Source organism: Euphorbia lathyris, chromosome 2 (assembly GCF_963576675.1).
Source record: "Euphorbia lathyris chromosome 2, ddEupLath1.1, whole genome shotgun sequence".
In the NCBI taxonomy this organism is placed as follows: Eukaryota; Viridiplantae; Streptophyta; class Magnoliopsida; order Malpighiales; family Euphorbiaceae; genus Euphorbia; species Euphorbia lathyris.
Genome location: NC_088911.1, coordinates 120725597 through 120796830, shown reverse-complemented (window position 1 = coordinate 120796830; position 71234 = coordinate 120725597). Strand labels below are relative to the sequence as shown.

The window sequence follows — 71234 nt, the reverse complement described above, 5'->3', positions numbered from 1 at the left end:
GAGGTAGGATATAGTCCTCAAACACACTCATTATGTTACACAGTCCCCATTACATTCTCGTAAGACTCCACCCGTACCACTTCTGCCTTCCTCCATGAAAACCGATGCATCAATATTGCACTTCAATGTCCCTGCGCATGGTTTCCTCCATCTGCACATCCTCTGCTCGACAACCTCCCTCGCCTCCTTCCCTCGTTTTTTTGCTTTTTATTTCTGCGCCTGCTTCCAGTCCCGCATAAATTCCAGGTTTCGCTTCAAATTTATTCTCGGTGCTGCTGACCCATTTTTCCATAATCTGTTATTTCGGCTTTCCCAAATCGACCATAGAACCATGACGCTCCTACAGATCAACTCCTCCATATTTAATTCTGCGAACCGAAAAAACTATTCCTCTACATGCTCTCAATTTCTAGACGGCACGTTCAGTTCTACATCTGTCCAACACATAATCGCCATCGGCATTCCACAAACATATGCCATCCGTGTTTGACTTTCGCATTGCACGATAAACATCCAATCGGTAATTCAATATGTTTCTCCAATAGTCGGTAGTGTGTTGGTAGATAGTTATTTCCCATCCGCCAAAGAAATTGCATCACTTTAGGTGGTAACTGTAATTGCCAAATTGTTCTCCAGGCCCCCGAATCTCTCTCCTCCTGGCCCTCTTCTTCCAAAATTTTGCAGCCTGATTTCGTAGTATACAAGCCATCTCTCGTCATATGCCATATACATTGATGATCCTCCTTGTCATTTCCTACGAACATATTACACGTGACTTTGGCTTCCCCTTCGTTAAAAAATCTATCCACCTTTCCCCTATCCCATATATGTGATCCATTCATAAAAAAATCACTAACCTTTGCATTCTCCATTCCTTCCTCGCAAATTGATGTGATCATCCTCGATCCTTCTCTAAAATTCATGGGTCCTTCCATACCGATACCGACTCTCCTGAACCAATTCTCCATCTTATCCCTTTTTGAAGCATTTCAATTGAGCCTCATACGCTCCTCCACACATAGCTCGGACTGTTACCCAATTTGGAGGACATGAAAGTATCCTGGGGAAAATATTTAGCCTTGAAAATTCTACTACCCAAAGCATGAGTGTTAGGCATGAAATTGACTAAGTTTAACATAGTATTTATAAGGGAATTTGGGTATTTTTATGTCATTTGGTGAAGAATGAGGGCTAATTATTGTCCTTATGCAGATAAGCAAAGATAAATGCTAAACTCGCTGGAAACAGCTTGTTTTGCTAATGCCAAAGAGGAGTGGAGCCTTTCTTGTATCCAGCGGTCAAACGCCGGATTATCCAATGACGGACAGCGACAGATCAGTGGTGGCAGAGGCAGAGGCAGAGCGGCAGGTGAAAGTGTGTTGCGATGGGATTTCTAAAAGTAGCAAGATGACATGAAGTATCAACCCCTTGAGTGTTCAAGGGTCAATGGATTTTTAATCATTTCATTTTATTTCGGTTGTAGTGTTTAGTTGACTTATTTTGCTGGAAGGGTACGAAAGTTGTACCGATTTTACCCCTGTCTTTCTCTTTAAGTAGGTTAAGCAAAGGAAATATGGGGAGTGGGAAATTTTTAGTCGTTTTAGAAAAGTAGAATAGTTGTAGAAAGAAAGAAAGGAAGAGCTCCCATGGAGTCTCGAGCTGTATCAAGAACTACCGACTGCTCACTGCTCGATATGAGTGAGTAGTCCATTTTGAATGGGCACGGCCAGGCCGACCCGGTTATGTAAGTTTTTACAATCGTTTTTAATGAATAGTTAGTATTTCGCCAATGTTGTGATTAATGAGGATTTAACTTTCATGCCTAGGCATTTATTTATGTGTTAAATGGATGATAGGACACTGCTTTCATCTTCACTGATATCTCTATTAATCTCCCAACCTCGAAGCTGATAAGTTAGATGGTTGTGTCAAGGGTTTTCTTAACCAGAAATGCAGTTTTGTTCTTAATGCTAGAAAGAACGTATCTTTAGGACGCTAAAGGTGCTAGTAAGTCTTAGGAGTTTGAGAACACACGAAAGTTGACTCAAACTCACTTCAAAACTGATACTTTGGCTTCATTGGCATTATCTTCTATTTCATGTGAATGTTGTAAGACGAAGCACAACCTGTTCCGCCGGGTTGAGCCTGTTCTATTCTCTAAATCATTTCAAAGCTATCTAATTTCTTACTGCATCCGACCTCTTACATCTTACTAAACCAACATCACACAATCAACTTAAAAAAAAGAAGAAAGCTTATTTGACACACACACACACGCTGTTTACCAACAACTTCTGATATACATTTGAATCTCAATCCCTGTGGAGACGATACTTAACTTATCACTTTATTACTTGTATCTAGTGCACTTGCTAGAGTCTCATCTGAGGACAACAAGTTTTTGGCGCCATTGCCGGGGATTGAAAGCAACAAATCTATCTAAAATTTCTGTGAAACATGGTGTTTTTAATCCGTTTGCTTAGGCGTGCAGGAAACAAAGAAGCTATTAACCTGTTTATGCGCAGAGCTGGACCTCCTGTTTTTCCTATCGATCTCGAATTAGAGAGGACGTGTAGACGAAACAGAGCGGGAGCTCGCCGTGCTAGACAAAGAGAAAGGCAAAGAGAGAGAAGAATGGCTGGAAGGGAAGGACCAGAACAGCCAGTTCCACCAAACCAAGAAGAAGAAGGAGAAAATAATAACCCTCATATTATGAGAATCAGAGACTACTCGAGGCCAACCACAGAGGGACATTCATCATGTATCGTGTTACCCAACGAGGGGAACAACATGTTCGAAGTGAAGGGGTCCATGATACAGATGATCCAGGCCTCCGTACAATTTAATGGGTTTCAATCTGAAGATCCAAATGGGCATATTCAATAATTCATCACGTTGTGCAACACATTCAGATCGAACAAAGGTGTTTCTGACGACGTAATCAGATTGAAGCTGTTTCCTTTTTCCCTGAGGGATAAAGCGAAAACCTGGCTGCGAAATTTACAGCCAGGAACAATCACGAGTTGGGAAGAGATGGCACGAGATTTTCTTATGAAATATTTCCCACCTCAACAAGCCATCAAACTGAGAAATGAAGTGTCACGCTTCATACAAGATGAAGACGAGTCGCTGGCAGAAGCATGGGAAAGGTACAAAGAGCTGCTCAGAAGGGTGCCAAATCATGGTATCCCTATGTGGATGCAGATGCAGAACTTTTACAATGGCGCGACCAACATTTACAAAATCCAGATTGAATCTATCGCGAATGGTAACCCAGAAGATCTAGAGCCACAAGCTTTATATGACCTCATAGAGAAAGTGGTAAGCACAAGCTACAACTGGCACTCCGCCAGAAGTGAAGGGAAAAGGACATGAAACGAAGATGTTGTGGAAAAATTGACAAGCCAAGTAGAACAACTTACTCGACAGCTGGGAAAGATAAATGTTTCGTCCATTCACAATAAACCACCATTCAATGACATTTGTGATTTTTGCGGAGGAGCCCATTTCAACATAAATTGTCCCGGAGATAAGTCAGGAAAGGGCAAACAGGCTGAATGTGACTACGCAGGGTATAATCAAAGGAACCAGCCTAACCGTTATTCTAACACGTACAACTCTGAAACCAGGAACCATCCAAATTTTGGATGGACAGGCCAACCGGACCAGCTGGGACAACCATGGTATCAAGAATAGCCGAGGTATCAACAACAGCAAGGGGGACATTACCAAAGACAACCTCAGCAGCAATACAAGCAACCTGTGCCACAAAAGGAAGATGTCGAACCAGATAGGAAAACAATGATGATGCAGTTCATGAAACAGACGCATGCGTCGATCAAGAATCTGGAGACACAAGTTCACCAGATAGCCGCATCCACATCAAAAGGAAAGAGAATAATTCCAAGCAACACAGAGCCAAATCCTAAAGGCGACGTCATGGCAATCACCCTAAGGTCTGGTAAGGAAACTCAACCAGTTGTTTTGACTGATAAGAATGCTGAGTGTGCAGGAGCGTCCAAAGAAGCTGAAGGGGAACAGGAACAGGCTGTTCCTAGTAATGAAGAAAAAAGGAAGGCTAACCAAGCAAGCAAGCCAGATCAAGAGGAGGAGGAAAGAACGTATAAACCACCGCCGTATGTCCCACCTGTGCCGTATCCTACGCATCTAATCAATAAGAAGTTGGAAGAGCGGAATTCAAAGGTGTTGGATACCTTAAGGAAGTTACACATCAACATTCCTTTTGTGGAAGCACTGGCACAGATGCCGACATACGCCAAATTCCTAAAAGACATCCTGTCGAACAAAAAGAAACTAGAGAACATTTCCATGATACAACTCAACAGAGATTGTTCGTTAATACTCCAAAACAAGCAGTAGCTGCCCAAGAAGCTAAAAGATCCAGGGATTTTTTCGATTCCTTGTTCTATTGGAAAGCTAAATATTGAAAATGCACTGTGTGATTTAGGGGCTAGCATAAACCTCATGCCATATTCTGTATATGCAAAACTTGGACTAGGAGAACCCCAACCTACTTGTATGTCTATTCAGTTAGCTGATCGTTCTGTATGCTATCCTAGGGGGATTGTGGAAGACGTGCTAGTACAAGTAGGAAAATTCATTTTGCCCGTTGATTTTATTATAATGGACATTGATGAAGACTTGCATGTTCCTATCATCCTAGGTAGACCATTCTTAGCAACAGGGAAGGCATTGATAGACGTGGGTGAGGGGCAGTTATTTTTAAGAATTAATGGGGAAGAAGTCATCTTTAAGATGAACGAGGCTATGAGGCGTGCGAATAATAATGATGACACATGCTGTTTCTTAGATGATTTTCAAAGTCTGTCTACATTGCAGGAACAGGACACATTAGAAACTCTATTGGGAGAAGAGGTGAACATATGCGAAGGAACATGCTGTTCCATTGAGTCCAACATACCAATACCTCCTTTTGACCCTACTGTACCAACTCATCAAGAACCACCAGAGGTGCCAACTGTGCCTGTGTCTAAACCAGAATTGAAGCCATTGCCTGAACATCTCGAGTACGCATTCCTAGAGCCACCAAATGGGAGTCCAGTCATCATATCATCGAAGTTAACTCTTGACCAGAAAGCACAGCTCATGGCAGTATTACGGAGAAACAAAGACGCGATTGCATGGAAAATTGATGACATTAAAGGAATCAGCCCAGCAGTCTGTGTTCACAGAATTTTAATGGAAAAAGAGCACAAGCCATCTGTCCAGCCGCAACGCAGACTAAATCCCCATATGAAGGAGGTTGTGTGGAAAGAAGTAATCAAGCTTCTCGATGCGGGTATTATCTACCCAATATCTGATAGTGTGTGGACAAGCCCTGTTCACGTTGTGCCCAAGAAGGGAGGAACGACCGTAGTTCGCAATGAGAAAGACGAGTTGGTACCCACAAGAACGATTACAGGATGGAGAGTCTGTGTCGATTACAGGAAGCTCAATGAAGCAACAAGGAAGGATCATTTTCCGCTACCCTTCATTGATCAGATGTTAGAGCGTTTAGCTGGATATGCTTTCTATTGCTTTCTCGACGGTTATTCAGGATACAATCAGATCGCGATTTATAGTGAGGACCAAGAGAAGACAACATTCACATGTCCGTATGGGATGTATGCATACGGAAGAATGCCTTTCGGGTTGTGCAATGCTCCAGCCACTTTCCAGCGATGTATGATGTCTATTTTTCATGACATGGTGGAGTGAACAGTAGAAATATTCATGGATGACTTCTCGGTTTATGGAAACTCCTTTGACAGCTGTCTGAACAACCTCGAAGCTGTGCTCGTGCGATGCAAGGAGACTCACTTGGTCTTGAATTGGGAGAAGTGTCACTTCATGGTCACAGGAGGAATCGTCCTCGGGCATAAAATTTCAGAGAAAGGGATGGAAGTTGACAGAGCAAAAGTAGAAGTGATAGAAAAGCTTGCCACTCCGGCCAACGTGAAGGATGTGCGAAGTTTTCTGGGGCACGCAGGGTTTTATCGCCGGTTTATCAAAGATTTTTCAAAGATTGCGTTGCCCTTATCTGCATATTTCATAAGGAAGCCGAATTTTCATTCACCGCAAGCTGTGTGCAGGCATTTGAACTCTTGAAGAGCAAGCTGATCAACTCGCCAATACTAGTGGGACCAGACTGGGAGCACCCTTTTGAAATGATGTGCGACGCAAGTGATACTTGTGTGGGAGCTGTCCTTGGACAAAGAATAGAAAAGAAGTTCAGGCCAATCTACTATGCAAGCAAAACTTTAAACGAGGCACAGCAGAACTACACCACCACCGAAAAAGAGCTTCTGGCCGTAATCTATGCCTTTGACAAATTTCGACCTTATTTGGTGTTATCTAGGGTGATTGTTCACACAGACCACGCTGCGTTGAGGTACTTGTTCGCGAAAAAGGATGTTAAGCCAAGGTTGATCCGATGGTTGTTATTACTTCAGGAGTTCGATCTAGAAATTAAGGATAAAAAGGGAACGGAGAATGTTGCAGCTGATCATTTGTCAAGGATTGATCACCAGGGCAGTTCGGAACAAGCAGAAATTGTTGAAAGGTTTCCTGACGAACATCTATATGCTGCACAGTCTGCGCCATGGTTCGTCGATATAGCTAATTACCTTGCAACTTCGCTCAAGCCACACAACCTATCCACGAATCAAAGAAGGAAGTTTTTCTCTGAAATCAAATATTACTTTTGGGATGACCCTTATCTTTTCAGGTTGTGCGCGGACCAAATCATTCGAAGATGTATATCACACGAAGAAGGACAGGATGTTCTAAGCCACTGTCATGACCGCGAGGCAGGAGGACACCATAGTGCTAGCCGAACCGCAGCCAAGGTTCTCCAATCAGGTTTTTTCTGGCCCACTCTTTTCAAGGATGCCCATGCCTTCGTTAGCACTTGCAATGAGTGCCAATGAACTGGCAACATCTCAGCAAGAAATGCCATGCCCCTCAACAACATAGTGGTGTGTGAGATTTTTGATATATGGGGAATAGACTTTATGGGTCCATTTCCTATATCAAGTGGGAATAAATATATCCTAGTCGCGGTAGACTACGTGAGCAAATGGGTCGAAGCTATGGCTAGCCCCACCAATGATGCTCGTGTGGTGGTTAAGTTCCTAAAAAGGTTGTTTGCCCGATTTGGGGTCCCGCGAGCAATCATCAGTGATCAAGGGACCCACTTCTGTAATGCGAAATTTGAAAAATTAATGGGGAAACTTGGAGTCTCCCACAGGGTTGCCACACCATACCATCCACAAACTAGTGGACAGGTGGAGATCTCTAATAGAGAAATAAAACGAATTTTGGAGAAAACTGTTGGCAACTCTCGGAGGAATTGGGCAAACAAGCTTGATGATGCTCTATGGGCATATCGCACTGCTTATAAGACCCCGATTGGAATGTCTCCGTTTCGTTTGTTGTACGGGAAATCTTGTCACCTACCGGTGGAAATGGAACACCGGGCATTTTGGGCGTTAACATTTTTAAATTTCGAGATGCAGGCTGTTGGTGAACAGAGAAGTTTGCAACTGAGCGAAATGGAGGAATTTAGACTGTTCTCGTACGAAAACGCGGTAAATTACAAAGCCAAGACCAAGCTGTGGCACGACAAAAAGCTCCTGGACAAGGTGTTTCATAAGGGACAAAACGTTCTTCTATACAATTCACGATTAAGGCTCTTTCCGGGCAAGCTCAAGTCACGGTGGTCAGGACCATTCATTGTGAACCGGGTATTCGCGCATGGAGCTGTTGAGATTTTCAAGTACGGGGATGATCCTTTTAAGGTAAACGGGCAGAGATTAAAACCGTATTTAGAGAACGATCACACAAGGAAGATCGATACTGTTCATTTTCAGGACCCCCCGAGTCAGTAAAAGCACGAGAACAAGGTGTCCGCTACAAACACCAATTGTAGCATAAGTAACTTTGCGTTTTAATTATTTTAATTTTGTTAAAAAAGTGTCAAATGTGTTGAATTTTGATTCTTGATGAGTATCTTCTGGCCAGGCACAATTGTAAAACCCAAAACTCCTTCCAAAGGGTGTGGTAGTACAATTGTACCTGTTTAGTAGGGAAGGTTTATCGTGGAAATTAGGGCGGTAGAAAAATTAAAAATCAGTAAAAGTGGAAACGTCCACTCCTATACCCATAGGCACTCATACTGCCTGTTTTTCCTCGATATGATTGAACGGCTAGGGGGCAATAAATTCTAAATTTAAATCATGACCGTTCATCGCCCCTCGTTCCAATTCGAATATACACGCCTTTCTGCCAATCTGTCCAGGTGGCATACTCTGATTCGACCTAATAATGACAGATTGGCGACAAGACGTATCTTCTCCCCTACTTAAAGAAGCTCTATCTCATGACGGTTCGTCATTCACCATACTTCTTTCTTTTCTGTGATATTTCTTTTCACAGAAGCAGTTCATGCTTTGTGCCCTGTACCACTGAGAAACCTTACTTAAAAAAGAGAACGAAATGAGAACCTGTGGTTCAAGCAAACACGTTAAAATTGAAGGATCCTCCAAGAAAGAAAAAGCAAAAGCAAAGATGGCTGAGCCGAGCACTGTAGCTTTTGTCCCATACGAAAAGCTGGTCAAGAAACTCGCCCAGTTTAAAGACACAACTGTACAGGCTTACTATGAAGAGTTAGCGAAACTTCAGTTCGGACCCATCCGAACAGTTTGTTGGAAAACCCTAAGGCGGCTGAAGCTCGAAGATCGTGTGTGCACTCTAATGAAGGCAGGACACTTTGAATGTTTCTTTGAAATGACGGAACCTGCCTATCGGGAATTGACACTCGAGTTCTTGGCCACTTTTAAGCACAACGTGGAGATCACCGATCCTGAGGAAGAGGGAAAGTTCAGTTTTCGACTCATGGGTCACTCCCAGCGGCCGTCGCTCAACCTATTCAATCAAATGTTAGGAGCTACAGATGATGACGATCTAGAATCCAAGAGCTATAAAGAGGCATTCACCACAACGCCTGATGTTTTCGACCCTGTGGCTTTCTGGGACTCACTTTCAGGACAGAAACATTACGACGGTAGTTCGTCCAAGGCTTCCAATATCGATGATTATGCCGTTCGGTATTTGCACAAGTTGATCTCCGGCACAATATTCGCTCGGGAAAACCAAGTCACCATGCCACATGCAGATCTCACCGCGTTGTGGAGTATGGCAGTTGGACCGAGAATGAATTTGGGGTTCTGGTTCGGAGAATACATCAGCGCTTTTCGTAAGAAAAACTCGTCAATCATCTATTGTGGGAGCATCGTCACCAGAATCGCGGAATCAATCGGGGTCTTTAAACTAGAAGACCACTCTCGTCTCACGATTGTGAACCACCCAGACCCGATTGACCTCAAGAGCCTCCAGAAGATGCTGTTCGAAAAAATGGTGAACGGGAAGTGGGTATGGATGTCTGACTTTGTTACATCTAGGCAGAATGAGAGTCGAAAAAGGAAAAGCGAGCCAATAGTGTCAGTATCCTCAGACTCTGAACAAGTCGACAAGCCAAAGGACCTGGACTTTTATAAGAAGTGTGCAAAGCTTTCCAGCGAGGATATAATGGATCGATTCAACGCCCTGTTTTCCCAGAGTCTGGCAGACCGTGAGATGATATTCGCCCTGGAGCAAAAATACGCGTCTCAACAAGGCGAGATCGATATGCTTAAAACCATTTGTATTGAGGAGCATGGAAAGGAAAGTCCTTCTGGTTTTTCTGAAAAAAGTCCGGTAAGAAAAGTGCCGGAAACGCCTGCTAGTGCTCATGTTAATGCTAATGCTAGTACGCCCTCGAAAGAGGATGGCATTCCTGCCACTGTGGATAGAGAGGTTAATGTTGGTCCCTGGTAATTAGTTCCAAGGGGGGGTTAGGAACTAATATAACTTTTTCGAGTTTTAATTAAGCTGACTAGAAGTTATTTTGAGAATTTATTAACTTAGCCTTTGGTCAGCTTGGTGAGATATATCTCAGGACAGCTTTAGTCAGATGTTGACCAAAGTTGTTTTCTTGAGAGTTAAGAATTGACACTCTTGGAGGTCAGCTTCTAACTCAGCACCACTTACTTACTCAAGATCAGCTTAGGCAATTTATATATGCTGAGTAAATAAAGCAAACAACACATGCAATTATAAGAGAGAGTTTAGAGATTACTCAGTATCACTTATCCTGGTTCGGCCTCTCTGCCTACGTCCAGTCCCCAGAGTCCTCCGGGCTTTTTGAATCCAATACTGAGCTCTTTAAAGGTAGAGCACAAACCAATTACAAGGCAGTTGAATATGCAAGAGTACCTTCCTCTATTCGTCTACTCAACTCCTACTAAGTGCTACAACCCAGCACCTAGATTTCTCTACCACTGAAATGCTTACAGCCAAGCACTAAGCTTAACACTCTCAATATTCTTATTGATCACAGACTTGTTCTTTTTTAACTAAAGAACACTTTAGATGATTACAAATCAATCTAGCATTTACACATAGAATAGAAAAGTTGGTGTAAGATCCTTTTTGTATTTAAGTGCTTTTGAAACTTTCTCTCTTGTATTTTTCTTTCGATGCTTCAGTGATGATCCAAGTTCATCGATTGTCCTTTTATAGAAGGAAATCTGTAGATTTGATCGTTTTGAAATGTCTTAGCCGTTAACACCAAAACGGATCTTTTGGGGAACAATTTATGGACAGCTTCAGACTGCACCGCCATTCCCTTTCTCTGTTTTCTTCAGGCGTCAGGTTTGTCTTCTAGCGTCTGGTTTGTCTTTTTGTGCCAGTTGTCTGTTTCCAATAATCCAACGTCCCATGACTCTTGGAATTAGTCTTTTAGGTGTCTTCGAGGTTCCAATTATTGGTGCAGAGGATTGGCAGACTTTGTCCTTTAGTGAACAGATCCTTTATGCTGTTCTGACTGTCACTCAGCTTCGTTTGTTCTCTTCGAGTTATTCAACATTCATGTTGAGTTCCTTCTAGGTCAGCTCCGTTTTGTTTAACCGCTCTTGAAGAAATCTTCAACTTTAGTCAGCTTCGTTTTGCTTCTGAATTTTACTCCACTCAGCTTCCATTCTGTCATGCTGAGTTCCGTTCTACTCAGCTTCGCTTGTGCTGACTTTTGTCCTGTCTTTACTTTATATATTTTTGCACTCAATATACAACAAACATATTAGTACAATTAAATCAAAGCATCTAAATTTAATTGCCTCTTAATCATGGATGATTTTGTCAAATCAAAATCTTGTGGAAAGGTGTTTCAACAAACTCCCCCATTTTGATGTTGGCAAAATACATAATTACGGAACTCAGTTATAAGTTACCCCATGATTGATATTTTTGAAATGACTCCCCCGTAAGGGTTGCATACATTTTGTTTTAACTTTATTCTAAACCTTCCAATATCTAATTTAATTAGATTTAAGACATTTGTGTGTACTGACTCAGTTTTGGAAGGATGTTGTCTCTCAGTTTATTTTTAGAGTTAATGTGTTTAACCTTTTTGATTCGTTTGTTCAAACTTGATTAGTCAGATCAGGAAGAAAACTAATACTTGCTATATTGAGTTTAAGCAACAAAAAAAAAACATATTAACCTAAACAACAAACAACCAAGGATTTAATGACAGGATATTAAGCTAAGTCTTAAGCTAGAAGCTAAGTCTTAAGCTGGTTTTACTTCTTCTTTCTCTGAGCTGTGAGATCAGCGTGAGCAATGCCTTTTCCTTTGCTTCCAAACGCATTATTACCTGTAGGCTGAGGCTGAGTTCCTCCTTGACTTGTCTCCCCCGTTTTGCCATCATCGGGTTTGTAGAGGAAAGTTTCATTTTGTGCTGCGGAGGAGAGATACTGAGAGTAGCGCTGGAGCCTTTTGGTGCTTTCACCCAAGCTATCAATGACTGGGACACTATCATCCTGGATATGCCTAGGAACCCGAAGAGAGCTACTGATCATGCTGAGGAGGCATTCATGAGATTTGCTCAGGCAGGTGAGGGAGCTTGTTATCTGACCAAAAGCTTGATGGAACAGTTTGAGCAGAGCAGAATCATAAAACATGCGCTGGCCATTGTTGATGCGTATTGCCTTCATGATAGCTTGTGAAAAGCTCATGAGTTCAGTGTTGGAGATGGGATCAACATCCATTTGGGCTCTGTCGATGTTGAGTAGTCTGACTGCTTCACTTAATTGGTCAATAGTACACTAAGAAGAGGAGGATACTAAATCACATGTACTGGTCAGCTCAGTATGAAGCTGGGTGAAATATTTTTGAAGTTCGGCAGAGGTGGCAAACTCAGCATTGCCGGGTGGACTTAATTTGGTCAGCTCAGCATTCAATTTGGTAAAACAGTCTTGCAATTCAGCAGACGTAACAGACTCAGGATTGGCAGTTGCTCTAGAGGTGGTTAGTTCCGCTGCTAGCTTAACAAAGTAGCTTTGAAGCTCAGTGGAAGTAACATACCCTGGATTGACTTCTGACAGTTGGTGAATTTTGCCTTCAAGCGAATTCATATGGGTGGCCATTGTAAGCACTAGTTCAGTCAGTTTTGCTATTTGCTCTTGATTTGGTTGCTGAGTTTGAACCGCAGTGATAACGCTAACCAGATCCTTTAGTCCTCGAAGTTCATTCAGAAGCTGAGTAATACCTGACAGGTGGGAGGACTCAGCTTGAGTAGATTGGTGACCATCAGCTTGAGTAGTATGGAAATCTTGAAGCAAGGACTGAGCAGAAGCAATGACACGTCGGCCAGACTCAGTAGCATTCAAGTATGCAAACTTAGCAGTATTACTCTCAGAGGCTGGTACAGAGTTTGATGGTGGAGGAGGAGTTGGTTCTCTGCCAGATTGAGTACCTTGATTGGTACCTGGACTTTGATTGATTGGATGAGCTGAATCATCAACATGTTGTGTTGGGGGTGGAACTTGATTAGATAAGTTAATCTGCTCAGCTTGAAGTGGTGAAGTGGAGACAGGAAGTGTGTTACTTTGAGCAGCTTGAATTGGATCTGCAGGGTTTTTGGCTTGTTCCTCATCCTGAGTAACAGAGGCTTGTTTTTCCACTGGATTTTATCGTGGTGACTCAGTTTCATTGGAGAAGTACTGGAACTGGATTGTAGAGAGGTCAGTTTCAGGCTCATCAATGGGAAAGTCATCCATGAGATCAATTTGCTTTTGCGCTTTCTTTTTTAGTCTTCGCCGTGTCTCAGCTCTTGGCGGTGACTGGTCAGTTCGAATACTTTCACTGGACTCAGTAGCAACTGTCTCCTCTTCTACAGGTTGCTCAAAAGGACCCTCAATAGTATTACTTTCTTTCTTTCTTTGCTCAGCATCATCCTGAGATTCTTCAACATTTGGACATTCTTCCTGCTCAGTATTAACTTCTTGGTGTTCAACATGTTGCTCAGTCTCTTCCACGGCTTCCTTTTCTTGGTCAGTTCCATGACCTTCAGGTTGAGTAGAGGCTAGTAGGACAGCTTCCACTATCTTTAAGGAGTTACCCTTTTTCCTTTTCTTTAAAGGGGATTCTGGAGTTTCTTCGTCCTCATCCTCAGGCTCTTCTTGCCTCTTTCTTTTCTCAGCTTGTTCCTTAGCCTTGTCAACTTTAGCTTTTTCCCTTGATGAAAGCCTTACTTTCTTTGGGACATCATGAATGTCTTTGGAGCAGGTTTCTACAGCCTTCCTCTTCTTCCTTTTCTCAGGCTGAGCTGTCTCAGGTGACTCAGCATGAGCCTCAACATCTTTTGCAGGCTCAGCTTCAGGCTCAATTTCTTGTTGCTCAGCTTCTTCATCTTCTTCAGCATCTCCAGCTCCTTCATATCCCTTCAAGGGTTGATTGTATAACAGTCCATCCAGTAGAACTGTAGTGATTTCACTTCCCAATGTACTTATTTCATTCACCGTCTCTATTTGCTTGTCTTGTATAATTTTTGTAATGAGAGACCCCAAGCGGAGTTTCAACGCTCCAACTAGAAAGATGGGAAGATTGAACCGAGTGTAGGTCAACATGTGCCAGATGAAGCACTGTTCGAAGTTTGATGCGGATGAAGTTGAGCTGAGTTTGGGGAAGATAAAGTTGGTCAGCATGAAGTGGACCATCTTCTGTTCTTTACCCATACAGGTGCTGGGTATTTCACCCTTATGATCTTTGGGTTTACAGAACCCCTTTAGCTTCTCAGTTGTGGATTTTGGTATTTTCTCCTTTGTCGTTCTAAATTGAATTCCTTCGTCTGGTAAATCTAGCAATGTGGCTAGATAGGCAGGGGTTACGACGATTTTCTGACCTTTAACAGTGGTCTCCAAATAGTCACAGTCATCTGCATCAACACGTAGATTCGAGTAGAATTCCCGTACTAACCTGGGATAGGTTGTTCCTGAAAGAGAGAAGAGACCTTTCCACTTGTTCTTCTCGATCCATTCACAGAATGGTTTCTCAGATGAGACAAAACTTGGAGAAAACCATCGGCATTTTAAAACCTCCAGATTGTTGACCTTTGAGTGTACCTTTATCATTTTCCTTTCTATTTCCGTCGAAGGACCCACGTGGTCAGTGGGTTTGTCTGTGGTTTGAGTTTTAGGAGTTTTGTTTTTGCCGGAAGCCATTTTTGAAGGTTTTGAAGTTCTTAGAGAGAAAGAAGTTTGATTTCGGGAGATTACAGGCGTAAGGAATGAAGAGTGGGGATTCTTCCACTTTTTGTATAAATTTACGACGTCCCTTAATCATTAACTAGCCGTTTTTACCTAGGGACGTTCAACCGATAAAAATTCTGTCAATTATGACATCTTCGGCGCATGGGATTTGCCATTAATGTGCGTCTTCCCAAGGTGCCAGAGGTTACACGTTTCACTTTTCGCGAGTGGGTTTTTACTAGGTTTTGCTAGAATTCGAAGCATCCACGATATTGAGTGCCTAACTTTTGTGAAGATAATTTCTCTATCTCTAATTAACTCAACATACGTTACTCACTCAGCATATGTATTTACTCAGCATAGAGTGATTACTCAATATGTTTTTCTACTCAGCATAGGATGTTTACTCAGCTTTTATGCCTACTCATTATCATCACTCTATATATATATATGTCAATTCAGCATATGGTGGCTTTTTCATTTTCAAGCTTAGTAAGGAGTAGATATTTTACTCAACATGGCATTTGCACAATTATTCAAAGTTCCACTCATATGACAATTATTCAATACAGATTTAGTTAGGGTGGATTTGACATACCAATTGCTACCCTTAGTGTGTTGAATTGTTCTCGTGCCAAGGGCTTTGTGAAGATATCTGCAAGCTGATCATTTGTTGGCACATAGGTCAGCTTGATCTCATCTTTTAGTACATGATCTCTGATGAAGTGATGCCTTATGCTAACATGCTTCATCCTGTTGTGTTGGACTGGATTCTTAGATAGATCGATGGCACTTTTGTTGTCGCATTTGATCTCTATTGTCTTTGTTTTGACTCCGTAATCCTCAAGCTGTTGCTTTATCCATAGGACTTGTGCAACACAGCTTCCAGCAGCCACGTACTCAGCTTCAGTTGTAGACAGAGCTATGGATGATTGCTTCTTGCTGAACCAAGATACTAGACAGCTTCCAAGGAAATGACATCCTCCTGAAGTACTCTTCCATTCTAGCTTATCTCATCCATAGTCAGCATCAGTATATCCAATGAGTGTGAAGTCATTTGAGGTTGGATACCATAGACCTGCATCAACTGAGCTTTGCAAGTATCTAAAAATTCTTTTTACAGCAGTTAGATGAGATTCCCTGGGGTCAGCTTGATATCTAGCACAATAGCATACTGAGTATTGAATATCCGGTCTACTAGCAGTGAGATAGAGTAAAGAACCTATCATACCTCGATAGAGCTTACTATCAACTGACTTACTCTTCGCATCCTTGCATAGGACAGTATCAGTACCCATTGGGGTTGATATTGGTTTGCAATCTACCATGCTGAATTTCTTTAACATTTTCTTGGTGTACTTAGACTGACTTATAAAGATGCCATTCTTACCTTGCTTGATTTGAAGTCTAAGGAAGAAGTTGAGTTCACCCATCATGGACATTTCGAACTCAGTTTGCATTTGTTGGCTAAATTCTTTGCACAAAGATTCGTCAGTAGCACCAAAAATTATATCATCTACATATATCTGTGCAAGTAGGGTATGTTTACCCTTTTTCTTAATAAACAAGGTTGTGTCAGCTTTTCCCCTGACATAGTTCCTGGTCAGCAGGAAGTTGGTCAACCTCTCATACCAAGCTCTTGGAGCTTGCTTTAGGCCGTACAGGGCCTTTTTGAGTTTATAAACGTGGTTTGGAAATTTTGGATCTTCAAACCCAGGAGGTTGATTAACATATACCTCTTCGTTTATAAAGCCATTAAGAAATGCACTTTTCACATCCATTTGATATAGTTTAAAATTCATGTAACTAGCATAGGCACACAATATACGTATAGCTTCTAATCTAGCAACAGGAGCAAATGTTTCTCCATAGTCTATACCCTCTTGCTGACTATAGCCTTGGGCTACAAGTCGAGCTTTGTTTCTAATCACATTTCCATGCTCATCTAGCTTATTTCTAAAGACCCACTTGGTTCCTATGGGCTTTTGATTCCTAGGTTTAGGTACTAAATCCCATACCTCATTTCTGGTAAATTGGCCAAGCTCTTCTTGCATAGCATTGATCCAATATTCATCTTGCTCAGCATCAGCAAAGTTCTTTGGCTCATGTATTGAGACGAATGCAACATTGCTGAGGTATTTTCTAAACTGATCTCTGGTCATTAATTTGTTGTTGGCGGCATCAAGAATGGCTTGTTCTGTATGTCCTCTTGGGATCTTTATATCCTTGGGCAATGTTGAGTTGTTTGGAAGAGGTGTTTCTACAATCTCTACAGGAATAGATTGGTCAGCAAATGATATTTCAATTTCTTGCTTACCTTGGGTCAGCTCCTGTATAGTTGACACAGAGGCTTCTGGTTGATCAGCGGACGCTGAGCCTGGTTCATCTTCTTCAGGCTGAGCTGATTACCTGTAGGGTCAGTTTCATCGAACTCAACATGTACAGACTCTTCTACAACCTGAGTTCTTTTGTTAAATACTCTATATGCTTTACTGTTTGTTGAGTACCCTAAAAAGATCGCCTCGTCAGTTTTAGCATCAAATTTAGCAAGGTTGTCTTTTGTATTGAGTATAAAGCATTTACACCCAAAGGCACGAAAGTATCCAATGTTGGGCTTTCGACCTTTCCAAAGTTCATATGGGGTTTTCTTAAGTATAGGTCTAACTAGATCCCTATTCAGTATGTAACATGCCGTGTGAACAGCTTCTCCCCAGAAGTACTTTGGAAGCCTATTTTCACTCAGCATTGTCCTAGCTATTTCGACAATGGTTCTATTTTTCCTTTCAACGACCCCATTTTGTTGAGGTGTTCTAGGAGCAGAGAAGTTGTGGTCAATACCACTAATTTCACAGAATTCATCAAACTGTTGGTTTTTGAATTCTCCACCATTGTCGCTTCTAATGTGAGCTACTCTTAGGTCTTTGTTATTTTCAAGCTTTTTGATCAATGTGGTAAACATCTCAAAGGTTTCATCCTTGCTACTCAGCAAGATGATCCAAGTGTACCGAGAGAAATCATCTACAATAACCAAGGAAAATTTCTTACCTCCCAAGCTGAGTGGCTGGATAGGTCCGAAAAGATCCAAGTGTAGTAATTCCAATGGTCTTTTGGTTGAGACAATATTTTTGCTATGAAATGACTTTTTAGTTTGTTTGCCTTGCTGACAAGCTTTACACAGTTGATCTTTTTCAAACTTTAATTTGGGTAATCCCTCAACTAATTGCTTTCTAGCTAATTTGGCAAGAAGGTCCATGCTGACATGCCCAAGTCTTCTATGCCATAGCCAGGAGTTGTCCTCTTTAGACACTAAGCATATGTTTTTAGAAAACTGTTTTTCTAAGTTTAACATGTATACATTTTCTACACGAGGGGCAGTTAAGATCAATTCATTTGTATTTCCCTCGAGTATTTGACACTTAGTATCATCAAATACAACCCTTCTGCTGCTTTTGCAAAGCTGGGCTACGCTCAGCAGATTGTATTTGAGACCTTTAACTAAGGAGACAGACTCAATAGTTGGGTTACCTCCGATAGTACCTGAGCCGACTATCTTACCCTTCTTGTTGTCTCCAAAGCTTACACTTCCACCTCGTTTAAGCTCTAGTGTGATGAACTGAGTTTCATCACCTATCATATGCCTTGAGCATGCGCTGTCTATATACCATAGTTTTGACTTCTCCACCCATGTCAAGCTGACCTGCATTTTAAACTATTCATTTTTAGGTACCCAATTCCTTTTGGGTCCTTTCTTGTTAGTGTAAACAGGTGCAAAGTCATATTTTAACTTGTGACGGCATACTTTTATGGTGTGGCCTGGCTTACCACAGAAATCACAAAAAGGTACCCTTTGTGGGTTAAACTGAGTATGGTCAGCATTATTGTGTTGGGCATGCCAACATACTTTTGTGGTATGCCCTTTTCTTCCGCAGAAGTCACATTGGACAGTCCGCTTGTTATGCCAACACACATCCTTTGTGTGTCCCCTTTTTCCAAAACACTCACATTGAGTGAATTGCTTATGCTGACTAGTATTTGCGTACTCAGCATGGGATTTATTTCTATTTGAGCCCTTCCCTTGACTCTGTAACATTGCGATATCCTTTCTAAGTTTCTTTGACTCAGATTGAACCTCCGTGACAACCTTATGTAAGATTTGCATGTTGGTATGAAAGTCAGAGTTGTCCTGGAGAAGATATCGGAGGTCACTCAGCTTGACCTCTTCAATCTCATCACAGTGCCTGCTGAGTGCCTTAATCTTTTTGTTACATTTTTTGGTTAGTGTATATAAGTCACTCAGGGCATTTACCATTTCGTTTCTAAGTAAGAGTAAGGATGTTACCTCATTGCTGTGATCCTCCTGGTCAGTTTCATCAGAAAGCTCAGCTTGCTCAGATTGGGATCGGTCAGCTCCATCATCCGCCATAAAGCATATGTTGGCTGTTTCATTTTGCTGAGCTTCAGATGATGTTGATTCGTCACTGTCACTCCATGTGGCTACCATAGCCTTTTTGCTTCCCTTCTTTTCTTTCTTGAGATTGGGACAGCTTGACTTGATATGCCCAGTTTGATGACACTCAAAACATGTGACAGACTTCGAGCTGTCCTTCTTGTACTTGTCACTTGACTCAGCTTTATACTTATCATTTCTTCTAAATGACCTTTTGCTGTTTCTATCATTTCTCCTGAACAGCTTTTTCATCTTTCTGGTGAACATGGCCAATTCCTCATCATCAGTTGACTCCGCTTCAGTTGAGTCAGCTTTCATGACAAATGACTTTTGTTTCTTGTCTTCTGATTTTTCTTTCTCTTTGGCTTCAAAGTTTTTCATAGAGATTTCATGGGTCAGCAGGGATCCGATCAACTCATCATATTTGTAGGTAGTCAAGTCTTGGGCTTCTTCTACAACTGTTTTCTTTGCTTGCCAGCTCTTGGACAGACTTCTCAGAATTTTCTTCACCTGTTCTTCTTCAGTGAAGTTCTTTCCGAGCCTTTTTAGCTCATTTATAATGTTTGTGAACCTTGCGTTCATTTCTGAGATGTCTTCATTCTCCTTCATTTCAAACAGCTCGTAGAGTCTCATATGTTGATTGACTTTAGACTCATTAACTTTGCTTGTGCCTTCATAGGTTACTTCAAGCTTCTTCCAAATCTCCTGTGCTCACTCGCAACCTGAAATCTTATTGTATTCTGCAGCATCTAACGCACAGTGAAGCATGTTTATAGCCGAAGCATTATTTTTTAATTTTCTGAGGTCATCCTCTGTCCACTCAGCCTCACTTTTAACAATTTTCTCATCGTTAACAGTTTTGTATGGCACATGTGGACCTTGAACAATTGCAAGCCATGCACTCATGTTTGTGGCTTGAATAAAGTTTTTCATCCTATTCTTCCAGAATGTATAATTTGACCCAAAGAATAGGGGAGGTCTAGTGATTGATAGTCCCTCAGAGAGTATCTGTGTTGTTTGGTTTCCTGGAAGGAACCGAGTGCTATTCTCACCCATTTTTAGGGATCAACTCAAGATTGTTAAATCTTTGAGTAGTGAGCTTATGCTCTGATACCACTTGTTGGTCCCTGGTAATTAGTTCCAAGGGGGGGGGGGTTAGGAACTAATATAACTTTTTTGAGTTTTAATTAAGCTGACTGGAAGTTATTTTGAGAATTTATTAACTTAGCCTTTGGTCCTCTTGGTGAGATATATCTCAGGACAGCTTTAGTCAGATGTTGACCAAAGTTGTTTTCTTGAGAGTTAAGAATTGACACTCTTGGAGGTCAGCTTCTAACTCAGCACCACTTACTTACTCAAGATCAGCTTAGGCAATTTATATATACTGAGTAAATAAAGCAAACAACACATGCAATTATAAGAGAGAGTTTAGAGATTACTCAGTATCACTTATCCTGGTTCGGCCTCTCTGCCTACGTCCAGTCCCCAGAGTCCTCCGGGCTTTTTGAATCCAATACTGAGCTCTTTAAAAGTAGAGCACAAACCAATTACAAGGAAGTTGAATATGCAAGAGTACCTTCCTCTATTAGTCTACTCAACTCCTACTAAGTGCTACAACCCAGCACCTATATTTCTCTACCACTGAAATGCTTACAGCCAAGCACCTATATTATTGATCACAGACTTGTTCTTTTTGAACTAAAGAACACTTTAGATGATTACAAATCAATCTAGCATTTACACATAGAATAGAAAAGTTGGTGTAAGATCCTTTTTGTATTTGAGTGCTTTTGAAACTTTCTCTCTTGTATTTTTCTTTCGATGCTTCAGTGATGATCCAAGTTCATCGATTGTCCTTTTATAGAAGGAAATCTGTAGATTTGATCGTTTTGAAATGTCTTAGCCGTTAACACCAAAACGGCTCTTTTGGGGAACAATTTATGGACAGCTTCAGACTGCACCGCCATTCCCTTTCTCTGTTTTCTTCAGGCGTCAGGTTTGTCTTCTAGCGTCTGGTTTGTCTTTTTGTGCCAGTTGTCTGTTTCCAATAATCCAACGTCCCATGACTCTTGGAATTAGTCTTTTAGGTGTCTTCGAGGTTCCAATTATTGGTGCAGAGGATTGGCAGACTTTGTCCTTTAGTGAACGGATCCTTTATGCTGTTCTGACTGTCACTCAACTTCGTTTGTTCTCTTCGAGTTATTCAACGTTCATGCTGAGTTCCTTCTAGGTCAGCTCCGTTTTGTTTAACCGCTCTTGAAGAAATCTTCAACTTTAGTCAGCTTCATTTTGCTTCTGAATTTTACTCCACTCAGCTTCCATTCTGTCATGCTGAGTTCCGTTCTACTCAGCTTCGCTTGTGCTGACTTTTGTCCTGTCTTTACTTTATATATTTTTGCACTCAATATACAACAAAAATATTAGTACAATTAAATCAAAGCATCTAAATTTAATTGCCTCTTAATCATGGATGATTTTGTCAAATCAAAATCTTGTGGAAAGGTGTTTCAACAGTTAACTCCTCTCTCTCCCATCACGCCTGATCTGTCAAAAGTGTCGCTGTCCTAGCATCTGGTAACCTCTAACACCCTTATTCTATCATGTTTTGCTATGCATGAATATCTATGCTTTCACTTGTCTACAATCTGCTGCCGTGTTCATAACATTGAGGACAATGTTTGGTTTTCTTTTGGGGGTGGGGATTGTATATCACAATTTATGCGGGCATGACATGATAAATGCTTTGAATAATAAATGTTTTAAATTTTGCTTGTATATTTAGTAATTTGATGTAGAACAAATATCCCTTGAGAATTTCTGTTGCATATATCCTCAGTACTTATTGTGATAATTATGTTCATTTTCTTTTCTGCCTATTTATTCACCTTCTAGTAAATTGTTTTGTGTTCAGCGGGAATCAAAGAACAGACTGTGCATGTTTTGATGTAGTAGTTTAGTATTACGTGCTTGTTTGCATTATGTGTCCCTAAATCAGGAAGTTCCAAAAAATTTTAAATTGTTAATTCCTCTTTCAAAATCAGTAACCCTTGCCTTACTGCATTTCCCCAAATATAGTGAGAACTTGAGCCTAAGAAAGCATCTATGGTATGCATCGTTTCTTTTCTGAGTGGGCCAGCGCTCACTATCTTTAGGGAGAATTTGCCTTGGTGCCCTATTGATATGGTGATTAATTCTGACTTTCATAGGAGGAAAAAGGCATTTAGTTACCCTCTCCGCTACACAAAAAGACACATGTGCTTTGCACCCCAATGATTAGGATAACCAAGTCGAGCCATGACCTGCTCTTTCTGGAAAACACCACGAATGATAGCCCTCTCCCTTCACTTATAACTCTAAAACACCCTGAGTTCTGTCTTATGCTTCGAAAGGCCAATTGTTTAAAATAAAATCATGTGCTTAAGTCATGCGAAAATAAGCGATTGAGCAAACATTGCTTAGGAAAAGATTGAAAGGACTGGGGAATATAATGTAGGGAGGAAGGAACCTTAATGAATGTTCAAAAAGAGTACTGGGTCATGAGGAAATAGGTTGTGTAGATGAGTTAAATAAGGGAATAAAAGTAATCAATGTAGGCTGTGTAGGCTAAATAAATCGCAAAAAGACAGAGTTCGTACACTGAAATAACCTTTCACTGTCAAACCTGAACCTAAGCCTTACATTACAACCGTTATAAAGTCCTTTGGACTATGTCTGGAGGAACTTTGACCCTTAGATTCGGGACCGATAGGCAAACTCGCACCCTAAGGGCGTGGTGTCTGAGCTGAGGAGTGAAATCACATTCTTTTTCCTGTGGTAAGTAAATGCCATACGAGAGTGAGTGAATTATTCCATTCCTTAGTGAGGCATGTCTGGCAAGTAGATAGCTCTTTGTGAAGGAGGAAATATAAATTTTAAGATTTAAGGAAAGTCTTGAGCAAAAAGGACATAATGTTTACAACAAGCATTAATTCATCAATGAAATGTGAGCGTGCATCTGTTCATTTCCTTATTACACAAAACAATCTTTGTTTTTTCCCTTCACTCTCTGAACAAATTTCATTCATAACTCTTCTTCTGATTCCTTCTTACAATTTGTTGCTTGAGGACAAGCAAAGGTTCAATTTGGGGGTATTTGTTAGGCATGAAATTGACTAAGTTTAACATAGTATTTATAAGGGAATTTGGGTATTTTTATGTCATTTGGTGAAGAATGAGGGCTAATTATTGTCCTTATGTAGATAAGCAAAGATAAATGCTAAACTCGCTGGAAACAGCTTGTTTTGCTAATGCCAAAGAGGAGTGGAGCCTTTCTTGTATCCAGCGGTCAAACGCCGGATTATCCAATGACGGACAGCGACAGATCAGTGGTGGCAGAGGCAGAGGCAGAGGCAGAGCAGCAGGTGAAAGTGTGTTGCGATGGGATTTCTAAAAGTAGCAAGATGACATGAAGTATCAACCCCTTGAGTGTTCAAGGGTCAATGGATTTTTAATCATTTCATTTTATTTCGGTTGTAGTGTTTAGTTGACTTATTTTGCTGGAAGGGTACGAAAGTTGTACCGATTTTACCCCTGTCTTTCTCTTTAAGTAGGTTAAGCAAAGGAAAGATGGGGAGTGGGAAATTTTTAGTCGTTTTAGAAAAGTAGAATAGTTGTAGAAAGAAAGAAAGGAAGAGCTCCCATGGAGTCTCGAGCTGTATCAAGAACTACCAACTGCTCACTGCTCGATATGAGTGGGTAGTCCATTTTGAATGGGCACGGCCAGGCCGACCCGGTTATGTAAGTTTTTACAATCGTTTTTAATGAATAGTTAGTATTTCGCCAATGTTGTGATTAATGAGGATTTAACTTTCATGCCTAGGCATTTATTTATGTGTTAGATGGATGATAGGACACTGCTTTCATCTTCACTGATATCTCTATTAATCTCCCAACCTCGAAGCTGACAAGTTAGATGGTTGTGTCAAGGGTTTTCTTAACCAGAAATGCAGTTTTGTTCTTAATGCTAGAAAGAACGTATCTTTAGGACGCTAAAGGTGCTAGTAAGTCTTAGGAGTTTGAGAACACACGAAAGTTGACTCAAACTCACTTCAAAACTAATACTTTGGCTTCATTGACATTATCTTCTATTTCATGTGAATGTTGTAAGACGAAGCACAACCTGTTCGGCCGGGTTGAGCCTGTTCTATTCTCTAAATCATTTCAAAGCTATCTAATTTCTTACTGCATCCGACCTCTTACATCTTACTAAACCAACATCACACAATCAACTTAAAAAAAAGAAGAAAGCTTATTTGACACACACACGCTGTTTGCCAACAACTTCTGATATACATTTGAATCTCAATCCCTGTGGAGACGATACTTAACTTATCACTTTATTACTTGTATCTAGTGCACTTGCTAGAGTCTCATCTGAGGACAACAATGAGGCTCATTGATAAACTTCCAACCCTGCTCACCCAATAATGAGATATTATAAGTATGCAGGTCCTTAAAGCCCAAACCACCATTGCATTTTGATTTACTCAGTTTTGTCCAAGCAGGCCAGTGAATATTCTTCCTTCCATCCTTCTCCGTACCCCACCAAAAGGAGTTCATCATTTTTTCCAGCTCCTCACATAGAGATTTAGGAATCATAATAACACTCACACAAAAGGTTGGAAGGGCCTGTGCTATAGAGTTTAATAGTACTCCCTTCCCCGCACTTGATAAAAACTTCATAGTCTAGCTACTGAATCTCTGTCTCAGTTTTTCCTTCAGGAATTCGAAAATTGCATGCTTTGATCTACCAATAAGTGACGGTAATCCAAGATATCTTCCTGTGTCAAGTGCCGAGTGTACCTGTAACTTAGTGCAAATGTTCCTTCGGACCTCCCGGTGTACATTGGTACTGAAAAAAATGTCGGATTTTGCTTAATTAATAGCCTGCTCAAAGCTTGTTTCATATTCACGAAGGATATCATCCACCACCCACGCTTCTTCTATCGTAACTCCAAAGAAAAGAAAGCTATCATCCACAAACAGTAAATGGGTTATGCTAGGGGCACTTCTACAAATCTGACATCCTTTAATTTTTCCTTGCTCCTCTATTAGGCGAATTCCGCAAGTGCACGGTTCCGCTTGTAGTAATAATAAGATTATCGTTCCCACAGAGAACGCTGATTAACTACTATAACAGATTTAATTTATAAATTCATTTTCTCTTGGTTATAGAGAATAAATAACTTGATTTGGAAATAGTTTTGTTTAAAAAGAATGATAATATTACTTAAATTGTATTTCCAAAGTTTCTAGTCCGTGCATAGCCCGGGATACATACAGATTTTATAAGTTTAAACTTGAAAACACTTTCCAAACTTACTGCAGTTGTATCAGATAATAGTATTTAATCCAATCTCTTGATCCAGGATTAAATAACTTGGATGTTTTTAGATAGATAATCCTAATTCCTCGACCTATCGTAGTGAATTAGAATTAAGAATTAAAAACTAAGCAAGTGGATTATGTGATACAATTATCCTTTTATGAACTGAATCTCTTCTAACTTCATAAAATGATAACTGTTCCTATGTCTTGCTTAAATGAATTTCCCTAGAATATTCATAAAAGCAGTGCTAGAATCTGATGATGTACAAAGAATAATTTGCATTAGATTGAATTGTGATTTTGATAAACAAGTGTTTGACAGAGTTAATGATTTGTCAAAAGTAAAGAATACAGAGAATAAAGACTATAACAGATGAGAGTATATGGGTTGTGAATCCTTTTACTGTCTCTGTAAGGTTTGTCAGGCCTCTGGGCGTCTTCTTCTTTGTATCTCGTATCATGTATCTCGAGGAAGTGTATCTCTCGATCTTGCTTCTTTCAATGTTTGAAATAGAAGCTTAGAAACTGTAGAATCTTCCTTGCTTATAGTATACTTTCTGTAACTAGGTCTGTATTATTCTTCTCTCTTTTCTGTATGTTGAATGGAGAAAGGAGTATCCTTCTTATAGTGGGTGAAAAATCATGTCTCTTCAAGATGATAACTCTTCAAGTGTTGTTATGGAGAGTCATAGCTCGTGGTGAAGAAGAATGATGGTTCAGGATGAAAGAGATGCAATTGTACTGAAGAAACATGCCTTTTTGCAGTGAAGACATCGGTCATGAACGAGATAGGGGTGTCACATTCGTGACTTTGCTTTGCCATTTAAAGTTGATGGAACTGACTGTCACGATCGCGACATAGGTCACGATCGCGACAAATGATCTTCTGTCTTTGGCTCTTTTCTTCTATCTTTGATGTGTTCCTTGCTGATATTCCTTCATATTGAGCTTTTATGTATTTCAAATCTATCTTTGTAGAAATCATGAATAAACAAGTGAAATCTTTCTAAAACCTATCCTAAACTAAGCTAAATGCATTAATATAAATATGAATATGCATGTATAAATACGTAAATTAAGGACTTATCATCCTCTGCCACCTGTAACACTTTAGAGAGAACTTCTGCACATAAAATGAATAAATAAGGGGATAAGGGGTCTCCCCGTCTCAAGCCTCTGCCCGACATAATTGGGCCAATCATCTCCCCATTTAAGTTTATTGAATAAGTCACTGTGGATATACAAAGCCTAATCCACTTAACCCAATTTGAACTAATACCCATACGTAGCATAACAACTTCCAAGGTCAACTCTATCATAAGCCTTGCTGATATCAATTTTCATTGCAACGTGGCCCCTTTTACCCCTATTTTTCATTTTCATAAAATGCAAAGACTCAAATGCGATCAGAATGTTATCAATTATATATCTTCCAGGCACGAAAGCAGACTGACTATCCGAAATAAGATTGGGAAGACATGTCGGGAAGACATGTCTTCATTCTATTTTCCAGTACATTCACAATAAGTTTGTATAGTACGCAATGTTATGAAAACCGGACCAGATAGGCCAATTCGACCGGTTCAACCGCGAACCGGCCAGGTCTTCGGTCCGGTTGATGCTGGTTCTTTAATTGTTCAACAAATCGGACTGAACCGTTTGAACCGACCGGATCAACTGTGAACCGGTCCGGTTGAACGGGTTGGTCCGGTTAGCTATTCACATGTTTAACTTAAAAAATATAAATATGTTGAAGATGAGATTCAAACCTAAACCTTTAGGGACTACTGGGTACATCTTACCACTAATCTAGCTTTCAACTTGTGATTAAAAATAATATATTATACTAATACTTAAAATTTAAAATTTTATTTAGTATTTACTTTTTGCATAATTGGATAAATATTATTAAAAACTTAATTAATCTTTACATTATAAGGGGGCGTTTGGTTCAAATTGCAGAATCGGAATTGGAATCGGAATCGGAATGTTACAGAATCGAAATCGGAATGCATATTTATTTCTTTTGTTTGGTTTAATCCGGAATCGGAATCCAACTACCAAAAGTGTTTGGTTCGAATTTTGATATCGGAATCGAAATGAGACGAATTTATTAGATAAAATTAGAAATATCATTCATAATAAAGAAATTAAAAAAAATCAATTTAATATAAAAAAACATTGAAAATTTGTAATGAATTTTTTTTAATTAAAAACATATTATTAATATAACTTCCAGTAAAATATAGGAAGATCAAACTTAAAAAAATAAATGAAATAACTAGTAAATAGTAACTAATTGTTCCAAAAAAAAATAGTAACTAATATATTGAAAAAACGTGGTGGATAAAATGAAAGATAAAAAAAACCAATAAAATGGGAAATAACTGTAGGAATTGATTATCATGTCGAGAGGGGAATGGTTGATTCCATGATTTATTGGAATCAATTCCTATTCCATGATTAAAATTAGTAAACCAAACATTAAGAATGGGATTATCTCATTCCTATTCTCATTCCATGGTATATTTTAATCCAACCAAACACCTCCTAAATAAAGTAAATTTAGTATTTAAATTTTAAATATACATAAAATAAAATTTAAAACTCTTAGTAAATTTTATAATTTAAATGAAATTAATATATTATTTATGACGTCATCCGGTTCAACCAATCCGAGTCAAATGGTTGAATCAATTGACTCTTGACCTAGTTGCCAATCTGGTTCGACATCTGGTCCGGTTTTTAAAACATTGATAGTACGTCTCAGATACACGTACCGGATTCTCACACTGCGGAATTAAAACAATGATAGTATGATTAAGATTAGGAGGAAAAACCTTTATTCAAGCCACTTTTGACTGGCTTCAAAAAAACCCGGGTTCAACCCATCCTCCCCCGATTATAAGTGTCAATATTTTCTGTGTTTCTATTTATTTTTGTTGTTAAGTTTGATGAGTGACATTATATTTCTAAACTATAGGAATGTTTTATAATATGTTGTCTTTGTAGTTTTGTTTCTCTTAACAGACCAGTCTCTTTCTTCTCTTTTTGCTTTCAAAGATTTGTGTTTCTATTAGTCATTCTTTTATGTTAAATGCCTTGAGAAGTTGACCAAGATCTCAGAAAGCCTATTTTGCAAATGTGAGAGATTAATAGTGCCAATTACTCTGATATTTTTTTTATCTCCATTTTAGATTATGTGATTTCATTTTTTTAATGATGCTAAGCTTATGTTTTCTGATGTTATTGGTTATTTTATAAGATTTTTAACATTATGGCTTATAGATAATGAAGGGATTAACTGTTGAAACACTTTTCCACATGATTTTGATTTGACAAAATTATTTAAGTTAATCCATGATTAAGAGACAAATAAATTTAAGTGCTTTGATTTAATTGTACTAATATGTTTGTTCAATGTTGAGTATAAGTCTAAATGAAAACAGAATCAAAAAGTAAGACAGGGCGAAATCAGCATAAGAACACAGCACAAGCTGAGTGAAGTGCAACTCAGCATAATAGAAGATAAGTCATCTTCAGAACAAAAGCTTAAAGATGAAGCTGACCAAAGAAGCTGAGTGGAACGCAACTCAGTATCAAAGAAGAGAAGTCTTTCTCTAAACTAAAGCTTGCAGACGAAGCTGACCACGGAAGCTGAGTAAAGAGTGACTCAGAAACAAAGAACAAAAGCAACGTCAATAAAGTCAAGTTGAGTGTTCGTCAGGACAGCACGAATGATCCGTTTGCTAGAAGACAAGATCCGACAAATGTCTGCACCAATAATAGAAACCTTGGAATTACGCACAGAGTCAATTTCGAGATGCATGGGTCAACTGTCCGTTAGCTAAAAGACGAACTGGCACTAGAAGACACACCTGCAGGAACAAGACAAGCCTGACGCCTGCCAAATTCAGACGACAGGATTGGCCTACAAATCTGAAGCTGACCAGAACAATGTCGCATGAAGAGCCGTTTGAATCCAACGGATGAATCCAGATTCAAATGATTTAGTCTTCAGATTTCAACTATAAAAGGACAAGTTCATTCTTGGATCCTTTGCCGATTGCTGAAACAAAAAGAGCAAAAGAGAAACATACAAAAGCACATTCAAACAAGAAAAAGATCTTACACCAAATTTCCAATTCTGTGTAAAAGATAGATTGATTTTGTAATCATCTAAAGTGTTCTTCATCTAGAAAGAACAAGTTTGTATCAATTGTAAAATTGAGAGAGTGGTGCTGAGTACTCGGTTTTAAGTACTCAGCGGTAGAGAAATCTAGGTGTTCGGTTATAGCACTTAGTAGGAGTTGAGTAGACGAATAGAGGAAGGTACTCTTGCATATTCAACTGTCTTGTAAACGGTTTGTGCTCTACCTTTAAAGAGCTCAGTATTGGATTGAAAAAGCCCGGAGGAACTCTGGGGACTGGACGTAGGCGGAGAGGCCGAACCAGGATAAGTCGTGCTGAGTAATTTCTAACTCTCTCTCAATATATCTATATATGTGTTGCTTGATTAAATTGCTCAGAATATAAACTGTAAAAGCTGATACTGAGTAATTGTGGTGCTGAGTGAAACAGTTCTAGTCAGCATCTGACTAAAGCTGTCTTACGTCTCTCGGACGTGCTGACCAAAACAAAATTAAATAACTTAAGGAATTTATTAAGTCAGCATAATTAAGCGAAAAAGTTACATTAGTTCCTAACCCCCCCTTGGAACTAATCACACGGGACCAACATTAACGACAATTAATCCATTTGAGATATACGGGTTCGGGCGTACCTTATTGAATAGCAGAACCTGTAGATCTCTCAGAGTAGCGGAAGTGGTAGTAGAAGCGGATCTTAGCACCACGATCTTGTACCATCGGTAACAGGTAACCACACAGCGTTAGTCGGGGAAGACTGAATAGTCCACATACTAAAGTGAAGAAGAAGAGAGAAGAGGCGAAGGAGACAAGAGGAGGCAACCTTTTCTTATCTCTTATGTTGTGATTAAGGTTAAGTCTATTTATAGGAAGCTAAAACCCTAATCCTCCATCTCTTAAGATGGGCTTGACCCATTCAATTTCGGACGAGTTGGATTAATTAGATCCATGCCCAATTAATCCTAATAGATAAAATGAAGTAGATGTTATAAGCTATTTCAATTTATTAAGAAATGATGATTGGTTGAATTATAGATCATTTCAATATCATGTACAAATTTGTTAGGAATTTGTTTAGCTGTTTTAGCACATGTATTAATGAGGATATACGACAGATTCAGTTTAGGATAAACATTAACACAATATATAGAGGTTTTTTTTTTTTGGAAGATACAATATATAGAGGTTTATTTTTCCTTTATGTATGAAATGAATTTTTTGATTATATTATATATTGAAATTATTTATTTTTCTATTACAATATTTCCTAAGTTTCTTTTTTTACTAATTATAACTTGCAATTTTATTTCCTCTGTAATGTACATATGCTAATATTTTTAATTATTTTCATCCAAAGTGAAGCGAGGATATCTTCCTAGTTATTTATAAAAACAACATAATAATACTAAAAAAAATAGAATGAAATGGTATTTATTTATAATTTTTACTGTTTGTTTGAACTGTTCCGATTAGCTATTTGTTATTTGATGTTATCCATAGCTAATATTAGTTGAATTTTCTGTTAAAAACACATGTTTTAAATTTTTTTATCAAACATTTATTATTATTATTATTTAGAATTAAAAGACAAACAATAATTCTGAAAAATGGAAACAAATGGTAACTCGATCAAAGAGTAACTATTTATGTAAATTAGATATATTAGTGACTGGCGAATTAATTAAGCAGATCTTACGGGATGTTTGTTAGAAGGGATATATGAGGTGAGATATGAATAAAAAAACGAGATAAGTTATCCGGTATTTGTTTGGGAGATAAGAGAGTGGGACAATGGAGAGATTAAGCCTTTTATCCCATTAAAGTTATACCTAGAGGGTGGTGGTATAAGCTATGGGAATAACTAATTTAGATAATAATCTGTCCTTTAAATTTTATTATTTATTTCATTTTTTGTGTTTTGAAAATTTAGTAAGATATTCTAAATATTTGTTAATTTTAATTTTTGAACTTTTAAAAACATAAGTTTGTCTATATATTATTAAAATTAATTAAATTTAATCTATTATCTTAAATATATTATTTATTCTATTTTTTGTAGTTTGAAAATAGTATTTTTAAAGTTATTCCGTTTTTTGTATTTTGAAAATTTAATACAGTATTCAAAGTATTTCTCAATTTAGTTTGATAGATTAAATTTAATTAATTTAAGTGTATGTTAAGTTCTTAGCCTAGTGGTTGAGAGCTTACCTATACCTTGGGAGGTCATGGGTTCGAATCACATCCGGGTCTGGTGGAGATTTTTCTTTCTTCTTTAATGTAAGCGCATTGTTTGCAAATTTTTAAAAAAAAAATACTAAAATAAATCATTCTATCCTTATTAATAAACTCTTTTATTTTATTTTTATTTATATCCTAATTAAATTAAAAATACTGATTTTACTAATTTGATATAATCTAAAATTATAAATTGACATAGATGTAAATAATGGTTAAAAGATGAATTTCTGTGTAATTTTGTGTAATTTTCCATTCTTATTTCTGCCTCGCCTAGTATCTGAGTCCGTCGGTTTTGCTTGAAGTGCCTCACCCAATCGTCGTTCTTCCTTCGCCGCCGTTAGCCGTGTGAAGCATCTGCCGTTTTCTACTCCCCGCGTTCCCTCCTTCTCTCTTCGCTTTTCAGCCTTTGAAGACTGAAATCCCTAATTTTGACAGGTGAGCTTCTGGTTCTCTAATTTATTGCTAGCACTTCTCCCTGAGATTTAATTGGGCTTTAATTGTCATTTGATTAGTTTTCATTTGATTTAATTAATAGGATTGCATTAATCGTCCTTTGATTCGTTTTCATTTGATAACAAGAGTTGTTTCCAACTGAGATATCAGCTTATCTGCTGCTTTCTTTTTAGTTTAACTCGAGCCCCATTGATCTAATCAGATTGAATTATGTGTTTAACTGAGTTGTCTGTGTCATTGTCAAGTGTTGTGATATTGAAACCAGTAATTGAGTGTAACACACTCTTGTTTGAAATAAAGTTGCCAAAATTTAGATGCCAGATGAAGTAAATGAAATGAATAACATTTGTTAAACCAATTTTATATTCGGAAATGAAAGATAAAAAGCTTTTGATGCTTTGTGTTTTCCGGTTCATGGACCGGTCCGGGTTTAACATCCATGTTTATTGTTTAATACCATGCTTTTAGCCTAGAACCAGAGTGGAAATGGAGCTCTCGGTACCTTCTCGCTTCTTGAGCAGCTCCTCCTTACCTTCTTTAATCAAACCAGAGGTCAGAATTTCTCACCCAAATATATTGCCTACGTGTAGTCGCTATCCAATTTTCTCTTCATCTCCTCTTTCAATGGACTCCCGATTCACTCTTCGCTCCACTTCAAGCAAAGACAATGGCTCTACTGTTTCCGTTTCGCCCATCGAATCTGGTAAATTGCGTTGCTTACCCTAGAATCACTTCGCTCACAGTAGTTATTGTATTCTGATTATTTTTATTTTGTCGCTAATTTGTATTATTTTTCTTAGAAGGAAAGCAACTTCGAATTGGAGAAGTTAAGAGAGTTACCAAGGAGACTAATGTCTCGGTCAAGATAAACTTGGATGGTACTGGGACTGCTGATTCCAGTACTGCAATTCCATTTCTCGATCACATGTTAGATGTAAATACTCTGTTATAATTTTAAGTAATCTTTCACTTTGTTATTGACTTATTGTATGATTCACCGTTTTTTTTTTCTGATCCTATTTTTGTTGTTGTTGTTTTAACTTTCTTTTAGCAAATTGCTTCGCATGGACTGTTTGATGTGCATGTGAAGGCAACTGGTGACATTCACATTGATGATCATCACACGAATGAAGATGTTGCGCTTGCTATTGGAACTGTAATTCCATTATGTGTTCTTCTGCTTTTTCATTCTGATGATTAATTAAGTTTGATGTATTAAGTTATCTCTGCCTTGTATAAGCAAATTGATTATCCCTGCCTTATGCAGGCATTGCTGCAAGCGCTTGGTGATAGGAAAGGAATTAACCGGTTTGGTGATTTCTCCGCTCCTCTTGATGAGGCACTGGTACATGTTTCATTGGTATGTTGATCAGGGACTGGGGGTTAAGGAAGTATTGAAACCATTGTTTTAACTATAGTAGGAACTTGTAGATGTAAGATTATGGATAATGTGCTGTGGCCAATTGATATGATAGATTTGACTCTGTACTGCTCAAGTTGGTAACATTTAACATGGTTGACAGAAACTTATGGAACTAATGCCAATATTTAATTTTAGACATACTGCTGGTTTAGTATGTTGAGGTAATTCCTACTTTGTAGCCAAGACTGCATTTTTAATGAATATGAATAGGAACAGTTAGCCTCTTATAGGAGGTTCTAATTTTAATGTTGGAATTGAGAAAGGATATTAACCAAGATTTACTGTGAAAATACTTATATGGTTGCATTAAATTAAGACAGGAGGGAGCCCCTAAGGCTTCATGAAAGTGAAGCCTGAAATGCTGTACTTGAAGTGAAATTCAGACATCTGCATCGTAGTGTTGTACTTGAGAATAATGATTTGATTCCTGTAAACCATGCCATTTAGTTTCAGCAAATTTGTAATGTGTTAAGTTGAAACCTTTTCTGTTTCAGGATTTATCTGGGCGCCCACATTTGGGTTATGATTTGCAAATCCCCACAGAGAGAGTTGGAACATATGACACTCAGGTGCATCACTTGACTTCACTTCCACAAGAAGAATTTTTAGTTTGTTGTTCGTCACCTGGATCTTAGATTTTGATTGATCTTAGATTTTGATTGATCTTAGATGTAATAGATTTTATGCCCTCAGAAACTTAGTCTTAAGACCTTAGTCATTGAGCCTTTATTCACTTTTTTTTTTTTCAAATTTCAGTGTTCGTTACAAATCAAACTAAAATGCAGTGACTGATTATTGTACCAACTTTGTAGTTAGTGGAGCACTTTTTCCAGTCTTTGGTGAATACTTCTGGCATGACACTTCACATCCGGCAGGTAAAACTTCGAAGAGGTTTTCAAAATGAATATCTTCAAATTCAACCTAAAATCATCCCAAGTTTTCCTAATTGTGCAACAAAATAAAATTTCTCACAATGAATCAAAACCAAACCACTTTTATACCCCTTTATTTTAAGACAACTTATGCTTGCGAACTAAGCTTTTCTTGCAATCTTAATTTTATCTTCATTTAAGCATTTTCTTGCTTTTCCTCTTACTGATAACGAAATATGTTTCTAATGGTATATTCAAATATTTTATGGAACAGCTTGCTGGAAGAAATTCTCATCATATTATTGAGGCAACCTTCAAAGCATTCGCTAGGGCTCTTCGACAAGCAACAGAATATGACCCACGTCGTCTTGGGACTGTGCCAAGGTTTGCTATTAACTTTTCATTAGTAGTAGATCAGGCCTTTTTTTCAATCATTATAAGATTTGCTGGATCTGAACTTTATTTCGATTATAAATACTAGATTATCTAGTGCTGCTACATTCTAATACACTTCCTCAAAGCATGATTGTATGCTGCTAAATCCTAGATTATCTAGTGCTCCTACAGTTTGTCAATTCATGAGAATGATTGTATGCTGAGCGATGAACCATGATATGAAGATTTTGTATTATTGTGATTATATCTCGAAACAGTTTCATCTTTTTTGAAAATTCATGAACATCTGCAAGCATTGAATTGGGGTGTTCCTATATTAATTTTCCTAAGCTGGATTGGATTATATATGGTCTTTAGAATGTACACTTTCGTTGTCGTGATACTGTTATAGTTAGCATTCAGGAGCTTTCCTTATCATTTTCATATTATTTGCATTAAGAAGCGGCAAGTGCAACATAATTTGGATCTCTAGGTCAATTAAATCATTCATTTATTTTGATTTGCAGCTCAAAGGGGGTTCTGTCACGATCTTGATTGGTCTTTGTGCAAAAGGATGGTTCTGGCTGGCCTTTTAGATGACAGTATATCTGAATGCAGAGTATTCATGTACACGAATGCTTGGTAGACCCAGCGAATGGCATTTTGGTGACTGCTTGCAGTTTGAGCTGATAATTTAGCCAAATGTTCTATGATAAAACAGGAATACAAAGGTTTAGCGTGTGCAAAAGAATGCTTTAAAGAATGGGCGAAACCTAGACGCTATAAAGGAAGGTGTTGCTTCAGTTAGTAGTTTGTGTCGTGTTATTGAAGACATCGAATAATGTTGTATTGAGAATATTTAATTTCTTTTTTAGCCGAAATAAAAATGGTGCTGAATGGCAAGCGTTGGACCTCTTATACTTGTGTAGTGGAATATATCATGTATTGAAATTGATCAGTTGACGATGTGATTGCTGTATGTAGTTCCCTTTTATTTCGAATGAACCTATATCGGTGGTGGTAGTATCAATTTTTTACATGTTAATACATTTCGAATCAACCTGTATCAGTGGAAATCTTATGTTTGATTTTAAAGGTAAAAGACATTGAAGAACATAAGATCTAAGTTGAGGGATCATGGATATATGACGGTATGTGACAAAGTTTTTCACTGGAACATGAAAGTGCGACCAAATATTTTCCATTTACTTTAAGGCTAGACATATTTACACTCAAACTTCTCATTCAAAAAGATGGATTAAATATCCAGGAGTGAATTAGAATACAGCTGGGTTCAAAGTAATGTAACTAGTAGGCAGATATATGATAACTCGTGCTACAAAAATTCTTCAGCCTTATTTAAATCATTCAATAGCTCAGTCTTGACCTCTTCGGAGAGTGGTGCTGATGGACCAGCCATGGAGTAGAAACTGGCCAACAATCTTATTACCTTTTCTAGTTCAACATATGATCCCTGCCATCAAGCACAACCTTGTCAGTAAATCAAGCATAACACCGCCTAAATAACTTCAAAATTCAAAAACTTCAAAATTCAAAAATTAAAATTGCTTACAATATTATTTCAACAGCTCTGATCACATTGGACAACGGTAAAAAGGACTTATATTTTAGTAAAAGGCAAAGTTCAAGATTTTTATATTCGGTTTTGAAGTTTGATAAACCATGAGTGTAATTTATCCTTCCGAAATGGCTAGCTATGTTGCATGGACACTCCTCTTTAGTAGCGCTTTTGTGCTTCGTGTCTGTGTCCGTGTCCCTATCCATTTCTATCCTATCCATTTTCATTTCAAGGAGATTTTATAAAGGTTATGTTTTAGAAATAACATTACCCATGTCCGTGCAACATACATAGGCTACAACCAGTTGTTTCTCAATCCTAACCAAACATTTCTATTCTACTAGAGGTGAAAAAGCAAAAAAAGAAATACAAAAAGGGGAACCAAACGAGCACAACAACAACAAACACGAACAACTGAAACTAAACAAGCAATCAACCAACATTAAGAATCATACCTCACCAACCACCTGCTGTTGTCCTCTCCAGTTGTTTAGATATTCTTTAATGGACACCTTAGCTGCATCTGCACTTCTTCTAAATTTGGCTGAATCCTTGGGATCTTCGTTTAATGACTCACGAAGTGTCTTCACAACTTCTCTTGCTGTGTTCAAGTAAGCCTTAGGCAACAGTTTCCCAGATTTTGTTTTTTCATTAGGATCAATAAGTGTTTTAATAGCCCCAAAGATTCCCTCATTTTCCTCCTTCTCATTTGACTTCTCTTCAGCCCTTAATAATAGTGGTGTCAAAATGCAATTCAGATTTATAATGGTAAGAAATGAAGTGCTGCAAACTAGGACTCGCCGACGACTCAAAGTAGCGTAATTACTCTGCCTTGAATGCTGCTTATCTGTCATGTTAAAGTAAATCCATTATAAACAGAGTTAGCAAATCACCATCAAGGACAATAGATACAATCTATGTTGCACTGAAACTCCTATTCAGTAGCGTTTCTGTATTTCGTTTCAGTTTCGTAAATTTGCTGATGCAGACAAGAGTCCACATTGATAATTTACCACAAGAGCTATATGATTGCAATATTGTGGCTACAGCAAGCAGTGTAAGCCTTAAATAATGAAAGGTAGGAGTGCCAATTCGTGTAAGTGGAATGTGTTCGTGTCGATTACCGAATTAGTACCAAATGAGTCAACTTTAATCCAATCTAAAAATAATTGTCATAATCGTGTCAACCGATAGGTTTCATGTTTTTGTATTGCGTTCGCAGGTCATATATAACTTTACTACCTCTATAGATAATGACATTAAAAATATAGAATGATAAAGTAATCTTTTTAAATATTTATATTATTATTGGATTGATGGATTAATCCTAACCATCCGAAACTTTAACTCAAATTCTATTAAATAAATCACTACCGCTAATATCATATTGGGTTTGTGCAGTGACGGATCCATGGATTCAATGACAGTGTGTCTTGTGGTGGTCTCTCGTGATTTATGGGTGCTAAATTGATATTCTTTTAGTATTTTTACATAAAAAAGATTAAAGCTTACATAGTTTCCATGGAATTTTGTGTTTTCCGGCAACCAGTGGGTGCTCAAGCCCCCTAACCTCCTGGATCCAGGGATTTGTGTAATGCGTTCACAAGGCATATGCAACTTTACTATCTTTATTAAGGATGTCATACAAAAATATGTGATGATGTTCGATCTTGTTAGTGAGTGATAATTGTAATTTTATTAGCTCTATTAAGATGACTTGCAAAATACCGAGAATGTAATAATTTTAGACATTGGGTTAACAACAATTCAATCAATCCAAAAATTACCCATTATATAATAAAACAATAAATTTATGTTTTCGTTCTTGTCATATTATGGAGTTGTGCAAACAATTGCTACCTCTAAATTAAAGGTGGGGTTTTGATCTTGAAATTCAGGATACAGTGTTTAAAAGAATAGATGAGAGTTGTGATCTTACACTGATTTTCAGCTTTGCAATTCTTTGCTTTACAAGTTGGAAAAGACCACATCTTTGCTGCAAGAATCACAGCCATTTTCTTCGCTTCTAGATCCTCACCAGCTGACTAATTTCGCGGCTTCCCATAAATTTAATCAGCAGCAGTTTTCTGAAATCTGCTGCCTTATGCAACTTATCAAACACCTTCACTGCATACATACATACATCAGCTAGATTTTGGGATTTATGTCTATAAAAAGAAAAGAAAAAAAAAAAAAAACTGTATCTGCCAATTCAGAAACCCAAGTTTTTGCTTGAAATGCCAAGCCAGTCATATAAACTTGAGATTAATGCAAGAAGCTCATTTTGAAGCCATATCTATCAAACGATGATTAGCTTGAAAAGGTCGGTGGAAAAAGAAAGCAGCGAATTAGAGGCAATTAAGGCTATATATCAGTAAGTGTAGGAAATCGAAATGAAAAGTAAGAAATTAGAAATCAAAGTACCTACAGGAGTAATGAGAGCTTCTTCATCCATGGCTTTTACATAGCACAAACTTGGTCTTCAATCTCCACCTCATCCCAACATAGATAATTAACGAACGATGGATATCTTTTCTTGAGAAATGATACGACACCGTTTTGAACATCAGGTAAAAGAGAGTTCTTCTTCTGATCCATTACGAATGAATTGTGGGAGCTAAATAAAGGGTAAATTACAAAACTATCCCAATTAAGTGGTTTATTTACATATTTAGACATGTTACACCTCCCTCTGCTCCCCACTTAACTGCTTCAATCTCCATCTCTTCCAATAACCGTACACTATCTCAAAATTGTTCATCAGAACATTTTGTCATTCCGGCGGCAACTCATCACATCAATTTATGCAATCACACTTTCTACAGCGTAAGAATTATCATTCAACTTTTTTTCTTTATTTACAGCAACTTTAACTTTCTTTTGATTTTCCTTAAAAATTAGATTCCTTGATGTGTTCTCTTAAAAGTTTATGCGTTAAATTGAATGGTTCCACCCATGTTAGATTTTCATTTTTGCTGGTTTTTCACTTTCTGCTTATTTCTTTTTTCTTTTGGGCTTCATTTCTGTTTCTCTTTTTAAATTCGGAATATGGTTTGTTTCTCTTGCATTAACGATTTTATCTAGAAGTGTTTTTGATTGGGATTGTTTATGCATTCTCTTTTGATTTCGTTGTATCTTCCTACCCGTTTTTGTGAGGATTTCATGTGGCTTTGTTGGTGAATCCTAATGTATTCTCTCTATAATATGTCAATTTCATTAATTTTTCTATTAGAGTTGTCATCATGTGATTTGTGTTGCAGAAGAAGGCGTTTGACGTCCTCTACCAGATTGCAGATATTCCTTTCTTGTGGGCTGAAAGAAAAAATTATTGTAAGACATAACATTCTTTTTCTCTTTACAACTTTAGAAGTATTGTGGTGAATGTTTCCTGAAGTTTTAGCATTTGATGCAGGAACTTATTGAGAAAGCACCAGGGAACCAACCAAACCTCACATTTGGTGTCCTTATTTCTGTCTTAGTGTTTTGTTCACTATTCTTCTTAAGATTCTCTTTGGTGGGAAGAAGATCCTAGTAGTGGACATATTAGATTTATGCATAACTGAGTTTCAGGATGCTTCATATGGAGTTCCCTTTTTAGCAGTGCAATGCAGAGTTGCAGAGTTTTGTTTCTAGCAAGTTTTGTATGTCAGTGCTGGTGATGCCGACCCAATTTACAGGTAACTTTTGACTCCTCATCTTTATAGTTTAAAGTTGGTGTTATAGCATTAGGGACTTATAGTCATTACTTCAAATCATTTGCTAAGCCTCTCATTTGTAGTATGTATTCAAAGTTCTGTATTGGTGCTCTTGTGAGCCATTTGAAGGTGAAAGGTCTATATTCAGTTGGCCCTTGTGTATTGCTTAAACATTCAGCAGTGTTATTCATCATTATTAATTTGTTATTTCCCAAGCAAACCATCATATCTCTCCGTTGAGAAGACCAAAGCTTCTCCCCGTAAGCTCTTCATATTTCTTGCTATTTCTCTTCCCTTCCTTTGCTTATTTTCATTTCATTTCATTTCTTTTTCCCCCTTTTAACAGTTGTAGCTACAGATATCGAACTTTAAAACCAGTATGCCTAAAAGACATAGTTTAAAATTAAAACCCTCACCAAATTGAAAGAAGGCAACCTCTGCACTCATTATAGCAACCGTATTTTTTATCTTGCACAAACCAGTAAAACCAGAATGATCCAGCTATAAGAGATTCCTTTATCTTGCTGAAATACTATGCCAAAGGGTTAATAATGAAATTATTGCTTAGGATACACTGTTTATATGATATTACACAATCTTTGTCGATTAATCGGTAATTCCTTTTCGTTTCAATTTGTTTTCGCCATCTCTGACGGTAATCGATTAATCCTCACATTTTACCTCTCACTGCTTTTATAACTGTTTCTCATTTATAGTGTCAAAACGGGTTCAATGGTTGGGTCAATTGCATTTTTCTCATGTCTATCTTGCCGTTTATTTTAACTTTTCCCCATGTATTTGTGATTCAATTTTTTGGGTGTTGATACTGCAATTCTTCATACATCTTTGATAACACTGGAGAAAACTTCTCGATCGGATCCCGTCCCTGTGAGGCGCCGCTGGGATCGGCCGGGGACACTCCGATGCCAAAGTCAGTAGAATATATGAAAAGCAAATCGTATTGACAAAGCTTAGAGAATGTAAAAGTAAGTGTACCTTGATAGCCTAGAAAGGTAGGCTATATATAGTTGAGGAATTCGTAACCCCTAGGTAACTAGAAAGCCTCCATTAATGCTTATGTAATGGCGGTTACAAGTTACTCTTAATTTGGCGGTTTGAGACTATTAATGATTCATTTAATAATCATTTATGGCCGAGACGGCGGCCAGCCGTTATCTAGGTAAATGGAGAGATTCGCCTAAGAGATCCGCCAGCGGATCTCTTAGAGCTGATCTAGGGTGATCCGCCAGACGGCTTCCTTTGCTACGTGGCATATCTTAAGGTAATTATCTCTTTTGGTCCTCATGATAATATCCTAATGTTATCAGAAGCCCCCCCAAAATGCCCTTAAAGTCCTTTAGGGCTTTTGGACTTCTGCGCGCCGTCTTATGCTTCCGCATTTAATGTGCACACTGTCCAACGTCCTTTGATGGCCGACACGTGTAATAGCACACTGCCCTAGAAACGTTTCAAAAACCATCTTCATCTTTCGGAGTTTCTCTTTCTTTCTCATTTTCCATCCTCTCCCGTTTCCAAAGCCTTTCCTCAGAAACTTCAAAGATCCTACCCAGGCTTCTGCATTTCCATGTAAGTGCTTTTTATTTTACTCTGAATGTTTAGAAGTTCATCTTCATCCTCTGGGTCAACTTCCGAACTCTTTAATTCAACGTCTTCTCCTAAGATTGAAGTAGATTTTAGTTGGACCACATCCTCGTCGGAAAATTCCCAATCTTCTGTTAGCGAGATTAATTCTGGTCCAACTGAGTTCAATAACTCGGCGCGTAACCCTTACCAGACTCGTTCCACCGGAAACCCTTCTTTCTTTTCCGGTTTTACTCCAGCCGGTGCCCGTAACCGGTTTCTGGGTTTAATGGCTTCTTCTTCTGTTCCTGTTAGAAAAAAGAATCCTCGAGCGGAGTCTACTTCGTCTCGTATGAGTGCCGCGGATTTGGTGAGTCTATCGGATCGCTTTCCGTAGATCAAAAATTATGAAACCCAACTCCCAACTTCTCATCAACGCCCCTCCAATCCGCCGAAGGGCTTTTTTACTGTATTTTGTAGTCATATTGAGAGAGGGTTTTGCCTTCCTCTTCCCCAGATGTTGGCGGATATCCTCTCGTATTTTGACATCGCCGTCAGCCAGCTACACCCGTACGGCTGGCTTGACATGGCATTAGATTGTTACCTTGCGTCAAATTTAGGCGTAGTGTATAATGGCCGAATCTTTAGAGCCTTTCACAAACCCTCCAGGAGGAAGTCAGAGTCTTATCTTACATTCGCCAAATTTGGTGTTTATTCGCCCTTTTACGACAAAATGTCCAACGTTCATAGCTGGGATGAGAGTTTCTTCTACGTGAAGATAAAGGAGGATGAACCGTTAGGTTTTCCTTCTGTCTGGAACTCTCGTCCGCTACATATGGCGGGTGACATGCGAATCTTAACACACAGTGATGAAGAGGTGGCGGATCTCATGAAGCAGATTAAGACGGATGCATGGACGTATGCGGATGCCTTAGCCTTCATGATGAGTGACATTCCTCTGATCCGCCGAGTGGAGGATCAATTCATTTATTCAAAAATTACTCAGTTTGATCAAGGTACTTTGTATAATTCAGGAGCTTTAATTATTCTGATATCTTCTTTGGCAGGGGTGTGTCTAAGGCAAATCGTGCTCTTGCAGAGACGCGCAGGATGTTTCAAGAAGAGGAAGCCCGCAAGAAGAATCAGGCGGCTAACCCTCAACCTGATACGGGCAAACGCCCTATGGAGATGGCTATCGATCCGCCGCTGAAGAAGAGGCGGCCCAATACTATTGGGAGTACCAAGATAATGGCGGACGCGATTAAATCCGCCAAACCTACTGAGAAAGTGGTTCAGGTAATTCGTCTCTTGATTTTGTTTCCTGCTCATCTGATTTTAAAGCGGCGTATGGTTTTTCCTGTTTGCGCAGATGGCGAAGCCTGATATCGGTGGATATTGGTCCGCCAAGTTTGGGGTTCAAGGAACTTTTGAGAATGAATCTCTCTTGAATGACCTGGACGAAGCTTTAGGACAGGTGGGAGAAGTACAAAAGGATTACGACCAAATCCCCGAATCGATCCACGTCCATAAGGGAAAGTCTGAGCTTCTTTCGGTGAGTATTAAAAGAATATGATGATTTGTTTCGTTCTTAGACTAAATCCTTTTGTTTTCCTCAGCTGTATGCCCGCTTGCGCACTTTGGAGAATGGAGTTCTTCAGAATGTGGTGAATAGGGCGACTATTGAAAAGTTAGAGAAAGAGATAGCGAATGCCAATTCCACTATTGCCACCGCCAACGCGAACCTAGCTTCCGCTACAGCTGCTTTAGTTCTCCGAGACGGGGAGATACAAAATCTGAAGGCAAAAATAGCTTCTGATGCTAAAAGCCATGAAGATGCTCTTGGGGAAGCGGAATACACGGCGGGCGAACAGGCATTCTTTTATGGAGAGATGCTTATGGCGTACTTCTCTTTAGCCCATCCTGAAATTGATTTCACAGATCCTGAGTTCGCTGTCCCCGAACCGGAAGATGTGGCAAGATTCAAGAAGATGCCCAATGCCAAGGAGTACCTTCGCAACTATGTGCGAAAATGGATGAAGGGAACCTTGCCGGATGCCAAACCTTCTACCACAGTTGTGATGGATGACCTCCAGGAGATGCCGTCCAAAGCTGATTCTGAACAAAAAGGGGATAAGGAAGTATCTCTTGAAGGCGGATCCCTGACTGTGGAGAAGAAAGACCCTCAAGCGAGCGTTGGGGGCGAAGGAAGCACAAAAGAAGATGCTCCTATTATCATTTAGTTAGCAATTTTTGTAAAAACTTTTCAAGTATAATTCCAAACATTGCTATGTATAAACATTATTTTACTTTTATCCTTGCGCAGGACAGTGTTTTCAATGTGAGTATGTTTAGGATTTTTTGTTTGAAGTAGGTGGCCAGCCATACTTCATTGTATGAACCTTTGTGAAGGTTTGAAGCTGTTCTATTCCTTCTTTAGAGGAAGTAAAGCTGCCCAGGGGTTCAATTTGCTACCTATCTTTGAGGTGAAATGACCCACCCGTAGGACTTGTGAATTCCTTTTTGAAAAGGATAATAGAGTGTAAAGACCTTGCGTCCAAGGATCGTTTTAACTCTTATTGGAGATTGGGATCCGCCCGGAGACGGATCCGCCCATAAGATTAATCCTCTTATGTGCTTTAGGATAGCGATATATTGCGAATGTGGAGAGCGTTGGGTGCCTCCCCTTCTTTTTAAGACTGGAATATTGATATTGCAGCAGTAAACTATAAAAAGAACATGAATAATAAAACCAACGATATTTATTAATGGGATGAACACCTTATTACAGCGGACAGGTCTTTATAGATGAGCCTCATCAAAACCCTTAACAAGAAAAACCCCATGGGAAAAAGCTTGTTAAAGGAAAAAGAGTACTCAAGACCGTACTTTATTTTCTAACAAAGTATTTGCAGAGATTTTGGAGATTCCACGTGCGTGGCAGCGTGTTGCCCTCCGTATCTTGTATTTTGAATGTGGCTGGTCCCACCTTCTCCACTATCTGGTATGGACCTATCCAATTGATCCCCAACTTGCCTTTGCCTTCTCGAGATTGGACTTTATCAGCCTTGCGAAGCACAAGATCTCCCATCTTTAGATCCATAATCTTGGGATTTTTATCATGATAGGATGCAATCCGCTGTTTATATGCTTCCATGCGTACATAGGATTGATCCCTGCGATCCTCGACCTGATCCAGACGTTCCCTCAGTCGTTTATCGTTGTCTTCTTCACAATAAAAGGCCACTCGATCACTGGGGACTCGTATTTCCACGGGGATTACGGCCTCCACTCCATGAGAAAGGGCAAACGGCGTTTCTCCCGTAGCGGTTCTTGGGGTTGTGCGATAAGCCCATAAAACACTTGTAAGTTGATCCGCCCATTTTTTGTCATGTTCTCCCAACCTCTTTTTTATCCCCTTTACAATCGTCCGATTGGTCACTTCGGTCATTCCATTGGACTGAGGATAATAAACGGAGGCGAATCTGTTCATGATGCCCAATCCCTCACAAAAAGCCTTGAATTTGCCACAGTTAAACTGTGTCCCGTTGTCAGTGATGATGGTGTGTGGAGTGCCGTATCTTCCCACGATGTTGTCTTTGACAAACTCCACTATCTGCTCTGCTGTAATGGAGGAAACAGCCTCGGCTTCTACCCATTTGGTGAAATGGTCCACCGCTACTATTATGTGCTTCTTTTGCCGGCGAGTTGGAGGAAATGGTCCAACGATGTCTATTCCCCAAAGGGCGAACGGACGGCCTTCAATGATTGGCCTTTGAATGTGCTTGGTAGTGTGTGACTCATTTGCGTGAATCTGGCAACTATGACAAGATTCTACCAAACTCTGGGCATCTAACTCGGCTGTGGGCCAGTAGAACCCTGCTATCCTTGATTTCTTCAAGATCGCGGCGGATGCCTCATGTGACCCGCAAGACCCCTCATGTAGCTCTTTGAGGATCTGTTGCCCTTCTTCTGGTAGAATGCATTTCATCCAAGGATGACTAAAAGACCTTCTATAAAGACCATTATTGATCAAGGAGAAGTAAGCTGATCTCCTGACAATCTTCCTCGCCTCTTCCTTGTCTTCAGGTAATGTTCCATTCAGTAGGTATTGGCGAATGACTGTCCTCCAATCATCCTCCATTGTCGTAAGTACGGACACTTCTTCAGCAGCAAATGCTGGAGCCATTTTTACTTCGAAGGGACAATCTGGATCCGCCCAGTTTACTTCACTAGAAGCCATTTTGGCCAATTGATCAGCCTCTGTATTGGATTCCCTTGGTATGTGAACCAATTCCCACTTAGTTTCTTTAGCTTCAAGGTTATCCAGAATCTTTTTGACTTCTGCTACATACTTGGCCAGAACCTCGTCCTTCACCTCGTAATTCTTGATTACTTGGTTGACCATTAGTTTAGAATCGCTGTAGATCACGATCTGCTCTGGGGTGATTTCTTGGAGTAGACGTAAGCCCAATATCAGAGCTTCGTACTCAGCAGCATTATTAGTAGCATGGAAATTTAACTTTGCGGCGTATCGCAGCCTTATGTAGTGGGGACCTTTGATCACAACTCCCACACCAGCTCCATCTGCAGAAGAAGCTCCATCTGTATACATTGACCATTCTTCTAATAGAGGCTTGGGATGAGATATCCCCTCGTCAGTGAATTCATTCACGAAGTCCGCCAGGACCTGACTTTTTAAAGATGACCTGCTCTCGTATCTTACATCAAATTCACCCAAGCGAATCGCCCATTCCATCAACCTTCCCGAAGTGTCCGGCTTCTGCAATACCTTTCTCATCGGTATATGGGTTCGAACTATCACGGTATGCGCCTGAAAGTATGGCCTAAGGCGGATGGCCGTGGTCACGACAGCCAGTGCCATTTTGTCCAACTTCGAATATTTGGTTTCGGCATCTTTCAAAACTTTGCTCACGTAATAAATGGGGAATTGTTGGGCATTTTCTTCTCGCACCATGACCGTGCATACGGCTTTATCCGTAACTGACACATACATGTATAGATCCTCCCCCTTCATAGGTCGACTCATCATGGGTGGCTCTGTAAGGAACCGCTTGATTCCTTCGAATGCATTTTGGCAATCTTCATTCCACTCAAACGCCTTTTGTCCCTTGATAACTTCGAAAAAAGGCTGACATCTACGAGCTGAGCAAGAGATAAACCTGCCCAAGGCTATGATACGCCCATTGAGGCGTTGTACTTCTCTGATATTCCGAGGAGGTTGCATTTCTAGGACTGCTTTGACTTTGTCAGGATTTGGGCTAATTCCTCTTTCACTAATCATGAATCCTAGAAATTTGCCATATGTTGCCCCGAAAGTACATTTCTCTGGATTTAGCTTGATGTTGTGATGGCGAAGTATTTCCAGTACCTCCTTTACATCTTCTGCATGCTTTTCCGCAGTTGCGCTTTTAATGATCATATCATCTACATAGACAGAATAATTATCATTCTTACTGTTCGAGAATATCTTGTTCATCATCCTCTGATAGGTAGCACCTGCGTTCTTGAGCCCGAAGGGCATAACTTTAAAACAATAAGTAGCTTGATGTGTCACGAACGAGGTCTTGATTCTATCTGAGGGATCCATAGGGATTTGATGATAAGTTGATTTCACGTCAGTAAAGGAATACATTGCATGACCGGCAGTTCCATCTACAAGCATGTCTATGCATGGCAAAGGATAGTTATCCTTGGGGCAAGCTTTATTAAGATCTGTGAAGTCAATGCACATGCGGTAGGATCCGCCAGCTTTCTTGACTAGCACGACGTTCGCCAACCACTGAGTGTAAAGTACTTCCTCAATGGCATCCGCCTTCTAGAGCTTGGCAATTTCCTCCTCTATCACTTTTTGTCTTTCTGGACCATGATTCCTCCGCTTCTGGGCCACAGGAATTGCATCTTTATCAATGTTGAGTTTGTGGGTGATTATGTCCGGACTGATTCCAGGCAGAATTTCATCCTTCCATGCGAAGACATCTTCGGCCTCACAGAGTACCTTGGAGATTGCATCTCTGATATTGCCCTGTAGTCCTTTAGCTATCCGTACCTACTTTTCTTCTGCCATCAGGTACATTTCGGTTTCGCCTAAGGCCATTGTGACACGTTCTTCTTCATCTTCCTCCTTAGATTGAGGGCGAATCATTAAGGAAGCCGAATATGTCTCTTGGGCTACTTTTTGACAACCTCTAACCATCACGCCCCCCTTGACCGTGGGGATGTAAAGCGTTAAATGGCGAATAGAGATAAGAGCTGCAGCTTCGGAGATGAAAGGTCGCCCGAGGATAATATTGTAGGCTAATTGTCCATCTAAGACCGAAAACTCCAAATCTCCTTGCCAAACTTGATCATCATCAGTAAGCTCGCAATTCAGAGTAACTTGGCCTTTCGTCCGGATGGTATGACCTGTCACTCCCAAAATGTCCACCACAGTTGGTTCTACCTGGACAGGATCAATCTTGAGTTTGGCGAATGCTCCTCGGGTAATGACATTACATGAACTTCCTGTATCAATCATTACCCTCTTCATCTCTCAACCCTCAACCATCATAGTGACGACCAATGCGTCCGCATGGGGTGGAATTTCAGGACCTACGTCTGAGAAAGGGCGATTTAGTGATGTCCTGTCAAGGGTGGTCGTCTTCGCCTTTTTCAATGTTGGCTGATAGCCAGGCCCACCTGCTATGACGTTGATGGTACCCTTTCCTTTCTTCTTTGGGTCCTCTTTGGATTTGTCATCTTCCTTTCCTTCTGTTTGGATGAACCGATCCAATTTTCCTCTCTCAATGAGTCGCTCAATTTCTCGAGCCAACTCCCAGCAAGCATCCGTATCATGACCATTCTTCCTGTGATACTTGCAATAATTTTTAGGATTCTTTCCTTTGTTGGTGTACTCCCCCCCCTTTTGGCTCGGGGTATGAAATGCTCCGTTTGTGCTGGCTGTTCTCGATCCACATAAGAACTTCACTTTTAGAAGCATTGAGAGGTGTGAAGGAGGTGACAAACGTTGATTTGTTCCTAGAATCCCTTCGTTTGTTTCGAGAAGAAGAATCTTGACGTTTGTCTCTGTCCCGGTCCCGAGGGCGGGACTCGCCTCTATCCTTCTTTGGCGATGATGGGGTACCTCGGCGAATATCATCAACCTCTATAAAGTCTTTACAGCGCTCCATCAACTCTGCCATGCTGGTGGGCTTTTTACGAATGAGGTCTTCCTGCAGACTTTTACAAGTAGTGTTTCTTACAAAGCACTCCACAGCTACGGAGATATCTACATCAACGATTTGTATACACAACTGGTTGAAAGTGTCTACATAATCTCGAAGTGGTTCATTCACCTTCTGTTTTAGCTCAAAAAGCTTTCCAGATTTCACTACTGCAGGGATGCAGCCAGCAAATTTTGCACAAAATTCCCTGCTTAATTGATCGAAGCTATTTATAGAGCCTGGAGGTAGAGATTGGAACCATAAATAGGCTGGACCTCCCAAAGTGGTGACAAACATCTTGCAAAGTACAGGTTCGGTGGCTCGATTGAGTCTGGCCAAGATTTTATATTTTCGAACATGAGCCTCCGGATTGTCTTTGCCTGTGTAAATTGCAAGATTAGGGATTTTAAACGCCCTTTCAGTTTCCTCTGCTTCAATCCAGGCCGCAAAAGGCGAATCTCTATTGGCGAATGGATTATGCCTAGCATTTTTCTCATTCATTTGGAGCACTAGGGCCCTTACTCTATCATCAAAATTCTCCGGATCCGCCCTGGGATGATCTCTTCGTGGCGATCTGCTTGGAGAGGAAGAAGAACTTGATTCTGACGATGAATCCGATGGTGAATGTCTGCCTCGTCCGCCTCCCCTCCTTCCTCCGTCGCCTCCCCCTCCACTTCCTCTATTTGGAGGAATTGGACCGTTTCCTCCTTGCTGGCTTTTTGGCAGAGTGTGTCCAACAGTTCCTGAAGATGGATGGGGTGGTGGTCCACCTATATGAGACGTTTTTTCCGGTCTCTTGCTCCTTCTACGACCAGTAGATGGAGCTGATCTGCCACGGCGTGGAGATGTCGTTCGCCTCGGCGAAGGAGATATTGCCTGCTTATCTTTGTTCTTTTTACGCTTTTTACGAATGGGCTCTTTAAATCCTCCATGGGACGAATTCGTCCGCGGGCGCCTGGGTACATTCGGCTCATCACGATTAAACCTTGGAACTTCTGATCCACCAGGAGGGACCGTATTGTTCCCGTGGCTTCCTTCACCAGGAAATAGCTCCATGATAACCGGTCGCGCTCCACCTGGCGCCGTGGTAGTTACCGTAGAGTCAACGTTGTGAGCTTGAAGGAATGAAGAGTTACGAGCCCCAGGTCCCAGACCGAAGTTTAACGGAGGTAGAGATGAGATAACTGATGTAGGTACCGTACTACTATGAGGAGGAATAGTCATGAACGCCCGAAGGCGGTTTCCAATTTCAAGCCCATATCGCGCCTCGATATCCTGAGCACACATATCAAGGAAGGATGCCGTGGGCATATTTCCATCAATATTCATCGTAGGGGCGATTGTGCTTGTGCATCCAACGCTAGATGGTGTAATTATTGGCGATTCGATCCCTGAGGAGGGATTTTGTATTTCATCATTCATGATGTTTCAACGTGAACGAAAAATCCTTTATTTGGTCAAGGATTCCACCTTCACCGCACCAATTGATAACACTGGAGAAAACTTCTCGATCGGATCCCGTCCCTGTGAGGCGCCGCTGGGATCGGCCGGGGACACTCCGATGCCAAAGTCAGTAGAATATATGAAGAGCAAATCGTATTGACAAAGCTTAGAGAATGTAAAAGTAAGTGTACCTTGATAGCCTAGAAAGGTAGGCTATATATAGTTGAGGAATTCGTAACCCCTAGGTAACTAGAAAGCCTCCATTAATGCTCATTTAATGGCGGTTACAAGTTACTCTTAATTTGGCGGTTTGAGACTATTAATGATTCATTTAATAATCATTTATGGTCGAGACGGCGGCCAGCCGTTATCTAGGTAAATGGAGAGATTCGCCTAAGAGATCCGCCAGCGGATCTCTTAGAGCTGATCTAGGGTGATCCGCCAGACGGTTTCCTTTACTACGTGGCATATCTTAAGGTAATTATCTCTTTTGGTCCTCATGATAATATCCTAATATTATCCATCTTATTTCATAATCTTATGGTTTTGGTTTTTCTTGCACGTGTAGCTTCACTTCCTTTTTAACTTTGAAATTTTGGGTGTGCGGGCAGGTGAATGAAATACCATCTGCTAATAAGGTTAATTCAATATAGTCCGTTACAAGTTTATTTTTAACTTTTCAGTGTTCCAATTTCACCATTTTCTAATATTCGGTAGGCTTGCAGGGGAATGAACTTCCTCTTATTGGTCCTATGCAAATGAAGAAAACTTAGTTTTCTTCCTCAAAGGCAATAAGGTAAATTCAATGTGGGTTGTGGTGATTTGATTCCTTAAAACTACTTTTGTTTTCTTCCAAAACTAAAAGATGAAAAGTGATTCTTACTTAAATTCAATGTGTTAGTGCAAATATATCAGCCAATTTGGTTTCCTACTAATGCATATTTTAGTTATAAGTTCCATCCTCGAGTTCATACATTTCAGTTCTTTTACTATTTAATATGAGTTGGATTCTTCTTCTTTCTTCTACTATTTCCCTCATCACAAATTTGCAGTTCAGAAAGTCGTCCATTTTCTCTGTTTTTCTTTGGTAATGCTTGAATTTCTCTGTTTTTTCACCAATTACTCACTGTCGTCTCACGAATTTCTCATATAATTCTTTGCGGGTTTATTAAGGCTCCTTGGCTGGGTTAACGATGTTATGGTCTTCATCTGTCGCTTTAAAAATTCTCTTTCATTTGCATGTTTAATTTTCTTATTTTTGGGGGCTAGATACTGTTTTTTAATTTCTATGTTATTAATAATTGTCGTAGAGTTTCTTCTAGCTTTTACAGAATATTGAATAATTGATTATGTTGCTTTTCTGCCTACTTAATTTTGGTTCAATTTTGCTTTGCAATTGTGTTAAACTGATAGAGACTTCTTTAACACGTGATTGAAGTTGAACAAATTACAGGTTGTAATATTGGGCAAAAAGTGTCATTCCTCGACTTTCTTTGACACCTTCTAATACGGTTCAAATTTCAGCGCAGACAATATCATTTGGTGGTTTGTTTTGCGATGAAAATAAACAAAAGTCAAGGACAACCACTTTTACATGTTGATTTATATCTTCCACGTTCAGTTTTCAGTCATGTCATGGGTTGTATATCGCAGGTTCAAGAGTTGGCAGACTTAACGGATGACGTATCACGTTCTGTTAGTAATTCCTAAATTGATATTATGTTGTAAACGTTAAGCCTAAATTGATATTATGTTGTAAACGTTAAGCCTATATTGGTGTTATTTTGAACGTTGAGCTTAAATTGGTACTTCCCCAAAAACCTTAGGCCTATTTTGGCACCTTATCTTTTTTTTAATAGTAATATTTTTTATAAAGGAAGAAATGTAAAACAACTTAGTTTTGTGTAAAATTTAGTTTTATAGGTTTCAAAACGATGTAGTTTTATGTTAAAAAAATAATTAATGAACATAATTAATAAGTTTTTCGCAAGCGAAGTTCATAAATTAAATTAACAAGCTGCTCGCGATCAAAGCTCGTTAATATGTTCGCGAACAACTTATAAACAGACAAAATGTTATGTTCGAACTAGTCAATTTGAGTCGAGCCTGAGTAGGCCAAAACCCGACTCGGCTCAGTTTGATTACAACCTTATTCATATCACATCAGCTAAAAATATACTTTTATCCTTAGTATTTTGATTTTATTAAAATAAAAAATTTAAATAATTTTATTGAAATAAAAGTAGTTTATCTTAAATTTAAGCACCCGTAGATAGGGATATTCGATCTAAAAATAGAACCAAACCGAATTACATGTTTTTTTAAGACCAAACTAAACCAAATTAAAATTCGATTTGATCTGAACTGAACCAAATTATTTCGGTCAAATCCGCTTTAGTTTATGTTTGGACCAAATAAAGCATTAAATACCTACTGTTACTTGTGGTTTCACTAGCTAAACAATTATATAAAGATAATAATTATATAATTAGTTTTTTCTTTTGCGTATATAATTAGTTAGGAGAAAATAAACATGTTTAATTGTTTTTTCTTTTTCATATATATATATATATATAATTAGTTAATTAATTTAAAACTCTAAAACTAAAAATAATATATATTGTATTTTAGTTCGGTTTTGGACCGAATCCAAACCAAATCAAATCGAAAATCAAATTAACTTAAAAAATTAAGAACGAATCAAATTAAAATATAATTCAACCCAATTTGATCTGTTTTTTTTAATCTTTAGATTTTCTGTTCACCGTCCATAATGCAATTTACTTTGTTTCAGTATCTTTTCTTTATCCGAGAAAAGGCACCAAAAGAAAAAAAGAAGAAAGAAAGAAAAGAGTCGGGTTTGTTCTTTAGCGCAGCGAAGCGCAGAGATTACAAAATTGTTCCGAGGATTGTCAATCTGTAGCTAAATTGTTCATGCAATAGGAAAACCTTAGCTTAGCTTCTATTTCCACACTTTGTTTTCCGAGGATGGCCGGTGGCTCCCACCCCAAATCCTCGCTTGATAAGCCTTCTTCTTCTTCTTCGCATCGCAAATCCCGCTGGGAGTTCTCTGCTAATCATCCCTCCTCGGCCTCCAAGTCCAAAGATTCCAAACCCTCCAAACCACCTTCTAATCCCAATTCTAATTCGAAAGCAAATGCAAATCCAAATCCTTCGCCTAAACCTAATAATACCGGTCCATCACATAAGCCTGCTTCCAATACTCCTCATAAAGATCCCGTCAATTCTCTGCCGGGACCCTCATTCCCCTTCCCTGACCTCGGTCCACCTCCCCCTCCCACTTATGGATTCCACATGCTTGAGCGTCGTTCCATCGTCCTTGCCGACGGTAGTGCTCGTTCTTACTTCGCACTTCCTCCTGATTATCAGGACTTCCCTCCTCGTCCACCTGTACCCCCGCGGTTTCTGCCAATGGGACCCAACCACGACTTCCCCGGTCCTTCCGGCGGTCCCCGTTTCCCTCCAATGAGCCCTGAAGGGTTAGGGTTTCGCGATAATAATCAAAATCAGAGTTCTTCTATGAAGAGGAAATTTGGTGGCGGGGAGGAAGAATTGAGGTTTGGGAATAACTCCAATGGGCTTTACCCAGGACCTAGTCATCGTGGTGAATTTTATTCTGGCACGAGCAGTCCGTTTAGAAGAGGTTTGGGGGATGAATCAAGAGCAGGGAAATATATGAGGATGGGTAGTGATGGTGGGGATTTAGTCAATAAGCATCATGATGTGGACCAGAATATGATAAAGAAAGCGTTTTTACACTTTTCCAAGTTGATTAACGAGACCGAGGCAGAGAGGAAGCGCTACTTAGAGGACGTGAAGCAGGGGCGTCTTCAGTGTCTGGCTTGTGGCAGGTTTGCTACATTTAGGCTGTATATATTTATTCTCTGTTATTTCTTTTATTGCCTACTTCAGATTTTCTGTAATGTGCTACTATCAGTGCTCCAGTTATGGAAATGGTTATATAACTTCAGATAGAACATAAGGAAGTTTTGGTATTGTCAGAATTTTGAAGTTCTAAGAACGTATTTGTTTTCAGATGTTTAAGATAGATCTTTTCTGAAGTTAAAGGCGCCCTTTATGTGAGTTGATTGTTTAGAAGCTACGTTGCAGTCTATTTGTTCATTTGGTAGACAGTAATGAAGTTTTTGTGTTTATGCTGCATGGTTGATAGCTATCAAGCTATGCTAGCCAGGATACTTTTGGATAAATTTCAATTGCCAAAAGGAGTCTGAAATTGGCTAGGTTTGCCTTCTCTCTTGCTTTGTTATTTAGCGCAAGAGATTTAGGATGACTAGCAGTAGCTGTAGCTTATCGTCATTCTTCTTCTTTCTATGTTTCTGGTGGATCATGCACTATTCATATACAAAGTTTGTCGGTCTTGCTTAATATATTACAAATAGTTTGGCAGGTTTAGAAAAGAAGAAAAAATGACTTTGTACGTCAGGATCCGCCTGTGGCACCTTTGATGCTTAGTTAGATTAATAAAACTTGGTTGGTTGACTTTGGTGTTCTATGCTAATTGATTACAAAAGTATAAAAGTATGATTTTATTCCCGGGTCAGCTCAGTGGTTAGTTCATTGGAACATTTAGTTATCAATTAATATGATATGCTTAGTGATCTTCCACGAAGTTTTTTCTTGGTTTAATGTATTTTATGGTTGTTCTGAGTAATAAAACAGTACTCCATCTTTTGTGCAGTGTCCTTATAAGTTAGGCTCATGATGATTATCTTGGTGACAATAGTATTTCTTTTTGCATTATGGTATGGGAATGGCTCAAGTGTGAGTTCCATTAATGATTCTAATGCTCATTCAATTTTTTGGAATCAAATATTTAGTAGCTGCTTCTTTTGTTATTCTTTGAAAGCTTTTACTTGTAATAATACTCATCAAATTGCATTGTTCCAATGCATTGAGGAGTAGGAAGTTATTTTTTAGAAAATGTGTGATATCCAAATAATTTTGTGTGCCCAGACATGGTCTCGTGCTTGTGAGAGCCTTTTACCCTTGTTAGGTTAATTCAATTGACCAATATATTGGTTAGTTTGTTTTCTTGTTATTGCCAGTCTTGCTTTTATGGTTTTGATTAGTAGTTGCAAGTTCTTGCGGGAGTTCCTTTATTTCATTTAAGCTTAAATTCTGAGTAGGTTGTTTTCTGTTTATGGCAGTTATAAGTAAGTTTGGCAGATTAAGTGCGGCTTATCTATATGAATTGCTTTGTTATAGCGACATTTTAAAGCTATAGGTGTTTTCTTGTCACTTTATGTGGCTTGTTTGAATTTTTTTCCTTTAGTAATTGTTTTATTAAGCGCTAGCTTTTGATCATTAGGGGGACTGCATTATATTTCCTTTCATTTATTTATATTTTCCTTGTGTCAGTATGACAAGATTAATAGAAAATTATCCATTGGCTATCATTGGAAATTAAATTTAATTTCCATGCATTATTTGCATCCGCTGTTCCATTGGTTGACCGTGGAGACTATTTCATTATGTAATATAATTCTTCAAGATGTGTATTGTTTATTTCTTATTGGTTATCTGGGTCTGGCTGAATTTTCTTTTCTTTGCTCTTGCTGGAAAGAGGGAACAAAATCTAGCTATGGGTGTTCAGTGTTGCGAATACTAGGGTTTTGGGTCTTATTTAGAAAGTTTTATTATTTAATATTCTATTATTTAGGAGTTCTATTATTTAAGGATTTTCATTATTCAAGAGCTTTATACTTTTGGAGTTTCATTATTTAGGAGTCTTATTATTAGTAGCTTATTATTTGGGAGTTCCACTACTTAAGAGTTTTTCTAAATAAGATTTTTATGTATTTAGAATCCTGGATCATATTAAATAAAATCAATTAAGAATTTTCCAAGTAAAAAACAGATTAAATTAGTTTGGTGATCTCTTACAAATCACCATTGAGCTTCAAGGACATGCTACTGAAAAAACAAGAAAAGCAAGGGAAATTAAGGATTTTCTTGTGAGAGATACTATTTACAGGCTCATTACAAATTGGTGTCGGAGCCTGTCTTTCATGGGAGAGGTCGAACAATTGACAGCTAGGGTTCTTGACTTGGAACATAACTTTGCTAACTCCGTTGTATCCAACAACGAGAAGAAAGATGAAATTAAGGATTTGCAGCTCGTGATACACACTTTTCTATTACGAAAAAAAGGATTGAGGAGGTCGCAACTTACATCCGTCCTAAACCAGTGCAATCACAAGCATTCGATGAACATCCAGTGGCAATACAAAGATGGGCAACCATTCCTAAATACAACATCTTGGAAAAGAGACTTGGAGGGTGTAATCATAGACAACCAGCCCAGGCCAAATCATTCCGAACATATCGAGTTGAAGTTGTTGCACAGGGGAGCTGGAATTATCCCTAAATAGAACATGTTGGAATTTCTTCCTAAAATGGAATTAGGGATTCTTTAGGATTGTTTCACGTTTGTGAACAATTCTTCATCAACCAATGGACAACGGACAGGACAAGGTAGAATTGGCTGTATTGTATGCCATGTGACAAAAGAGACACAGCTCTGGTATTATAGGCTAGAACAAGAGGATCTTGGAGGATGATAAAGATGAACCTTTTCCTCAATTTGAGCTTGCAGACAAGCTCTAGACCAAGAGGGGAGTGATGTTACAGAATACAGATACTAGGGTTTTGGATCTTACTTAGAAAGTTTTATTATTTAATATTCTATTGTTTAGGAGTTCCATTATTTATGGATTTTTATTATTCAGGAGTTCCATTATTTATGAGTATTATTAGTAAGAGTTGATTATTTAGGAGTTCTTCTAAATAATAATCCTGATGTATTTGGAATCCTTGTCTATTTATAGCGGAGGATTCGTAGGAAAAAAATCAGTTGAGAATTTTCCAAGTCAAAAAGAGAATCAAGTGGGTTTGGTGATCTCTTACAAATCACCAGGATATGCGACTCGAAGAACAGGAAAATCAAGAGAAATCAAGGATTTCCTTGTGAGAAGACTTGTGACGAGATCCTATTTTTGGGCCCATACATTCTGCGTTTCCCCCTGTTATCTTGGCTGTGGGAATTAGATTCTTCCTATTTTTGTAAATCATGTGTGATCTTGTCATAGCATTGCTTGTTTGCATCGACTGATATAACTGAATTGATTCATTACGAATCAGCTTAATCAGGGGTATACAAATGAGTTACAATGGCTGGTTCTACATCCCAAGCTATAATCTTATTTAGCTAATTTAGCTGTGCTCAATCTTTATATTACTGAATTACAACCCATCCTGTCTGTCCTTTTTTCTGCATACACCCTATAAGCTTAATAGTGTAGTTATTTTCTATCTGCGTATGCTCTATTTGCTAGTTACATAGCAGTTGGCTTGATGCAGGGGTACAAATTACTTGCCAAATCATTATAATTTAGAACTGTGAACACATCCTTTAGTGATATATTCATCTAAATCTGTAAGATTTTGCCTTCCTCCTTGGTAAATAAGTGTAGGTTCCTTGGTTCTTATTTAAGTTGACAGAGTATCTTAAGGACATTGTAATTTGAGTTCAGAAATACGATTTTACTTGTAATTGTAGCTATCGTGGGTGTATGATAATTGATCCAAGTCTTATCCTAATTCTGAATAGAAATCATTTGTGATTTTGAAATATTCACTAGTGTATTCGACATATATATTGTAATATTTGCGAAATAAGAAACAGCTATCAAGATATTTCAAGTTGTTCTGGCAGCACCATCTAAGGAGTGTCCTTCCAGAAAAGAATATACATCCTTAATTCCTAAAGGACCTTATAAAATCATTCTTGTTAATTGCATAAAATGCAAATAGTTTAGCCCTTTTTCTTTTGTTTATTTAGGTAACACATGGTTGTTATTTCTCATTTGCGTGGAATTCACTCTTGTATGTCGGGAAAATTTGAAACCTTCATTGTTACTCCCTGTTTGTTATCGGCAGGGGTCTGACCTCAGTTGCTATTACTGTTAATTGTGACTGGACTACCAGGATTAGCAAGATATTAGCTAACTAGTCATCTATACTTGTTTGGCTGGTTTGCTTGCTATAATGTTTCCTTAGGTTAAACTTGGTTGTAGCTTATTAAACTGCTGTAGGCCAATGATAAAAGTATGGTTCTTTCATATCTCGTGTTTGTTTGCATATGCTTAAATTGTTATCTTCTGATGTAATATTTCTTAGGATGTTTTAATCAAACACACGACACACTTCAATATGTGTTTGATTTGCAATTTTGATCTTATAATTAATTTGCTTTGAATGCTTCATTCTGGAAGTTGAGTATACACAGGATAAGGAAGTTCATTTCTGTTCTAGTTCTTAGATGGGGACACAACCTGTTATGAATCATGTGAGCTAGGAAGTTTATGCAGTGTCTTATAAACCGTGCGCTGAGCCGCTGATGCTCTCTAGATGACATGGGTGAATATATTGAGATAGATGTGCTAAAAAATTCTACTTTGTCCCTTAAAGATAGTGCAATGTCCCTTTTTCACCCGTTCCATATGGTAGTCCACTGTTCTTCATAAGGGTATAATTATTTTCCTGGTTTTCTAGTTACCCTATTTAAAGTGTCTTGTAATCAATAAATGTGAACTACTGTTTTTCTATTTGAAATAATAGATAAGTACATTAATGTTCACATGGACCCTGATGACCACCGTTAGATCTAGGTTGATTAAAATCTTAGGGTGGAGATTCAAAGCATCCTAAAGCTTAGATTTAATCAGCCTAGATCTAACGGTGAATAACCAAATTCATTTGGTCGTCAAGGTCCATGTGAATACTACTGTAGATAAGTATAGGAGTATAATAGGAAAAACATAATTAAAAAAACGTACTTTTCCAGCAATAATTTTTATATTTTCTCAGTCTGTGCAAAATAGGAACTCAACTTTTTTTTTTTGTTAGGAGGAGGGAGTCCAATAATTGGGAGTAAAAATTAGATAATAATGAGTTCCGTGATCTTAGCAGTGAAGTTTTCTTCTGTCACTGTGTATCATTGTGATGAATTGTTCGCAGTAAGGATAGCTAGCTGTTTGGTTTGGCAAGAAGCACTATGTAATCACCTGTTTATCACTTCATTTAGTTTTATTTAACATACATTTCTATGCATAAAGCTGAGGAGCGTTCACCATCTACTTAGTATTCATGATCATATTTCATGGAGTTTTATCTTTATTATGCTGGCATTTACATATACTGAGGAATATGCTATTCAACTAATAGCATGCTGCTTATAATTTGTGCTTAGAAAGAGTGATTTGTAATGAAATGTAAATGACATATAATGGGCTGGTTTCGCACTTGATTTCGTTTGAGTGAATCTGGTTCATTTGGTTGTTTTTGTTGATAATCTGTGATAACCTGTTGAGAAAATTGTTTCCAGTTATGCCAAGTGTATTTTTCTTATAGTTAATTCTATTCCAGCTCTTTTCTATAGATTTTGTTGCTGTTGTTAACTTCCATTATTGATTGAGAAGCAATTTTCCCTACAACTTGCCTGCAAACATTTACTGAAAGTTTTGTTTAATGCTGCTGGTTCTTTACGTACCAATTACTGTTCAATTTGTCTTTCTAGATGCTGTTAAAAAGAAATGTCCATTCCGTGTTGCACCTTGTGTCCTAGCTCAATTTAGCAGCTTATTTGGCTTTGTAACAACATTAACTCCACTGGGTGTATCATACAGATGGTGCTTTGCTGTATTTACTTGGTGCTAGCAAAGTATTATTTGATGTGTCTAGTGCATATAAAGTTCTTTGAATCAGAAGAATTTATTAGTGCATTTCTATGATGCTTTACTGTATTTCTTGCTTATGGTAGCTTGAAGGTTCTGTGGGAGAGCACAAGACTATGGTGATTACAAAATTGGAGCCACTATTTTAATTGATTTTCTTTTGAGTTGAATGTGATTGATTAAATGCAAAACGTTGATGTATGCCATTTTATGTGCTTGAGGCCTCCGATACCTTCGGATCTATATGGTGTAGATTGGTTGAATGTGCTTAGCGTTCCATATAAGACTGCTGAATTTGCTCTCCTTCTTGCCCTTTGAACTTTTAGACTCACTGCAATATTTAAGAGAGATCCTGAATTATTATTCTTCAATGCCCTTGACATGCAAAATTACAGGACTTCCAAAGAATTCCCAGACATGCATGCTCTTATAATGCACACCTACAATTCAGATAATGCTGATCTGCGTGTGGATCACTTGGGCTTACACAAAGCTCTCTGTGTTTTAATGGGGTGGAACTACTCAAAGCCCCCTGATAATGCGAAAGCCTATCAGTTCCTCCCTGCTGGTGAAGCAACAGCTAACCAGGATGATTTAGTTTTGTGGCCTCCTGTGGTGCTAATTCATAACACACTTACAGGAAAGAGTAAAGAAGGGCGCATGGAGGGTTTGGGAAACAAAGTGATGGATAACAAAATTAGAGGTATGACACATGACTTTGTCAAAATTTTGTTCTTTTATTTTGTTAAGGTAATTGATGATGTATGTGATCATGTGCGTCTGCTCTAGGTAATCATTTTTGGTTTGTGGGATGTGCTTTAGTGTGTTGCAGTAGTTAACTTGGATACCTCTTAGTGGAAATATTCCTAGTTAAACCATCCAGTTTGGTAGTGAAAGATTTTGAGTAGTAATAATATTACATGGACAAAGGTTGCTGTCTTTATTACACATTCAGATCCATTAATGAATGACTTTGTAGTCAATCAACCTCTTTTTGTGATTTGCGGACTGGTGGCTATTGCTTGGTTTATTGATACATGTAGACTTGCGGAGGCCGCTGAATGTGCTTAATAATTGTAGTAAAAGCCCGCAAATAAAAGAATATGAAGCTGTCTGTGTGCTATGAAGAAGTCATAATATAGCCTATTTTTTAGAAGAGAGAGAGAAGAAACATATAGTCAGTGCTTCAAGAAGAGATAATGTTGGAAGTTTTTGGATGGTATGATAGTTGGCTATTTATTTGTGGTTGAATAACCAACAAAATGAGAGAATATGGTTGTCTGTGTGGTATGGAGAGTGAAATGGCCAGTTGTTTGGAGTGAGGATAGAAGAAAAATAGATGATATTGAAGGATGTCAAGACTCTAGACTGAACAAACTACAGAAGTGTCTCTATTACATTTACTTGGGGCTTGTGAAAGGTAATTAACTTGTCTTTTTCCCATGGTCTGTTAATTTTCTTAGTATTTGTCAAACATAGATTTGCTATCTTTTGGGGGTAAAGAATTAAAAGGCTCTAGCTGATGCGATATTTTGTTACTTTACATTGGAACATGCATGGTTGGTCTTTGTCCAGTTGGTCCATTGTCAACTCGCTAGATGGGCTTGAGCCGTTGCTACTGTTTGTTATTGTAACAAACCATGTAATACACTAGGAATACATGGGATACCATGTAGATTAAGAGACTACATTGATATATTTTACTTGAGAGCAATACACACACATATATATGTGTGTGTGTGTGTGTGTATACAAGGTTCTCCTTCAATCAAGGAGACATTGTAGGCCCACAGCAGCCTATTACAGTCCTATAGCAAGCCTAGGCATGCTTACATTTATTACATTGAATTATTATGTAACTCCCCCTCAAGCTGAAGCATGGATTTTAAACATGCTCAGCTTGCTACAAATACTGATAACATAGTCTTAAAGACTGTACACTCAAGATACTTTAGAATATAAAAATATAATCTGGGAAACACAACCTAGAAGAACAAATCGGTCAGGAGAACATCATAACATCAAGCTTTGTCGAAAACAGTGAAACAAAATGCAATTGAAGCAACACGCAAGAGGCTGCCAGCAATGTCAATGCACAAAAGGAGATTCACCGGAAAACTAACTGGACAGACAGGTCAGAAACAGAGAGGCAACGATGGTGGAAGAACAACTGAGACTTGGAACCCTAGGTCCAAACAGTCTGCTCACAAGGCAGACAACAATGCTGAAAGAAACACTCCAAAAATACAAACCCAGAAATTCTACTCTCAATCCCGAAACCCAAAACAGAAGCCAAAACAAGGCTCTGATACCATTTAACAAACCATGTAATACACTAGGAATACATGGGATACCATGTAGATTAAGAGACTACATTGATATATTTTACTTAAGCGCAATACACATATATACGAGGTTCTCCTTCAATCAAGGAGACATTGTAAGCCCACAGTAGCCTATAACAGTCCTATAGCAGCCTAAGCATGTTTTAGTTGACTTAGGCTTGCTTACATTTATTACATTGGATTATTATGTAACAGTTATGATCACTTAAACTTGTGATGCAAACAGCTGTCTAAATTGGCATGTTTACTTGTTTTACTTTGTCAATATGTGTAAACAATGAGTTATATTTCTTCAACACAAGAAATGCTTTGCTTTGAGCTTTGAGTGGTCTGCTGGAATCTGAGGTTGATTTTGGCAAAGATGGCAAAATTATTGTTTTTTTTTTCTAATAAGTTCTACAAGATATAATAATTGATGTGCTAATTTTTATATTCTATTACAAGTTCCTCAATGTTTGATTTTTTTTTTTAATAGCATCAATTTGTTATCTTATTTACTCTTGCAATTGGTTTTGCACTAACGTAGTTGTAATCTGCATTTTTGTGGATCAACAGAAGAAAAGTTAATTATTGAATATGCATATACGTGCGCTAGTGGTTTTTTCACCTATTTTGAGAAGGATACAAGTAGCTTTTGATGTTTCTGGTTTAGTGAAATTGATACTTTAGGCTGCAATTTAGAGTAGGTAGTCTTTCTGTGTTGACTGTGAAGCCAGGTTCAAATGCTTTATAGCTGGTGACAAATCCATATCTGAGATGTCTGCCATATAAACAGCTAGTTTTGACGTCATGTGGGCTTGGTGAGTTGGAAGTAGAAGCCATACCTAATGAGTTATTGTAGTTCTAATTATTGATATGGTGCTCTAATTGCACATAATGTTCTATTGGATGTCTATAGGGGAGTAAACATACTTTTGAACTTTGATATTGTATTGGCCATTGGGCAATTTTTAAGCTCTTTGCTTGTGTTAATGGTTGCAACTGTTGCCATTAAATCTTTCAATTCTCTGATGATTACAGTTCAAATCTTAACCTAGAAGGATAAATCAATTTTTACGAACAATAAAATAACTAACTAAATCTAAATTTGTTTATGAATGGCCAATCATAGTTGTTAGAATTATACTCGTACGATTCAATCCAATTCATGAAGATTTCGAGTCGTATCTATGGTACGACTCGAAATCTTCATGAATCGGCCGAAGCCGAGTCCACAGTTTCGGTCGATTCATGACACCATTAAATGAAAAAAAAAAACTGTTTTCAATTTTTAAAAACTAAAAAATGTGTGCAGAAGAACTAACAGTATTTAATAAGAAGTTATGGAATAGAAACAGATGACTCTTGACTTTATAAATTCCAAACCTCCTCTATTCTTTCGCTTCTATTTATTTATTATTTTCAACTGTACTCCTCTATTCTTTCGATTATCTTCTGCTTTTTTTTTTTGTCTCTGGTTTCTTTTGATTTTCCATTACAAAAAATCCTCCTACTCTCTTCCATTACACAAACTAAATACATCTTGCTTAATCATCATCATCATCAACTTCAAGTGCTTGGTTGAATAACTTGATATAAATATAATTTCTATTTGGATATTAAAATTGCATTTTTAGACTAATATTTAAAGTTAAACATGGTTAATATTTTATTTTTTTATAATATTTTGAATTTGATCCAAATCTTACGGTTCGGTTCAATTCACGAGTCCCGATTCACAAAATGAGATTTCGAGTCACAAGTCGAATCTCGATTTAACATTTATTATTCCAATGTATCTACATTTCATGGTACTAATGTTGGACCCCAGATCTTAGTAGGAGCTGAATAGAGCTTTTGTTTTTATAATGTGCATGTCTAATTGGCTGCCAATTAAGGTTGGTTGGAGTTGTAAGGGCCTCCAGTCGCTTAAGCTAAGTCTTGAATTCGATTCCTAGTGTATGCAAAAAGGGTCATTCCAAAGGGTGTTTGATCAAACCTCGAACCAACAAATGTGTATCTTATTGACTGCATTTTCATGTGGATTTGGACTTTAGTGTTGTCTGACCCACTTAGGTCTTTGAGTGCTTGGGGTCAAAGTGCAGCTCAGAATCATGGCCCACAAGGTAAGTTAAGGGTTCAATAGGAGGCTCTTCAGGTTCTAAAGGTTTCTTCCATTGACTTCCCACACATTGCACTTAGTTATCTCTTTAGATTAGTTAGTGGTCTTGATACCAAAGTCTAATAGCTTAGAGCATCTCCAACAGCCTCTTAAGTTGGCTCTTAAGTTAAAATTTGAGGAGGAAGAATAAAAAATGAGCTCCAACAGTCTCTTAGTGGCTCCTCAAATCACTAAGAGCTTCTCCATCCTCTCTATTAATAGAGAGCCTCTCTCCACCTCTTAGTGCCTCCTAACTTCATTTTTTATTTATAATTTATTATTGAACAGACTCTCTCCTCACACTATTGGTAAATATAACAATAAACAATAATTTAATAATAAAATAATAAATAAGGAGTGAATATAAAGAGTATTGTTGGAGATGATATATCTTAGTCACTCTTAAACCACTAAGAGTCAATTATTTATATTATTTTTAGAGAGTGTACTAAGAGTCTCTTGGAGATGCTCTTAATAACTAGGGTAGAGCTTGTTGGTTTCTTGGCCCAGTATTCAACTCTAAGTGTTAGAATAGTTCAAGAGCGTCCTTGTCTATAATTTAGACTGATGTTATTTTCCAAATTCAAGAGATTAATGAGACCATCAAGGGGATTTTTGGAATTTATGTACACATTCTCAGCTGCTTTTATATGCTTCATATTATATTTAATTAAAGTATTCTGTATTTTTTGTAACCTTTGAATTTAGTTAGTATCAGTTGAGTCTGCTAGACACAAATTTCAGCTTCTATAGATTCTCTTGGTTGCCCTTAATTTCTAAGTTCTGCAATAGGTTTTGACTACTAAGAGTACATGTTAGTTTTTCTTTTTCTTTTTTTTAGTATGCCAGTCCGTTAATTCCTTTGTTGTTATTATTGTTGTAAGTTTGCTAGATATTGTGATGTTTGGAACTGAATTCATATCCTACCACATGCACTATTTTGGTTGGTTCTCTTTACGCCGATCAATTTATGGGCTTTTGAATCTGGGATGGTGGCTGGTGAGAATGAGAGCTTCTTGGGGAAGTTTTTCAGAATAACGCATTTCTATTATTTTTGCTTATTTGTTTGAGACTTTGGTGGTTGGAGAAGTTTATGTACTCAAGGGTTGGTGCTTAGTTTGTATTATAGTGGTTAAGTTGCTTGTTTCTTATTAATTGGTGGTAAATTTTCTGAAAAAAGCAACAAACGCGCTGGGAATTGTTATTATTGCTACCTAGTTTTCTTTTATGCATATGCTATTTTGTACCTAAGTTGCTGCTGTGTGTCCTGTCTGCCTCTTTTAGGTGTTAACCCTTTTATCTTCCTTTGACTGTTAGTTGCATTCCGAGGCTTCTGTGTGTTGTTTCTTAGAGATGATTAATGTTTTAACATTCTTGGAGACCTTTCGAAGTGTCTTGTCTTTGATATCTGGTTTGAAGCTATTGCCCTCTCTAGGGTAATTTTAGATGTAGAATACGATGGCCTACAAGGTTCTTCAGGGTATCTGGACATCCGTGCTGATATCTGGATTCTTCTGGCTGCATGAAATATTACCTTTTTTCTTTCTTTCTAAACATGGAATGGAATGCTTTTCAGATCTTGGATTTGCTGGTGGCAAGTCAAAATCCTTGTACGGAAGAGATGGTCATTTGGGCAGAACTCTTGTAAAGTTTGGTGCTGATCAAGTGGGCCTAAAGGAGGCTCTGCGTCTAGCAGAACACTTCGAGAAGGAAAATCATGGGCGCAAGGCATGGGGACGCATACAGCCCCTAACATTAGGTAAAGATGATGACAAAAACCCAAACTTAGTGAAGGCGGAGAGGAGTGGAGAGAAAAAGAGAATTTTATATGGCTACCTTGGAACAGCTGCTGATCTGTACAAGGTTGATTTTGAAACAAAGAAGAAGGTCACTATTGAAAGCCAGAGGGAATTCAGGGCATCCAAGTAGTTTCTGAATGCAAGGAAGGTACCATGGACCTTTTATTTATTCACAGTACGGGGATTTTGGGGGTTGAAATCCTATCATCCTGCGCTACTAGGCAGAAAATTCAACCAAGTAAACTGCCTAATGGCAAGTTGAAATGTAATTTATTCTCTTTTTATTTAGTTGAGTCTGATCCTTTTGTTTTTTTATATATGTATCTTCTACTGCAGAATGATTATGGCCTTCATACAGGCTTCACAGTATGCTGTATTGTTAAATGTGAGTGATGAGTAGGCGCAGGGAGGTGCTAATTTATTAGTTCCATAGAATTTGATGAGGGTATTCAAGTATTTGCAACTTCAGTTAGAAGTCTAGATTTTTTGGAAAAGGTCCAGATTTTATTTAGTCATCCCTTTCCAATACTTTTGTGAAGTGGCATCAGGAAGCATTGCTTGTGCCTGCCAACGTTCCTTTTTCACTCTCAAGAACAGTAGATGCATCTACAGAAAAAATGCACGAAAAGTGTTTCTGCAAAGTTAGATCTTAGCAATTTGAAGGCGAGGAGTTGCAGAGGCTGGATTGGTGTTTTGGTTGTAGTTGTAGGATAGCAGATGTTCAAAAACAATAGCTGTACGACCATTTTGCACAGAAACGGAAACTGAAATCAGGAACGCTATTTCTGAAAAAATATAGCTGGGAAACGGGAAACGGGAAACGTAACGGACACGAAACGCATAAATGCAAACGAATCGACGACTGAAGGGCCAAGGAGAGATGACATATAGAAACTTGCACAACTAGGAAATTTTAGTGTCTACTTGCCTGAAAGATAGCATCAATCAGTAGAATGCTTTTCTCTCTGTCTGATTCAAATTAGTAAAGAATTAAAAGAAAGGGTACTTTCTTACCCTCCAATTTTTATTTTCAGTTTTATTATAGCATGTTCTATCGCAGTCAAACCTTGGGTCCTGCTGGTAGCCCCATGGTTTTGGGACTTAGCTTCAATGGAAACTGGACAGTGGGGTTGTTAAGTGATTTGTTATCTTGAAAGCTGCTGTCTAACCGCATATTTTAGGTTTTATGTTTTATGTTTTTCATACTTGGGACCTGTAATTTGTGGGAGACCACAGGATTAGTACGTGTTTTCCTTGTTCATTTAGGGAAACATGATGATGGTTTACCAAATTTTTGAACTCATAATTATGTTCTAGTTTCTATTACCTTTTTTCTCCTTTTCTTGAAAAGCTAAGGTCTTCCCAGGAGTATGCTAGTTTTCAGGGACAAGTTACAAATTTAGTCTTATTGTTATTGGGGAGAGCAGATTTAGCCTCACATACAAAACAAAATTTTAACGCGCAATTTTAACCCTTGTTAACAGAAGATAGAGTTCTTTTCATTTCAAGCTTTATTGGATTGTCAGAACGTCGTGGGTTGGAGGGTTGTCAAAATATGAAATTGCACTTGAAAAAAACTCATTTTTTGTCAATGAAGTTTGAAATTACACTATTTGGTAAACGTTCGGTTTAGGATTGCTTGCTTTGATTTGTACGTGGAGATTAAATCAGCTTTGCGGGATTTATACCTTCAGTGGATTTCACCTGGTCAGTGACGGACAAATGAATTTGGTCGGCCACCATTAGATCCAGACTTATTAAATTTAAGCTTTATGATACTTTTAATCTCTAGTGTAGGATTTTAACGAGCCTAAATCTAACCGTGACTGATCAAATTCACTTGGTCAGTCATATAATGCCATTTCTTAAAGGTGTTGCTAGAAATGGGTTAGTTAGTATTCTCATTTTTATTATAATTATATAATATTAGATAAAACGAGGAAGAAAATGTGTGTTGATCCTCAGAGCAATGCATTCTCATTTTTATATATAATTATATTTAATGGGTTAGTTAGTATTGTTGGGGGGAACATTAGTATCTAATATTGGATATGATGACAATCAATGCTTAGTGTAAATGTCTTGTGTTATTAGAAGTAACATCAGAAAAAAGATGATGCCCCACCAATGACCTTGTTTGCATTGCATGTCTTTGCCAATTGAAAAGGACTTGTATCTTGGCCACTTAATTACGCCTACAATAGGACCACTAGCTTAATCATTTACGATAAGATTTTAGATAATTTGACATTGACATCACCACACCATTACGACCCAAATCTCATAACCAACTGGGATAAAAAAAAAAAAAAAGTAGTGTTTAGCAATGTTGGGTGCAAGTTAAGAAAATGAGATGAGTGAACAAATGTATAGGTGGGAATTATTCATTAATCTATCATTTCAACGTTTTTTAGGTTAGATGTGGTGTCAAATTCATGTGTACGCTTTCATAAGGTTAAGAGTGTCCAAGGACAAAGGCTATCGTCTCCTAATAAATGGTATCAGAGTTGATGGTTCTGTTTGCCATGAGACGATGCAACCTCCACATGGAAAGAGGGGTTACATGGTAACTTAGAAATAAGTATGTTGTCGAGTTTGTCTAGATGTGAGTTTTGTGGAGTCAAAAGTTTCACCATTACTGATTTTGATTGATATTTTTGGAGAGTTTAATTAAAATCATATTATTACTAATTTTGATGCATATTTACAAACAAAGAGTTTTAGAGATTTCACAAAAAAATTATGATTACTAAAATTATTTTCAAAAGTTCTATTAAGAATTATACCAAATTATATAACTACTAACTATTACCGTTATTTTGTAGAGTTATACAGGAGTTTAATTAAAAGTTGTATTGCTGCTAAGTGTGAGAGATATTTCTAAAAGTTCCATAAGAATTTTACATCAGTTTATGATAGTTTATCATTATTAATTTTGATAGAGTTTCACTAAAATTTCATTACTATTAATTTTATAAATATTCTCAAGTTATATCACTATTAAGTTTGATAGACATTTATAATACTTTCTCAAAAGTTTCACCATGACTAATTTTAATAGATTTTTTCCCGGGAATTCTACAATAGTTTCATTAAAAATTTCATTACTGATTGATAGACGGTATTGAACATTCATACTCTAAAAAAATCTCAAAAGAACGTGTAATAAACTAGATGTGAATATTCAAACAAATACAATCCATTCTAAACAAAAAAAAATCTCCATCGCCGGGCTAAAAATCGGCTTGAAACAACTCTTATATGCTTAACCTTCGTTTTTCTCTTTAACAAAATTCTCAAAACTCCATTGAAAAAAGTAAAGAAGAGAAAAGAATATAATGATAGAAAACAAAATGGAAAAAAAAAATGCATAGATGGAAGAATAAAACAAATAAAAGGTTTAATACATTAGGATCCCTTAATTTGATAAAAAAAAAATTGATTGCTCACTTGAATTTATTACGTATGTCGTTAGTCCCTGAATTTATTTAATATAACCTAATTAACCCTCTAAATCTATATAGCAGAGCAAGAAAGGATTTAGATAAATTAAAAAATATATATTTATGTAAGTTTAAAGGATCAATAGATTTATGCGGAAAATAAGTCATTTTAGGTGATTGATATTTTGTAAGTTAAATTAAGAAGATATTATATGTTAAGTCAAAATAAAAGAAAAGTTTGACGTTTTAAATATAGAACATAAGGAAAATATAAAAAATTATATTTCCTATGATATTTAAAAAAGGAGATTAGTATCTAAAAAAATAAAGAATTTTTATATATATATATAAATAAGTCATTTTCAATAATATCTCTTTTAAAAATGAAGAACATTGAATCGTGTAACCTCTGGTAGGGTAGGGCCAAAACAATGTATCAATCAATATCGATGAGCCCTTGTTAAGTAAATGGCACCCTAAAGTCTTGCTGGCAATTAAAGCCATTGCGGCATACCTGTAATTTTATCCCCATGATCAAATTAAGTCTCTACCAATAAATGATACTAGTAATTTTAATTGTCAGAATGATAGAAATTAGATAGATAGAGGGTGATTAGAATATAAACAAATGCATTTTCCATTAATGAGGCGTAAAATTACACATCGTTTAATAAATATTAAGTTAATATTGCACTATGTTATCAAAAGATACTTATGGTCTGCAAATTCTCCAACCAACTACATCCTTCCTTTTTCATTTTTTCTTAATTCATTTTCTCATCTTACATTTTAATGTATTAAAGTTTTCAATTAATGATAATAATTATATACATTCATCCACTAATTAATATAATGTAATAATTATATATAAGGTTTAATTGAAACTAGTTTTTGACACGTGCAACCATAGTGTATAAATATCAAAATTTCATTGTAATTTCAATTAGCTTAACTTTTTTTTTTTTTTTATTGAGAATGCTAATATTTCATTAAATAAGAAGAGTGCAAGTATAGCATGAAAGAATTAAGGAATAAAATCTCACATATGTATAGGCTAAGCCTAATATATTGATCTACTAGCGTAAGAAAAAGACTACAAAGGCAAAAAAAAACCTCATTAAATGATGAGAGCATCTCTTTAAGCAAACTCACTCAAAAGAGAAGTTGCGCTCACACGGTGTGTCATTTTAGCCACACGTCGTGTAAGCAAACTTGAAGGGGGAGGAATCCACAGGGGAAGGAC

General features: G+C 38.1%; 4 protein-coding genes across 20 annotated transcripts; 3 read left to right on the top strand and 1 right to left on the bottom strand.

Annotated features, from left to right (window-relative positions):
* Window positions 1–32097: 32097 nt before the first annotated feature.
* Window positions 32098–36000, top strand: LOC136219736 (imidazoleglycerol-phosphate dehydratase, chloroplastic). 3 transcript variants are annotated; one of them, XM_066007238.1, is made up of 9 exons: window positions 32098–32282; window positions 32774–33003; window positions 33101–33234; window positions 33352–33456; window positions 33568–33660; window positions 34218–34292; window positions 34536–34598; window positions 34870–34979; window positions 35498–36000. In XM_066007238.1, exons 2-9 carry the CDS (start codon window positions 32787–32789, stop codon window positions 35523–35525), a joined length of 825 nt encoding a protein of 274 aa, XP_065863310.1. In that variant the 5' UTR covers window positions 32098–32282; window positions 32774–32786; the 3' UTR covers window positions 35526–36000. The 3 variants fall into 3 exon arrangements, with proteins under 3 accessions (XP_065863310.1, XP_065863311.1, XP_065863309.1); XM_066007239.1 differs by having other exon boundaries at window positions 32099–32282; window positions 32891–33003; XM_066007237.1 differs by having other exon boundaries at window positions 32099–32282; window positions 32769–33003.
* Window positions 36001–36144: 144 nt separating this feature from the next.
* LOC136219735 (photosystem II D1 precursor processing protein PSB27-H2, chloroplastic) lies at window positions 36145–39127 on the bottom strand. Of its 4 annotated transcripts, none has more exons than XM_066007233.1 (4): window positions 38978–39127; window positions 38489–38676; window positions 37005–37396; window positions 36145–36444 (listed from the first exon to the last, which is right to left on the bottom strand). In XM_066007233.1, the coding sequence occupies exons 2-4, from the start codon at window positions 38562–38564 to the stop codon at window positions 36307–36309; spliced, it is 606 nt and encodes a 201-aa protein (XP_065863305.1). In that variant the 5' UTR covers window positions 38565–38676; window positions 38978–39127; the 3' UTR covers window positions 36145–36306. The 4 variants fall into 4 exon arrangements, with proteins under 4 accessions (XP_065863305.1, XP_065863306.1, XP_065863308.1 ...); XM_066007234.1 differs by having other exon boundaries at window positions 38974–39097; XM_066007236.1 differs by having other exon boundaries at window positions 38489–38671; window positions 38974–39050.
* A 107-nt stretch (window positions 39128–39234) lies between these two features.
* On the top strand, window positions 39235–52303 carry LOC136219734 (uncharacterized). Of its 12 annotated transcripts, none has more exons than XR_010684259.1 (6): window positions 39235–39375; window positions 39810–39879; window positions 39962–40226; window positions 51100–51126; window positions 51214–51284; window positions 51927–52303. XR_010684259.1 is itself a non-coding variant. In XM_066007232.1 (6 exons), the coding sequence occupies exons 4-6, from the start codon at window positions 42936–42938 to the stop codon at window positions 44063–44065; spliced, it is 993 nt and encodes a 330-aa protein (XP_065863304.1). In that variant the 5' UTR covers window positions 39235–39375; window positions 39810–39879; window positions 39962–40226; window positions 42893–42935; the 3' UTR covers window positions 44066–51049. The 12 variants fall into 12 exon arrangements, 2 of the variants coding, with proteins under 2 accessions (XP_065863304.1, XP_065863303.1); XR_010684258.1 differs by having other exon boundaries at window positions 51206–51284; window positions 51942–52303; XR_010684252.1 differs by having other exon boundaries at window positions 51057–51126; window positions 51942–52303.
* A 987-nt stretch (window positions 52304–53290) lies between these two features.
* On the top strand, window positions 53291–67575 carry LOC136219733 (uncharacterized). Its single transcript, XM_066007230.1, has 3 exons — window positions 53291–54360; window positions 60660–60967; window positions 66326–67575. Exons 1-3 carry the CDS (start codon window positions 53477–53479, stop codon window positions 66676–66678), a joined length of 1545 nt encoding a protein of 514 aa, XP_065863302.1. The 5' UTR covers window positions 53291–53476; the 3' UTR covers window positions 66679–67575.
* Window positions 67576–71234: the final 3659 nt, after the last annotated feature.

Bases quoted from the DNA above. Each gene is read 5' to 3' on its own strand.
- LOC136219736 (XM_066007238.1), top strand. From the start codon at position 32,787: ATGGAGCTCTCGGTACCTTCTCGCTTCTTGAGCAGCTCCTCCTTACCT. The intron at 33,661-34,217 runs GTATGTTGATCA...TTTCTGTTTCAG, and splicing joins CACTGGTACATGTTTCATTG to GATTTATCTGGGCGCCCACA. The intron at 34,599-34,869 runs GTAAAACTTCGA...TTTATGGAACAG, and splicing joins TGACACTTCACATCCGGCAG to CTTGCTGGAAGAAATTCTCA.
- LOC136219735 (XM_066007233.1), bottom strand. From the start codon at position 38,564: ATGGCTGTGATTCTTGCAGCAAAGATGTGGTCTTTTCCAACTTGTAAA. The intron at 37,397-38,488 runs GTAAGATCACAA...TTAACATGACAG, and splicing joins TTGCAAAGCTGAAAATCAGT to ATAAGCAGCATTCAAGGCAG. The intron at 36,445-37,004 runs GTATGATTCTTA...GCTTGATGGCAG, and splicing joins AACAGCAGGTGGTTGGTGAG to GGATCATATGTTGAACTAGA.
- LOC136219734 (XM_066007231.1), top strand. From the start codon at position 42,343: ATGTTGGCGGATATCCTCTCGTATTTTGACATCGCCGTCAGCCAGCTA. The intron at 42,842-42,924 runs GTACTTTGTATA...GTGCTCTTGCAG, and splicing joins AATTACTCAGTTTGATCAAG to AGACGCGCAGGATGTTTCAA. The intron at 43,378-43,441 runs GTGAGTATTAAA...TGTTTTCCTCAG, and splicing joins GAAAGTCTGAGCTTCTTTCG to CTGTATGCCCGCTTGCGCAC.
- LOC136219733 (XM_066007230.1), top strand. From the start codon at position 53,477: ATGGCCGGTGGCTCCCACCCCAAATCCTCGCTTGATAAGCCTTCTTCT. The intron at 54,361-60,659 runs GTTTGCTACATT...GCAAAATTACAG, and splicing joins CAGTGTCTGGCTTGTGGCAG to GACTTCCAAAGAATTCCCAG. The intron at 60,968-66,325 runs GTATGACACATG...AATGCTTTTCAG, and splicing joins GATGGATAACAAAATTAGAG to ATCTTGGATTTGCTGGTGGC.